Source organism: Bos grunniens, chromosome 29 (assembly GCF_055505025.1).
Source record: "Bos grunniens cultivar Pamir isolate PY7600 chromosome 29, Bosgru_T2T1.0, whole genome shotgun sequence".
In the NCBI taxonomy this organism is placed as follows: Eukaryota; Metazoa; Chordata; class Mammalia; order Artiodactyla; family Bovidae; genus Bos; species Bos grunniens.
In genome coordinates, this window is record NC_141193.1 from 46,022,089 (window position 1) to 46,092,947 (window position 70,859).

The 70,859-nt window shown below is 42.6% G+C and overlaps 3 protein-coding genes, 3 long non-coding RNA genes and 1 other non-coding gene across 15 annotated transcripts in view; 5 read left to right on the forward strand and 2 right to left on the reverse strand.

Moving 5' to 3' along the window:
* The first annotated feature begins 4,101 nt into the window (after nucleotides 1-4,101).
* LOC147342589 (U6 spliceosomal RNA) lies at nucleotides 4,102-4,210 on the forward strand. The gene has a single exon (XR_015158206.1). It is a non-coding gene; the product is annotated as a U6 spliceosomal RNA (small nuclear RNA).
* A 7,085-nt stretch (nucleotides 4,211-11,295) lies between these two features.
* Nucleotides 11,296-15,687, forward strand: LOC147342590 (PRAME family member 8-like). 4 transcript variants are annotated; one of them, XM_086383166.1, is made up of 4 exons: nucleotides 11,300-11,399; nucleotides 12,159-12,477; nucleotides 12,838-13,410; nucleotides 14,333-15,687. In XM_086383166.1, exons 2-4 carry the CDS (start codon nucleotides 12,191-12,193, stop codon nucleotides 14,883-14,885), a joined length of 1,413 nt encoding a protein of 470 aa, XP_086239292.1. In that variant the 5' UTR covers nucleotides 11,300-11,399; nucleotides 12,159-12,190; the 3' UTR covers nucleotides 14,886-15,687. The 4 variants fall into 4 exon arrangements, with proteins under 4 accessions (XP_086239293.1, XP_086239292.1, XP_086239291.1 ...); XM_086383167.1 differs by lacking the exon at nucleotides 12,159-12,477 and having other exon boundaries at nucleotides 11,296-11,399; XM_086383165.1 differs by lacking the exon at nucleotides 11,300-11,399 and having other exon boundaries at nucleotides 11,887-12,477.
* A 5,523-nt stretch (nucleotides 15,688-21,210) lies between these two features.
* On the forward strand, nucleotides 21,211-23,031 carry LOC147342591 (uncharacterized). The gene is made up of 2 exons (XR_015157397.1): nucleotides 21,211-21,343; nucleotides 22,137-23,031. It is a non-coding gene; the product is annotated as an uncharacterized LOC147342591 (long non-coding RNA).
* A 5,922-nt stretch (nucleotides 23,032-28,953) lies between these two features.
* Nucleotides 28,954-33,010, reverse strand: LOC147342592 (upstream-binding factor 1-like protein 1). The gene is given in 2 exon segments (XM_086383169.1): nucleotides 28,954-31,249; nucleotides 31,760-33,010. A coding segment is annotated over 1 exon segment (1,242 nt). The 5' UTR covers nucleotides 31,120-31,249; nucleotides 31,760-33,010; the 3' UTR covers nucleotides 28,954-29,877.
* A 1,666-nt stretch (nucleotides 33,011-34,676) lies between these two features.
* On the reverse strand, nucleotides 34,677-40,370 carry LOC147342593 (uncharacterized). Of its 2 annotated transcripts, XR_015157395.1 has the most exons (3): nucleotides 38,682-39,875; nucleotides 37,185-37,437; nucleotides 34,677-37,088 (listed from the first exon to the last, which is right to left on the reverse strand). It is a non-coding gene; the product is annotated as an uncharacterized LOC147342593 (long non-coding RNA). The 2 variants fall into 2 exon arrangements; XR_015157396.1 differs by lacking the exons at nucleotides 34,677-37,088; nucleotides 37,185-37,437 and adding an exon at nucleotides 38,035-38,109 and having other exon boundaries at nucleotides 38,682-40,370.
* Nucleotides 40,371-43,651: 3,281 nt separating this feature from the next.
* Nucleotides 43,652-48,787, forward strand: LOC147342594 (uncharacterized). The gene is made up of 3 exons (XR_015157925.1): nucleotides 43,652-44,159; nucleotides 45,304-45,399; nucleotides 48,315-48,787. It is a non-coding gene; the product is annotated as an uncharacterized LOC147342594 (long non-coding RNA).
* A 19,328-nt stretch (nucleotides 48,788-68,115) lies between these two features.
* The window catches only part of LOC147342595 (upstream-binding factor 1-like protein 1), an 8,088-nt gene continuing 5,344 nt past the window's right edge, over nucleotides 68,116-70,859 (forward strand). For 2 of the 5 annotated variants that reach the window (XM_086383175.1, XM_086383177.1), the window contains exons 1-2: nucleotides 68,174-68,308; nucleotides 70,498-70,632. The gene's annotated coding sequence lies outside the window, so the exon portion shown is untranslated. Of the gene's footprint in view, nucleotides 68,309-70,497; nucleotides 70,633-70,859 lie in introns of all 5 variants that reach the window. The other 3 variants (XM_086383174.1, XM_086383178.1, XM_086383176.1) reach the window with 3 other exon arrangements.

Here is a 70,859-nt window from a genome sequence, read left to right on the forward strand (position 1 = left end):
TGTGCGTGTGCACATGCGTGCTTAGTCATTCCATTGTGTCCAACTCTTTAAGACCCATAAAGAGTAGCCTCTTCTGTTCATGGGATTCTCCAGAGAAGAATATTGGAATGGGTAACGATTGCCTTCTCCAGGGGACCTTCCCGATCCACGGCTTGAACCCCAGTCTCCTGCACCATAGGTAGATTCTTTGCCATCTGAGCCACCATGTAATGTAAGCTTCCTGGGAGCAACTCTTACCTCCTTGCTTATTTCTTTGGCTGTTCAGTGGACTAATACACACAGAGGGTAACACAGCATCCGATGAACTATTGGAATGAAGAGCACTCTGCAGGGCTCTCCCTGCTGACTCAGGCCATGACCTTGGGCATGGGTATTCTTCATGCTTCTATCAGTCGGTGTATAAGTCAGTTTCTTTCCTTTGTGTGTCCTTCACTGTCAAAGGCGAGGTCCTCAGTTCTGTTAAGTTTTGCACACTGCCAACAAGATTGAGACTGGTTCTCACTGTTCCATGTCTGTCAGGAAGGAGGAGTTATAATCGAAACAATCAATTATAGGAGTGGTATATAGAAGTGATATAGGATTGATTATAGGAATGATATAGGAGGAGATATAATTGAGTTGTGACCAGACATTCAAAGTCTTTTAAGTAAAATGCTAAAATGTAAAAAAAAAAAAAAAATTGACATGGATTTTATTTCCACACCACATTCTAGATTTATATCAGTTTGGGTGGTTGATCATATCAGAATAGGTTGATAGTTTCCATTACAGTTCCAGTCTCTCCCTATTAGAAAAGTCAAGGGTAGCTTGTCTGGACATCAGAATGTTCAAATGGAAAAGAAATATATGTTATGTATTACATATAACTCACAGTCAGCTCTCCCTATCCTCTGTTCATCATCCTCAGATTCAGTCAACTACATATGATTTTTTTAACTACTGTTAAAAAAATAAATCTTTGTCTAAGTGACCCTGAGCAGTTGAACCATGTGTTGTTCAAGATTCACCTGGTACAGACACATACATAGTTTCAGAAGAAGCTGACATGATTACAGACTCTATAGTCCCACTGTGGTGTTGAAGACTCTGGAGAGTCCCTTGGACTGCAAGGAGATCCACCAGTCCATCTAAAGGAGATCAGTCCTGAATATTCATTGAAAGGACTGATGCTCAAGCTGAAGTTCCAATACTTTGGCCACTGATGCACAGAACTGACTCCTTGGAAAAGACCCTGATGCTGCAAAAGATTGAAGGCAGGAGGAGAAGGGAATGACAGAAGATGAGATGGTTGGATCCCATCACCAACTCGATGGACATAAGTGAGTAGGTTCTGGGAGTTGATGATGGACAGGGAAGCCTGGCGTGCAGCAGTCCATGGAGTTTCAAAGAACTGGACACAACTGAATGACTGAACTGAACTCATAGTCCCACCATCTTCTGTCTGTTGCCTAGAGAACTAGAAAAGGCTGTGGTATAATTCAGACCTAATCTTAATGGTATTCACTTCAGTTCAGTTCAGTCACTCAGTCGTGTCCGACTCTTTGCGACCCCATGAATAACAGCACACCAGGCCTCCCTATCCATCACAAACTCCGGATTTCACTCAGACTCACGTCCATCGAGTCAGTGATGCCATCCAGCCATCTCATCCTCTGTTGTCCCCTTCTCCTCCTCCCCCCAATCCCTCCCAGCATCAGAGTATTTTCAGATGAGTCAGCTCTTCACATGAGGTGGCCAAAGTACTGGAATTTCAGCTTCATCGTCATTCCTTCCAAAGAAATCCCAGGGCTGATCTCCTTTAGAATGGACTGGTTGGATCTCCTTGCAGTCCAGGAGACTTGCAAGGGTCTTCTCCAACACCACAGTTCAAAAGCATCAATTCTTCGGCGCTCAGCTTTCTTCACAGTCCAACTCTACATCCATACACGACCACAGGAAAAACCATAGCCTTGACTAGATGGACCTTTGTTGGCAAAGTAATGTCTCTGCTTTTGAATATGCTATCTAGGTTGGTCATAACTTTCCTTCCAAGGAGTAAGCGTCTTTTAATTTCATGGCTGCAGTCACCATCTGCAGAGATTTTGGAGCCTCCCAAAATAAAGTCTGACACTGTTTCCACTGTTTCCCCATCTATTTCCCATGAAGTGATGGGACCGGATGCCATGATCTTCGTTTTCTGAAAGTTGAGCTTAAGCCACCTTTTTCACTCTCCACTTTCACTTTCATCAAGAGGCTTTTGAGTTCCTCTTCACTTTCTGCCATAAGGGTGGTGTTATCTGTATATCTGAGGTTATTGATATTTCTCCTGGCAATCTTGATTACAGCTTGTATTTCTTCCAGTCCAGCGTTTCTCATGATGTACTCTGCATAGAAGTTAAATAAGCAGGGTGACAATATACAGCCTTGACGTACTCCTTTTCCTATTTGGGACCAGTCTGTTGTTCCATGTCCAGTTTTAACTGTTGCTTCTTGACCTGCATACAAATTTCTCTAGAAGTAGATCATGTGGTCAGGTATCCCCATCTCTTTCAGAATTGTCCACAGTTTACTGTGATCCACACAGTCAAAAGCTTTGGCATAGTCAATAAAGCAGAAATAGATGTTTTTCTGGAACTCTCTTGCTTTTTCCATGATCCAGCGGATGTTGGCAATTTGATCTCTGGTTCCTCTGCCTTTTCTAAAACGAGAAGTATCTCCTCACCGCCGCCCCTCCTGACCTTGACGTAGAATAGCTCCTCTAGGCCCTCCTGGGCCTGCGCAGCCACCGCTCCTTGGACGTGGGGTTGCTCCTCCCACCCGCCGCCCGTGGCCTTGGGCATGGGGGTAGCTCCTCCCTGCCGCCGCCCCTGGCCTAGTGCGGCAGTAGCTCCTCTCCGCTTTTGCGCTGTTGCAGCTTGGCATTCTTGGCCGCCACCTCTGACCTCGGACTTGGGGTAGCTCCTCCCGGCCGCTGCCCCTGACCTCGACGTGAGGTAGCTCCTCCCGGCCGCTGCCCCTGACCTCGGACGCAGGGTAAGTCCTCTCGGCTGCTCCTGTGGTGTCGCAGCCTGGCGTTCTCGGCCGCCGATCCTGACCTTGGACTTGGGGTAGCTCCTCCCGGCCACAGTCCCTGACCTCGGACATGGGGTAAATTCTCTTGTTCGCCGCCCCTTTGCATGGTCCTCCTGGCTTATGCCCCTGACCTCGGACGTGGGGTAGCTCCTCTCCGCCACGCTCTGTGTGCCGCCGCAGCCCCCGCGCTCTGTTCTTAATGGTATCCTGCTACTGCTGCTAAGTCTCTTCAGTCCTATTCGACTCTGTGCGACCCCATAGACGGCAGCCCACCAGGCTTCCCCGTCCCTGGGATTCTCTAGGCCAGAACACTGGAGTGGGTTACCATTTCCTTCTCCAATGCACGAAAGTGAAAAGTGAAAGTGAAGTCGCTCACTTGTGTCCGACTCTTCACGACCCCATGTACTGCAGCCTACCAGGCTCCTCCGTCCATGGGATTTTCGAGGCAAAAGTACTGGAGTGGGGTGCCATTGCCTTCTCTGACTTAATGGTATAATTCAGACCTAATCTTAAGGTTGAAAAGCAATGGAAGTGATGGTGTAGCTCTAAGTCAAAACTAAAGATGTGAGAACCAGGGAGCCACTTGTGTATGTACTGGAGTTTCCAGGTTCAGGAGCTAGAAGCTCCAGTATTCATGGCCAAGAAGAGAGAGAAGGCGAACAGTTGTCTTTGTTCCATCCAAGCCCCCAGAGGATAAAGTGATGCCCACCCACACTGGTGAGGGCTGATGTCTTGACTCAATTACTGATTTCAATGCTAATCTCTCCCAGGAGTTCCCTTGCAGATTCTCCTAGTGTTAATCTTTGACCTGATCTGGGCATCTCAACTCACAGTGAAGTTGACACATAAATTTAACCTTCACAGTGTGTCTAAACAAATGGAGACAAATAAAAGTTTCCTTGCTAAGGATTCAGAGGCTGCAATTGTTTCTGATTTGATGGAAGGGGATATAGGGCTTAGAGGACCTTAGGCAGATCTTTGGTTCCCCCACAGTGAATATAATGATGCACGTACAGTTTATGGGATTTTTAGTAGGATCCAACGAGATATTTGCTCTCACTTTGGCAGCACATATACTGAAATTGTAACGATACAGAGAAGTTTGTCATGGCCCCTGCACAAGGATGACACACAAATTCATGAAGCATTCCATATTTTTTAGGCTTCCCTGGAGCCTCAGCTGGTAAATAATCCATCTGCAATTCAGATGGGTTCAATCCCTGGGTTGGGAAGATCCCCTGGAGAACAGAAAGGCTAACCTCTCCAGTATTCTGCCCTGGAGAATTCCATGGACTGTATAGTGCATGGGGTCACAAAGAGTCAGACATGACTGAGTGACTTTCACAAAATGAGATATTGCCTGTTGAGGACTGGGCTCTGGAGTTGTTGAACAAGAGCTCATTATTATGTAAGCACTTCACAATTTTTTTTTTTTTTTTACAGTCTTTTCCCTCCTCATGAATAGCATGAGTCTTCATCCCTTGAACTCAACCACTGTTGTTTACAACAGAGGAAAGAAAAACCTGGATGCTGAAACTGGACTCACATATTACATGTGCTTACCAATGAGTCAGGATTCATCCAAACTGTTCCAGTAGCCAGTGCCGGGGTGGGGGTGAGGGTAGGGGCTGGGGATGGGAGGGAGTAGGAGAGACTGGATTCATCTTCAGTGATAGACATTCTGAGCCTCAGGTCTCTAGGCCAGCTGCTTGTAGATCAGACCAGAGTGCAGGGGTTAATAGTCAGCCACCTGTTGCTCTGGCTAAGCCATGAGAAAAACCCCATGGGAAAAGAATAAAAGCAAAATATAGCAATGGGAGATGTGATCAGGGACACAGGACTGATTGTATCATAGCACAACAGACACTTTCTGTGTGCCAAGACACTAAAAAAAAAGTGACCTGGCCCCAAAGAACAGGGCGCTTGATCCGAGAAATCTTGAGTCCCCCAGTTCCATCTTTGAAACTTTAATTCTGTTTCTAGTTTCTTTTCCCCAAACTGTGCATCAACCACTTTCAATCCCTACCTGCTTCCCTGGCCACAGCACCTCACAATAAAAATCCGTTTTGTAATCAGGACTGTATACTTTAGAATTTTCAATAAACCTTGCTGTCCTGGAACTTCCCTGGTGATCCAGTGGGTATGACTCCATGCTCCCAGTGCAGTGGGCCCTGCCTGGTTCAATCTCTGGTCAAGAAACTAGATTTCATATCCTGAAACTAAGTATTTGCATGCCACAACTGAATGATCCCTCCAATTTCCCAGGTGGCCCAGTGGCAAAGAATCTGCCTGCCAATGCAGGAGATACAGAAGACATGGGTTCTATCCCTGGGTCGGGAAGAACCCCTGGAGAAGGAAATGATACCCTACTCCAGTACTCCTGCCTAGAAAATTCCATGGACAGAGGAGCCTGGTGGGCTACAGTCCATGGGGTCACAAAGAGTTGGAGCAAACTGAACATATACAGGCACACACACACACACAATACCCACACACAGGGTCACAAGGAAGATCAAAGATCCTGTGTGCATGACTAAGACCCAGGGCAGCCAAATAATTAAATAAATAAATATTTAAAAAACTGTGTCTTCTGGTAATATCACTGAGTATAAATATTTGCACAGTGGTTTATATAGAAAACACTCTAAAGTTAATTGAGGCAATATAGTATTTTTAAGAATTCATGTGGGTAATTTAAAAATATTGTACTTGCTTAGAAGACTCAAAAAACAAATGTGATTTAAAAACTGATTTTAACCATAAATGAACAAGAATTGTTTCTTTAAAAAAATATGTAGATCAATAAAATTTTGAGTCAAAAGATTTCCAAAGATATGTTTAATAGTTCAGTTCAGTTCAGTTCAGTTGCTCAGTCGTGTCCAACCCTTTGTGAGCCCACGGCCTGCAGCACACCAGGCCTCCCTGTCTATCACTAACTCCCGGAGATTCCTCAAACTCATGTCTGTTGAGTTGGTGATGCCATCCAACTATCTCATCCTCTGTCGTCCCCTTCTACTGCCTTCAATCTTTCCCAGCATCAGGGTCTTTTCAGATGAGTCAGTTCTTTGCATCAGGTGGCCAGAGTATTAGTGTTTCAGCCTCAGCATCAGTCCTTCCAATGAATATTCAGGACTGATTTCCTTTAGGATGTAGACATTATATTTAGAGCAGTTTTTGTTTCACAATATTATTGAATAGAAGGTACAGAAAGTTTTGTGAAATGAAGACATCTCTTGCCATTTCAATAAACAAGAAATGACACAGTCACCAGAGATTTCTGGCGTCCAAATGTGAATGAGGGCTCCCAGACCTCCAATCCAACAGATGTCACTGCTCCCCATGGTGATCTCTGAGGAGCTCAGAGGGTGAAAGAAGCAGCCATCTGGGGCATCTACCACTCCTTAAGTTGAACAAGGAAACAGGATTTGGCCCCAGAGAGCTGAGGTGCATATGAAAGGAACGAATTCAGTGAGCCCAGAGGCTTGCATCTTCCCATATGCAGTATGCTAAATCCCTTCACTTGAAATCTGATTTTTCTTACAGCAGCCCCTGGAATTGCAAAGTCAGACTGAGTGACTGAACAACAACAATCTTTGATGTTCAGACTGCCTTCTCCCTTTTTACAAATTTTATCACATGACTCCCCCTCCTGCCTTCTTGGAGCAGTTTTCTCAGAGCAACTGAGATTCTGTCTCCTGGGCTTGGGTCCTAAACACGGCTACCAAATAAAATCTCCCTCTACTTTCAGGGGGTGGCTAATGTTTTCATTGGCAGTTTCCATGTAACTCCTGGAACTCAGGTGAGTGGGGCCAGGACATGTGTGTTGGGAAAAGGTCTCGGAAGAGCATATCAAATGACAAAGACACAACCTAAAAGGTGAGAAATATGTTTTATTTGGTGACTACAGAGTATAGGCAGAAAGGTGGCTTCTCAGATGGCTCTAAGGAACTGTTCAAAAGTTATAAGGAGGAAAAAAAAAATTATAAGGAGAGCCCGACGGGTCGCACAGAGTCAGACACGACTGAGGTGACTTACCTTACCTTACAGTATATAAGATCATTTGGTGTTAAAAAAATCAGAAAATATCAAAGAATTATTGCACATAATAAAAATGATACATCTCACTAATTTTCATCCATTTTAAATTTTATTTATTTACTCCTCTAATTTTAAAATTTACTTATTTTGGCTGTTCTGGGTCTTCCTTGCTATGCACAGCCTTTCTCTTGTTGTGGCCAGCAAGGGCCACTCTCTAGTAGAAATGCACTGGTTTCTCGTTTTTGTGGCTTCTCTCATTGCAGAGCATGGTGCCAGGGTGTGTGTGCTTCAGTAGTCACGGCTCCCAGGCCCCAGTCCGGTGCTTGTGGGGCTTGGGCTTAGTTGCTCTGCAGCCTGTGGGGTCTTCCCAGACCAGGGATCTAACCTGTATCCCTTGCACTGACTGGTGGATTCTTAATCACTGGGCCACTAGAGAATTTTTTCTTTTTCTTTTTCTCTGTATGGAAAGAGGCAGGAGTTTGGTCTTATTGAAGTCATCCATGTGAGGTTCATGGTACCACCTCAGGACACCGACCTTCTTCTCCTCCTTGAACTGCCCTCAGGGCACACTGTCTTGGGGCTGCAGTGGATGACGGCCTTTGGGCTGCAATAACCTTTGTTTACTCACATGGCAAGTGAAATAATTGTCTCCAAAGGAAAGTGTAGGAGCAGATGGCAAGTGGAACTGAGGGAGAATGTCTACCGAGTCCCCGCTAGATGCACCTGCTCACTGGGTTACACAAGTGAGGCAGGGAAAGCATTGTTTCACCAAAATTTATTCAGGCTCATGATCCTACTCCTCGAATTATCAGACGGCTTCCTTGTAAAATCCAGTTTGAATAATTATTCTAAGTCAGTTCAGCAAAAAAACCCACTCTTGATATCTGTATAATCATAAAGGATTTGATTTAGGTCATACCTGAATGGTCTAGTGGTTTTCCCTACTTTCTTCAATTTAAGTCTGAATTTGGCAATAAGGAGTTCACGGTCTGAGCCACAGTCAGCTCCTGGTCTTGTTTTTGCTGACTGTATAGAGCTTCTCCATCTTTGGCTGCAAAGAATATAATCAATCTGATTATGGTATTGACCATCTGGTGATGTCCATATATAGAGTCTTCTCTTGTGTTGTTGGAAGAGGGTGTTTGTTATGACCAGTGCATTTTCTTGGCAAAACTCTATTAGTCTTTGCCCTGCTTCATTGTGTATTCCAAGGCCAAATTTGCCTGTTACTCCAGGTGTTTCTTGACTTCCTACTTTTGCATTCTAGTCCCCTATAATGAAAAGGACATCTTTTTTGGATGTTAGTTCTATGGTTTTTCCTGTGGTCATGTATGGATGTGAGAGTTGGACTGTGAAGAAGGCTGAGCGCCGAAGAATTGATGCTTTTGAACTGTGGTGTTGGAGAAGACTCTTGAGAGTCCCTTGGAATGCAAGGAGATCCAGCCAGTCCATTCTGAAGGAGATCAGCCCTGGGATTTCTTTGGAAGGAATGATGCTAAAGCTGAAACTCCGGTACTTTGGCCACCTCATGCAAAGAGTTGACTCATTGGAAAAGACTGATACTGGGAGGGATTGGGGGCAAGAGGAGAAGGGGACGACAGAGGATGAGATGGCTGGATGACATCACTGACTTGATGGACATGAGTCTGAATGAACTCCAGGAGTTGGTGATGGACAGGGAGGCCTGGCGTGCTGTGATTCATGAGGTCACAAAGAGTTGGACACAACTGAGCGACTGATCTGATCTGATCTTAATATGTGGTCTCCCCAAGAATCTGATCAAACTTCCTCACTGCCCACTATTAGTATCCAGTTCATCTGGGCTGCCCTCAGCAAAAAATCTACTAGTTTGGTTCAGCCAAGATCCTTTGCAGACCTGATTCCTCCTCATAGGAAATTACCAGCCAAGAAACACACTGCTTCTGAATTGTGAGTCCCTACCACCTGTATCTGTTGAAGTTGGATGACCTGAGATGCTAGGGTATCCTTATCTGTATTATCATTGTCCTAAATAAAATTTGATGTAGCCACTTACACCTGTTTCTGTGTCTGATTTTCCTTGGAAACAATTCCCTCAGCTGATTACTGCTCAGGCAGGAAGCGTTCTACAAGTATCCCCCAGATTCCCACATACTCAAGGATGACCAATTTGGAGTCTGACCACTTTTTCAGCTTCCATATCAGGCCTTGAGTTATTTTCAGAAAATTCATTTCAACTTTAAAACATTCTTCTTTTTGATCTCATAGTAACTGTGATCCCAGAGGAACATCAGCACCTTGAATTTTGAAATTTCCACATTTCCACTAACATCACAGTCTTTTCCAACATTTATGTGATCTGACAATTGGAGGAGTCCTTCTCATCCCTTCAGCTATGACAGGAATGGGTGAATTTAATTCAGATGACCATTATATCTACTACTATGGGAAAGAATCTCTTTGAAGAAATGTAATAGCCTTCATAGTCAACAAAAGAGTGTGAAATGCAGTACTTGGGTATAGTCTCAAAAATGACAGAATGATCTCAGCTCTTTTCCAAGGCAAACCATTCAACATTAAAATAATCCAAGTCTATGCCCCAACCATGGACATGTCCAGTGATTGACATAAGTTTGAGAAAGCTCCAGGGGTTGGTGATGGACAGGGAAACCTGGCTGCGGTCCATGGGGTCACAAAGAGTCAGACACGACTGAGTGACGGAACTGAATTGATGCCCCAACCACTAACGCTGAAAGCTGAAGTTGAACGGTTGTATAAGGACCTATGTGACCTTCTAGATCTAAAAACAAAAAACAATGACCTTATCATCATAGGGGGCTAGAATGAAAATGTAGGAAGTCAAGAGTAACAGACAAGTTTGATCTTGCAGTACAAAATGAAGCAGGCAGAGGCTAACAGAGTGTTGTGAAAAGAAGACACCTGTCATAGCAAACACCCTTTCCATTAACCCAAGAGAAGACTCTACACATGGATATCACCAGATGGTCAATACCAAAACAGGTTGATTATATTCCTTGTGGTCAAAATTAGATAAACTCTATATAGCCAGCAAAAAAAGTCTGGGAGTTGACTGTGGCCAGATCATGAACTTCTTGCCGAATTCAGACTCAAATTGAAGGATGTAGGGAAAACCACTAGGCCATTCAGGTCTAACCTAAATCAAAAACGTGAAAGTCACTCAGTTGTGTCCGATTCTTTGAGACCCACGGACAATACAGTCAATGGAATTGTCCAGGCCAGAATAATGGAGTGGGGAGTCTTTCACTTCTCCAGGGTATCTTCCCAACACAGAGATCAAGCCCAGATCTTCCACATTTCAGGTAATTTCTTTACCAGCTGAGCCACAAGGGAAGCCCAAGAACACTGGAGTGGATAGCCCATCCCTTCTCTAGTGGATCTTCCGGACCCAGGAATGGAACTGGGTCTCCTGCATTGCATACAGACTCTGTACTAACTGAGCTATCAGGGAAGACTCATGATTATACAGTGGAAGTGACAAATACATTCAAGGGAATAGATCTGATAGATAAAGTGCTTGAAGAACTGTGGACAGAGGTTTGTAACATTGTACAGGAGGTGGTGATCAAAACCATCCCCAAGAAAAGAAATGCTAAAAGGCAAAATGGTTGTCTGAGGAGGCCTTAAAAGTAGCTGGAAAAAAAAAAAAAAAAAAAAAAGAGAGAGAGAGAACTGAAAGACAAAGGAGAAAAGGAAAAATATACATCTGAATGCAGAGTTCCAGAAAAGAGCAAGGAGAGATAAGAAATCCATTTTAAGTGAAAAATGCAAAGAAATAGAGGAAAATAATAGGGCATGAGAGACTAGAGATCTCTTCAAGAAAATTAGAAATACCAAGGGAACATTTCATGCAAAATAATGTCTCTACTTTTTAATATGCTGTCTAGGTTGGTCATAACTTTTCTTCTAAGGAGTAAGCATCTTTTTATTTCAGTGGCCATATTAACAAAACTCAATCAATTTTATATAGTGAATCACTGAATAAGTCCTAGATTCCCCCTCCCCCAATTCGTTTTCTTTCATGAATGATGATCTGACTCAATCAGTTCATCTGGAGACTGGCAGTAACCCAATCAGGATGAACCTGAGGGATGCTCTGGAATCCAATCAGGTAATGCCTACTGATTGGAAGTTAGCAGTTGAAAGGAGAGAAGATGTGGTTTAAAAAGTTCCAAAAAATGCCCCAGCACCAAAGAATAGACGCAGAAACTTCTCGCTCTGGAGTCACTCCTTGTGTTCTCCATCAAGTCTGAGGTCTGAGCAGCACCCCTACCCCGACCACATCAGACCTGGTGAGTTAACCTCAGTGAGGGATGTTCTGCCAATGGCAGGCATGCAATGAATGATATAATGCAGTTTGACATGGCATGGAGAGTTTACCTTTTTCTCTTCTTTAGGTTAAATTTAAATCTGTCTTTCTGCCTCAAAGTATTCTTTTGCTTCCATTCTAAACATTTTTATTTGTGCTTTGGTTTATAGTATTTAAAAGTCTTAACCAGCAGTTTTTCTTTTTTAAAGACATCTGTTTGACATGCTGTTTCTTGACATTTAAGGTTTTTGCTCTATACACAAATGGCATTCCCTTTACAAGTATCTCCTTAATCTTTCCCAGCTAAGTTGACTTTGGGAACTGAGGATGGAAGCTGTGTTCTACATGAACTCCTGTCCCCATAGTTTGGGCTTTAAGCAATAATTCTTTTTTTTTTTTTCTACCATAAAAACAAAGAGAGTCAGCTTTTTCAGTCTCCTTGTACAGATGTGCAAGAGGGACATGCATTAAGGAAAGCAGTGGATGGAAACAGATGAGCCTCCAGTTGGCTTTCTTCCTTCCTGCAACTTGTTAGATTCTTGCTCTAGTGGCAGGATGGGGAGAGCTCTGGCCTTAGGGACACAAACCCAGACTGGAATCCAGACACACCGAAGTCTTCCATTCTGATTCATCATTGCCAGAGCAATGACTGTGGCCCTGATTTGATTCCTCTGAAGTGTGGGGAGAGAGACTACCCTGATGGTTATGATTGTTCTGAGAAGGATGTCTTGTCTCTTTGCAGTTTCCCAGGATTCAATTCAGAGAAGAGTCAGGATGAGTGTTCACAACCCTCCCAGACTTGCGATCTTGGCAGCAATTGGCCTGCTGAGAGACGAGCCCTTAGCCATCTCTACTTTGGAGTTTCTGCCCACAGAGCTCTACCCACTACTCTTCATGGCTGCCGTCTTTGGCCGACACAGGGAGACCCTGAAGGCTATGGTGCCAGCCTGGCCCTTTGCCTGCCTGCCTCTGGGAAGCCTGATGCAAAAGCCTCACCAAGGAACCTTACAAGCAGTGCTGGAAGGCCTTGATGTCCTGCTTGCCCAGAAGGTTCACCCCAGGTGAGTCAGATCCAGGGAGCCTGGCAGGGTCTTGGATTCCTGGAAGAGACACATGGTGCCAGGCAGAGTGGATGACCAAGTGGTGACCAGAGGCTTCTGAAAAAGCTCAGAGGCTTTTTCAGAGGAATTGCTGAGATCACTTTGGGAAATCCCTTACAAATATATAATAGGAAGGATGGAAGAGAAAAAAGAACTGGGGGAGAGGGAGCAAGAAAGGAAAGAAACAACAGCAGGTGAGAGCAGGACTGTGAAGTAAGAGCACACATGGGGAGATGGAATGTTGCCTGAACTCTGAGGCTGTGGGTTCATTCAGTGTGGATTTTGAATAATCTTACCCCACCATCTTCTGTTTCCCCACAGGAGGGGCAAGCTGCGGGTGCTGGACTTAAGGAATACTGGCCAGGACTTCTGGAACATGTGGTCTGGAGGCAAGGGCCACATGCCCTCCAGCTCACTGCTGGTTCCAGTGGCTGAGGACATGTCCAGGAAAAGGCACCCCTTGACTCCCTTAGAAGTGTACATAGAACTTTGTCTTATGAAAAAGCCCCTGGAGAAATTCCTTACGTACCTCTTCAGGTGGGTGGAGCAGAGAAAAGCCTCCATACACCTGTGCTGTAAGAAGATGAAGATTATTTCAATGTCCAAGGAAAATATGGAGGAAGTTCTCAGGATGGTGAAGCTGGACTGTGTACAGATGGTGACACTGAGTTTCACCCAGAAGCTGTCCACCCTGGCCCAGTTTGCTCCTCTCCTGGGTCAGATGAGCAACGTTCAGAGTCTCATTCTCTCCCGCATTCGTGGGTCTGCTGTGGAGGAGCAGGACCATCAGGATCTTCTGCAATTGACCTCTCAGATCCTCCAGCTGCGGAACCTCCGGGACCTCCGCATGGAAGCTCCATTCTTCCTTGAAGGCCGTCTGGACCAAATGCTCAGGTGAGGCTCTGCCAGCAGCTGATTAACAGTGGACACAATGGTAGAATATCAAGGGCAGTGTCTCATCTGCTGCTGCACCGTGAAAAGCAGTATTATAGAAGCACAGCAGTCCAGGTGGGGGGAATCGGTTACAGAAGCTCTGGAAAGGGACGCCATGTTGGGAACCCACAAGTTAGGGGGCCTAGATCTAGTGCAAGTGTGTATGTGATTTCTTCTTGGGGGAGAGATTTCTGTGTTCTGAAGATTTATGTATAGGTAAGCAAAGGGGGCATTGAAGAGGGAAAATCACATCAGCCTAAGCGTTGGGAAAAGAAACTCTGTGGTCACTAACCCGTGACCACAAGGAGCCTGTTTTAAAGTCCACGTCAGTAACAGGTGGCCTTTTGCTGCATATAAGGTAATTAATATATGGGAAATGCATGGTTCTGGAGATGATGGTAGCAAAGCAGAGCCAAAAGAATGTAAAAAGTGATAGAAAGTTTGTAGATGTCATAGGGCTGGGAGTCCCTAAAGACCGGCAGCCCCTTTCTGCATGTATGCCAAGAGCCTCACCTGGCCAGAGGTATATGACCAGCAGCTCACCCACAGAGTGGCGATCTAAATGAAAAGCATTTTTTACCTCATCTCCCAGAACTTACACTCAGTGATGTCCACCCTGATGGACACTTTGTGTCATGCTCTCCTCTGATCATGTTCTAGTGCATTCCATTATGTCTATTCATCCTGCTAAGGAAGTAGAGTGTACTGTACTCTGCTTGACAGATGAGGAAAGACGGCTTTCAAGATCATGTGAATGTGATCCAGTCACACTAAGAAAATGGCAGGACTCAGCCTAGAATGAGACTGGACATTCTGGAATTTGAACTGTATCAGCTACTTTGCTTTCCCTCATCTAATTGCTTCTTCCCCCCCTCCACCCCAGGTGCTTGAAGACCCCCTTGGACAACATCTCAATCACCAACTGCCTGCTTACAGAATCAGACCTGACCCATCTGTCCTGGTGTCCAAAAATCTGTCAGCTGAAGGGCCTGAATCTTAGTGGCGTCACCCTGACCGACTTTAATCCCAAGCTCCTTCAAGTTCTACTGGAGAAAGTTGCAGGCACTCTGGAAGAACTGGACTTAAACCTGTGTGGGATCACGGACGTCCACCTCATGGGCTTTCTGCCTGCCCTGAGCTGCTGCTCCCAGCTTAGGGTCCTCACCATGTGCGGAAACCTGATCTCAATGGCTGTCCTGGAGAGTGTCCTGCGTCATACTGACAGGCTCCCTGATTTAAATCTAGAGCTTTATCCAGCCCCTCGGGAGAGTTACAGCTCTCTGGGTGTCCTTCACCGGGAAAGATTTGCTCAGATAAAGGCTAAGCTGAGGGTGATCCTTACATACTTAGAACGTCCCAGGAAGATTTGGGTTAGCCCCAGCCCCTGTCCTCACTGTGGTGATGACATGTGTGGTCACCTGAGTCCCAACACATAATTCTGTAATACACTGTGTAGTCGGTTGCTTCTATCAGAAGCTTTCTTCTGGACACTTGAAAACTGAAATCTAGGTCATACATCCATTATGAAGGGAAAACACAGCCCTGGTTTCTGATATAAGCTCAGTGTGATTGAAAAACCTGATCCAGCAGGGGTGCAGGATTCGAAAAGGGAGTGTTGACTTGAGGAATTGATGTGACTTTTTTAGATATGTGTTTATAGAGTCAAATATGAAACTGAGTTTCTGGAAGGTTCAGTCTGAGACACACATGTTCCAGTTATTTCTGTATGCACACTTGTAGAAATGATCAGAAATAAAGAGACCTTCAGTGTAAATGATAAATGCCATCCATGATATTATTCTTCTTTCTGTATTTACATCTCGTGGATCTCCAGTTCCTGGTGGAGTGGAAGCCCTCTGTTGTGTATGATCTGAAACTCCATCATTCCCTAGTTATCTTTTTTCTTCATGGTTTCCTTACTTAGTTCTGGTGGTTAATACAAACAGCAAAGGAAATACACTCAGTGTTCCTCAATAGCACATCCTGTCAAGAGTGGGTACTTACATGCATATTCCTATCAGAAAAATACTAAAATCTCACAGCATGAAATATGGTTTTGTCACATTTATACCAGAAGTATATTTCAGAAGCATGTCTTTTGAAAGCTGGGTCATGTCAATAAGAGTTTTATTTTATTCCCATATCTACTATTGTTCTTCCCTATCGAGGAAGACTAGTAGAGCATGTTTTGACATCAGCATATCAAGATGTATAATAAAATGTCTTTACACCATATAACTTATAGTTGGCCATTTTTATTCTCAGCTCCCTACTCTATCCCTCAATCAGCTGCAGATTCATTATAAAATATTTATGATTCTCTGGATTTCCTGTCTTACTAGTCTATAATGATGCAGAAAATATTTTTCCCTGTTCCCTCTTCTCATATCTAGATATGTACTATTACAAATATTCTCTATGTGGTTTTAAATGTGATTGATAGCCTCAGGATATTTAACTGTGTTAGAAGCCTGGGTTCCCCTTGGGTAGTGCAGGAGACACTATTTTATAAAGTAGATGGGCTATAAGGTATATAGCTCGTTACATTTATAAATTCAAAATACAGCGAAGAGAGACACAAGACATAAACCATTTGAAAACAAGTTAGAACAAACTAAATAATGATTAGTGAAAATCAATTGTGGTCTGGTGGCAGTAATTCATCAAGTCCACAGGGGAGCTAGAGAAGCCAAATTCTGGAGGAATGTCAAAAGAAGCCCATTTGGCAGTCTATTGTCATCATGCTGAATAAAATTTGTCTTCAGCACTTAACCCCATGTCTGTCTCTGATTTTCTTTGGCACAATGATGACAGCTCAGGCAGGAAAGATCCTTCTGCATATCCCCCAGAATCCCGCATACCTGAGAATGACCAACTTGGAATCTGGCCACTGTGGCAGAGCTCCATATCAGCCCATGAGCTTTCTTCAGAGACTAATTTTCTGACTGATTGACTGATTTTGTTCTGGCTGTGCTAGGTCTTCCTTGCTGCATAGCTTTCTCTAGCTGTGGTGCACACAGCTGCTCTTCATCGCAGGGCTCGGGCTTCTCCTTGTGGTGGTGTCTCTCGTTTTGGAGCACAGGCTCCAGTCCACAGGCTTAACTTGTTGCTACACATGGGCTCATGGTCTTAGTTGCCCTGTGGCATGAGACATATTCCTGGGCCAGGGATTGAACTGGCATCCCCTGCACTGTAAGATAGATTCTTAAACTCTGGACCACCTCAGAAGTCCCAGGTTTTTTTAAAAACAGTTTTTGTTGAACTATAGTTAAATCATTGTGTTTTTACTTAAACACACAATTAAAAATAAACACAATTTAAACACACAATTATAAATAGTTTTAGTTAAATTATTGTGTCTCATCTTAACTGTAAGGCAAAGTGACTCAGTTACACAAATATGTATTTTTTTTCATCATGTTTATGTTTAAAATGTCATGAATAGAATCCATTTTAATGCTTTTTATGTAAAGGTCATGAGAGAAATATGGTGAAAGCAATCTTCCCCAAAGTGACTCAGACAGAGAACACCCTTCAGGGAGTCTTCACCTTGGTGGTCAGAGGTGTATAAGAATTGTTCAGGCATCAAATAACTGGGGTGCGTGACAGGCATGGAAAATTCTTATCAATGGAGAAAAGGTCTCCCTTTGCATGTGACATTCAACTTCAAAGAAATCCTTGTATGATGCGTCTCAAAGTGGGAGTCATCTCTGAATGAGGTAGTATGCTAACACCATAAGAGCTTCGGTATTAAGTGCAGAAAAGATGTTGGTATTTATGAAGAGAAATAGCAGACTTTTATTTCTGAGCCTAATGGTGTCAACTTGATCAGAATCTGTGTGGATTTAGCTAGGTCTGAGGAAACAATAATCATCTAAATACAGTAGAAAAGGGGCCAGTGAAATTATGATTTATTTGACTTCTAAGACCCCTGAAAAATGGAGGGGGAAATAGCCATCTGGAAAGTGTCCTCAGTGAGAACAACAACAACAAAAAAAAACACAACTTAAAGAAAACCTCTGGACGGCAGGGTTATTGGGGACTGAAGCAGGTTCATTTCTTCTCTGATTCCAAGTTCCCAAAGAGCCCGCAGTGCCCGCCCTCAGTGGGCTGTGCTGATCTCAACTCTCTGGGAAAGAACAGCCTCTAAGGTGACAGTGTTTCCTCTGAGCCTCTCTTTTCCTTGAAATTTATTGCATTTCTTTTTGTGGCCTTGGGTCTTCACTGTTGTTCCTGCTTTTTTCTAGCTGGGGCAAGGGGGCTGCTCTCTAGTCGTGGTGTGCAGGCTTCTCACGGAGGTGGCTTCTCTTGTTGCAGAGCAAACTCTAGAGTGCTTGACTTTCAGTAGTTTCGGCTCCCAGGATTTAGAGCACAGACTCAACAGTTGTGGCTAATGCTGCTGCTGCTGCTAAGTCGCCTCAGTCGTGTCCGACTCTGTGCGACCCCCAGAGAGGGCAGCCCACCAGGCTTCCCCTTCCCTGGCATTCTCCTGGCAAGAACACTGGAGTGGGTTGCCATTTCCTTCTCCAAGGCATGAAAGTGAAAAGTGAAAGTGAAGTGGCTCAGTCGTTCCCGACTTTTAGCGACCCCATGGACGCAGCCTACCAGGCTCCTCTGTCCATGGGTTTTCCAGGCAAGAGTACTGGAGTGGGGTGCCATTGCCTTCTCCGACAGTTGTGGCAAGTGGGTTTATATGCCTCATGTCATATGGGATCTTCCCAGACCAGGGATCAGACCCATGTCTCCTGCATTGGCAGTCAGATTTTTTATGACTGAATCACAGGGAAGCCTTCTTTTGCTATCTTAATATCACCCAGAGTAGTGTATTTAAATTTCCCTGTTTCTCAAAGTGTAAAAATGAAAAAGAAATCTTTATTTTCCATCGTTGTGATCATTCATGATGTCCCTTTAGGAATGCTCAGCTCCAAACTGTCCAGGACCACTCTTACTCTCACTGAGGTTTTGACCTGTCTACCTTCAGAGAAGGCTTGGCTTAGGCCTGGAAAACCAATCACATCCCCCAAAGCTCCTCCCTTGCTGCCCAAATAGGCTTAGAATTTCCTGTGTTTCCTACATAACACCTGAGTGAAAATCTCATACAAGAATGAGTGTATTTTGGTTTCTTTGATGACAACACCACTGCTTTCATGAGCTGTTTTAACTCAAGGACATTTTGCTAATTTTGACTTGACCAAAATTCCCCCAACAATGATTCTGTCAACTTTTGTTCTTTCTTGGCCAAGGGCAGGAATCAATAATCCCTTTCATGCTTGATCCACAAGAATATAACTGTCCATATTAGTAGAATACAGTAAATATTTGTGAAGTGAATCAGTGAACAGGTCCTTGATTACCTGACCACTCCATCAGTCTCTGGTGATGTGTATATGATTCAATCAACTAATCTAGAGAAGTACGATGATCCAATCAGGGTCAATCCAATGGTCCCTCTGTAATCTAATCAGATATACTGTTCTGGTTGGGTTAGCAGTGGGACAGAGGGATGATAGAACAAAAAGACTTATAAAAGTCTCAAGCACTGGAGAAGAGGTGCAGAATTTCCTGGCTCTGGAGACATCAGAGGGGTTCTCACAGGGTTTGAATTGTGAGCACCCCACCAGGCAGATTAGAGCAGTAAGTTTCCACCCTCATATAAGGATGCTCTTCTCTTACTAGTGGTGGTGGTTTAGTCGCCAAGTGGTATCCGACTCTTGCGATCCCATGGACTGTAGCCTGTCAAGCTCCTCTATCCATGGGATTCTCCAGACAAGAATGCTAGAGTGGGTTGCCATTTCCTTCTCCAGGGGATCATCCTGACCCAGGAATCGAACCAGGGCCTCCTGCATTGCAGGCAGATGATTTGCCAACTGAGCTACGAAGGAAGCCTTCTCTTCTCTCACCAGTGGTTAGCTAATCTTGAAGGGTGCCGTGTATCCCTCATGAAGGGAGAGTTGTTAAAAAAATCAGTTCTTTCCAATGAACACGTTTCAGGTTTAATTTTGCCTCTCAGTGTAGTTTTGCCTGAACTCAAACATTTTAATTAGTGCTTTAACTTCTATCATTTTAAAATATCTTGTAAAGACATGTAACATATGTATTTAAAATATCTTTTTGGAGTTGTGTTTCATGAGTTTCACCTACACAGTTCTGACACACATGGCATTCATGTTAGGGGTAACTGAGGATGGAGGCTGCGTTGGTCCACATGACCTTCCTCGTATTGATTTAGGGCTCTAAATGATGCTCTGACGTCATTCCCTCATAAAGACTGGAGTGGGTTTTCAGAATTCCTGCTACCCACTTCCAGGTGGGACTTGGATTAATCCAAGCACTGTATGAACTGAATGGGCTGGTGGTTGCCGTTCCTCCGGATTGGTACTTGTGAGAGGCTTGTTCTGAATCCAGTAGGGAAAGAGCTATATCATTGTGCCCTTGAGGCCTGAATGGCATGTGGCCTAACAGGCACGTCCACCCCTGCCAGAGCAGTGCTTAGTCCTGAGTAGATTCCTCTGAAGAGTTGGGAGATTGTCTTAGGTCTGCTCCTGCTTGGCCTGACATGGATGATATGCTCACTGGCATTTTCCACAGGATTCCTCCTGAAGCAGAGTCAGGATGAGTGTTCAGAACCCCCGTAGGCTCCTGGACCTGGAGAGAATGCACCTGCTCAGGGAAGATGCCTTGGTCTATTCTTATCTGGAGTTTCTGCCCAGGGAGCTCTACCCACCCCTCTTCATGGATGCAACCCATGGTAGACACATCAAGACCTTGGGATCATGGTGCAAGCCTGTCCCTTTGTCTGCCTCCCTCTGGAGGGCCTCATTGCCCTGCCTTATGTGGGTCCCTTATGAGCAGGGCTGGAAGCACTTGATGTCCTGCTGGCCCAGAAAGTTCACTCCAGGGGAACAAGATCCAAGTAGATTGATAGGGTCCTGGGCATCCCGAAAGAGACTTCTGGGGTGGGCCAATTCGGCGACCCATGGACAGACCCAAGGGCTCTGAGGGTGGCAATGGAGAGGCTTAGAGGCCTTGGCTCACTGTGAGAAATGCCTTCCTGATATGTAAGGGTGCCTAAGATGCAAGGGAGGTTGAGAGAATATGCCCCATCCCTTTCCCATGAGGCCTAATCCTACTAGAAGTGGAGACCTGGAGAGGAAAGGGGGAGAAAGGGAGCTGGAGAACAGAGAGGCACAGAAGGGAGCTGGCGAGGAAGCAGGTGACGAGAGAGACGTGAGGAAAATAGAGAGGGCGGTCTGTGGTCTATTTCTGAGTCTGTGGCTGCAGTCTGTGTGGATGGTAATGCATCCCTGTCAATCTCCTGGTCCTCATAGGAGGTGCAAACTGCAGGTGCTAGATTCATGGAATACTGGCCAGAATTTCTGGAGCGTGTGGTCTGGAGCCAGCACTCAAGGGGGCTCACACTCAGGAATGGCACCAGTGGTGCAGCAGAGCTCAAGGACACAGCAGGCCTTGGCTCCCTTAAAAGGATACACAGACCTTTGTCTGAAGAAAAGGACCCTGGATAACTTCCTCTCCTACCTCCCCAGGTGGGTGGCACAGAGAAAAGCCTGAACACACCTGTGCTGTAAGAAGCAGATGATCTCTGCAATGCCCCTGGACAGTATCACAAAGGTCCTGAATATGGTGCAGCTGGACTGCATCCAGGAGGTGCAAGTCACCTGGATCTGGCATCTGTCCATCCTGGCCACGTTTGCTCCTCTCCTGAGTCAGAGGAGCAATGTGCAGAGGCCCCGTCTCTCCCCCATTCACACTCTGCCCGTGAGGAGCAGCAGCAGGAAGTTCTTGGATCCCCACTCAGTTTCTAAGCGGCACCATCTCCAGTCTGTCTATCTGGACTCTCCCTCCTTGTCTGAACCTGCCTGGACCAGACACTCAGGTGAGGGTGGACAGCTGCCTGGGAAACGGTGAACACAACACTGGCATGTCAAGCACACTGGGTACTTTGTGTTTCTATCCTGAGCTGTGGTATCACTTCACCTCGGAAATCAAGGGGAAGGAGCAGAGACAACACACTAGAAATCTCTGGATGGGGCAGCTTGGATCCAGTGAGGGAAGGCATGGGTTCTTCCTTAGGAAGGGAAAGCTATGTCAGATGACTAAGAAAATAGGTAAGTGAAGAGGGCATTAAAGAACCGACACCACCTCAGACACGAGCTATTTGCAAGACAAGGTCTGAGGAATTCCCTGGTGATCCAGTGGTTAGGATTCTTCTCTTTCGGGGCTGAAAGTCCAGGTTTGACCCCTGGTGGGGGAAGTAAATTTCACAACCTGTGCAGTGTGGCCAGTAAAGAAAAATGAAAACAGAAAGTTCGGGAGAGAGACAGAGAGAAAAGCTCTGTGCTTACCAGATTCCTGAACACGATGAACTTGTCTGAAATCACTGGTCCCTAAAAGATTGCCTTTTGCTCCCGTTAAGTTAGTTAATATTTAAGAAATGCATAATTCTGAGAGGATCATAGTGGAGCAGGAGCCAGAGATCATACAAACTGCAGGTGTTTTGCAGGTGATGCAGAGAGGTAGTGCCAGGACAAAATGAGACAGGTCATTCTGGGTACTGACCTTCAGGAGGTGGTTAGTAGGACCTTGTCTTTGGGCAAATCACTTATCTCACAACTTTAGCTCAGTTGCCACCCTGATTTCTCAGACCTAATTGCTTGCTTTCTCCCCAGATGCCTGAGGACCCCCTTGGCCCACCCGGCAGTAACTAACTGGCAGCTTACAGAGTCAGACTTGCCCCATCTGTCCCAGAGCCCAAACTTGCATCAGCTCAAAGGCCTGGATCTGAGTGGGGTCACCACGATGGACTTTAGTCCTGAGATTCTCCATGTTCTTTTGGAACAAGTTGTTCTTTGGAACAAGCCACACTCTAGGAACTGAATCTAAATTGGTATTAGATCACAGAGTCCCAACACGACTCCATCCTGTCTGCCCTTCAAGCTTGGGGCCTGTGTCTGTGTGGTAATATCCTTTCTGGCCATCCTGGAGAAGCTTCTGAGTCACACCACTGGGCTGAGCACCTTAAGTGATGAGTTTGGTCCTTCCCCTCAGGAGAGCTGTAGCCTCATGGAGCCCTCCACCTCGGCTGACTCGTCCAACTTCAAGATAAACTCATTGAAATTATGTGGGATTTAGGATATCCAAGCTCCATCTGGCTTAGCTCCAGCCTGTATCCTCACTAGGGCATTAAGGCATTCTATCCCGAGGAGCCTTTTCTGTACCACTGTTACCCTCCTCCTAGCTGGATGCATCTGTCAAAGTTTACTTCGGGTCACCTGCAAACTAAAATCTTGGCAGTAGATGCATCAGGAATGGAAAACCAATCCATGGTTTCAGACATCAGCTCAACGTGAATGGGAAAGGGAAAGATGATCCTATGGGGGTGCTGGATTGCAAGGGGAAATGTAGACTCTGGGAGGTGTTGGAAATTTTGGGGATATGTATTATACAATCATATATAAACCTCAATGTTTGGAGCTGCATGTGGGTTTGAGACGCACATGTTGGAATTTTCCCTGGGTAGATGTTTGTAAAGCAACTGTCAGAAATAAAGAAACTCTCGTTGAACACCAACTGCTGCCTTCCATGGTCTTTTCCTCTCCTTTTCAGCTTATTCCTCAGCAATCTCCGGTTACTGATTCAAAAAAGAGCACTGAGTTGTCTATGATCCAATACCTTACCATTTCTGCACATTCTTTCTTCTGTTAAGAGCATCTCTTAACCCTTTGCTTATTTCTTTGGCTTTCCTATTCCTCACCATCTCCTGGAGTTTGTCAATTTCATGTCCATTCCATTGATGATACCATCCAGCCATCTCATCCTTTCATGCCTTCTTTTCCTACTGCCCTCAATATTTCCCAGCATCAGGGACTTTTCCAATAAGTCGGCTGTTTACATAAGATGACCAAAATACTAGAGCTTCAGTGTCAGCATCAGTCCTTCCAATGAGAATTCAGGGTTGATTCCTTTTCAGATTGACTGGCTTGATCTCCTTGCAGTCCAAGGGATTTTCAGGAGTCTTCTCCAGCATCACAGTTTGAAGGCATCAGTTCTTTAGTGCTGCCTTCTTTACCGGGATTTTCAGGAGTCTTCTCCAGCATCACAGTTTGAAGGCATCAGTTCTTTAGTGCTGCCTTCTTTACCGTCCAGCTCTCACACACACAGGTGATGACTGACAAGACCGTAGCTTTGACTGTGCAGGCCTTTGTCAGCAGAGTAATGCCTCTGATCCTCAACAAAATGTTTAAGGTTAGTCATAGAGCTTTCCTGACGAAAAGTAGTTGTTTTTTGATATCATGGCTTCAGTCATCGTCTGCAGTGATTTTAGAGTCCAAGAAGAGGAAATCTGTCACTACCTCAACCTTTTCCTCTTCTATTGGCCAGGAGATATTCTATTATGCAAGGAGAACCACTACACATGCTTGACAAGAGACTGGGCTCATCTGCAGTGTGGATGATGCTTCTAGGATGGAGGGTCTTGATGTGTGTAGTGAAGCCGTTTTCTAGCACAGAAAGGTCAGGGACTGGGACCTATGGTCCCACCAGGAGAACCCTGAGGACAGCTCACATACAGGGTCATGGGTACCCTAACGTAGGGCTCTTCACTCCGATGACTCCTTGGCCATTGAGTACGTTCCCCTTGCTGTGTATGCAGTAAGCCACTGAACAGCCACCGCAGTAAGCTAGGAGGCAGCGGATGTCTGAGACAGAATAGAGAACTAGTGGGAATAGTGGGATTTCTGAGCATAAACAATCCTGTGTGTTTGCTTTCATCACTACTTGGAGATTCCTGAGGTGAAAACAGACAAACACGATAATGTATTATGAAGGGCACCAGATACAAATACAATGCAGGTTTCTTTATTTGTGACCATTTATTTCCAATCCCCACGCAAGGGTAATGCCACCTGTGCATACAAAATTTCGTTCCGGAAATTAATTCATGTTTGTCATGCTATAAACCCATGTCTCTGAAGGTCCCATCACCAACCAGAGTCTGCATTTCCCCTTGCAGTCCTGCAGCCCTGCAGTATCATCTTTCCTTTGCATTCGTGTTGAACTGATGTCTGAAACCATGGATTGGTTTTCCATTCCTGATGCATGGACTCACTCAGGATGGACTCATGTTGGGACTCTGATCCAACACCACTCTAAGTTAAGTTCCTGGAGGGTGGCTGCAACTTGTTCCAAAAGAACGTGGAGGATCTCAGGACTAAAATCCATCCATCTGAGTGGGTGACCCCACTCAGATCCAGGCCTTTGAGCTGATGCAAGTTTGGGCTCTTAGACAGATGGGGCAAGTTTGACTCTGTAAGCTGCCAGTTAGTTACTGCCGGGTGGGCCAAGGGGGTCCTCAGGCATCTGGGGAGAAAGCAAGCAATTAGGCCTGAGAAATCAGGGTGGCAGCTGAGCTAAAGTTGTGAGATAAGTGATTTGCCCAAAGTCAAGGTCCTATTAACCTCCTCCTGAAGATCAGTACCCAAAATGACCTGTCTCATTTACTCCTGGCACTACCTTTCTGCATTACCTGCAAACCCCCTGCAGCTTTGGATGATCTCTGGCTCCTGCTCCACTACCATCCTCTCAGAATTATGCATTTCTTAAATATTAACTAACTTATCGGGAGCAAAAGGCAATCTTTTAGGGACCGGTGATTTCAGACAAGTTCATTGTGTTCAAGCATGTGGTAAGAACAGAACTTTTCTCTCTGTCTCTTTCCCGAACTTTCTGTTTTCATTTTTCTTTACTGGCCACACTGCACAGGTTGTGAAATTTACTTCCCCCACCAGGGGTCAACCCTGGACTTTCAGCCCCGAAAGAGAAGAGTCCTAACCACTGGACAACCAGGGAATTCCTCAGACCTCGTCTTGCAAATAGCTCAGGTCTGAGGTGGTGTCCCTTCTTTGATGCCCTCTTCACTTACCTATTTTCTTAGTCATCTGACATAGCTTTCCCTTCCTAAGGAAGAAACCATGTCTGCCCTCACTGGATCCAAACGCCCCATCCATAGATTTCTAGTGTGTTGTCTGCTCCTCCCCCTTGATTTCCGAGGTGAAGTGATTCCACAGCTCAGGATAGAAACACAAAGGGCCCAGTGTGCTTGACATGCCAGTGTTGTGTTCACTGTTTCCCAGGCAGCGGTTCACCCTCACCTGAGCATCTGGTCCAGGCAGGTTCAGACAAGGAGGGAGAATCCAGATAGACAGACTGGAGACGGTGCCGCTTAGAAACTGAGTGGGGAATCAAACAACTTCCTGCTGCTGCTCCTCATGGGCAGACCGTGAATGTGGGAGAGATGGGGCATCTGCACATTGCTCGTCTGACCCAGGAGAGGAGCAAACGTGGCCAGGATGGACAGATGCCAGATCCAGGTGACTTGCATCTCCTGGATACAGTCCAGCTGCACCATATTCAGGACCTTCGTGATACTGTCCAGGGCCACTGTAGAGATCATGAGCTTCTTATAGCACGGGTTTGTGCAGGCTTTTCTCTAGTGAAAGTGGTGGTTTTTCCAGTAGTCATGTATGGATGTGAGAGTTGGATCATAAAGAAGGCTGAGCACTGAAGAACCAATGCTTTCAAACTGTGGTGTTGTGAAGACTCCTGAGAGTCCCTTGAACTGCAAGGAGATCAAACCAATCAATCCTTAAGGAAGTCAACTGTGAATATTCATTGCAAGCACTGATGCTGACAGTGAAAAGCCAGTACTTTGGCCACCTGATTGGAAAAGCTGACTCATCGTAAAAGACCCTGATCTCTGTGAAGGATAGTTGCACAGCTCAAAATAGCCTGGAATTAAAACTCCCCTTCACGTCCTCTCCACCATTCTATGCAAAACAAAGAACTCTCTCACCCAAAGAAAAAAATGGACACTAAGCCCAGCTCCCAGCAGGTCCAGCCTCTGGCCGATCTCCAAAATTCCTTGCCCCAGCCTTTTAAGAGATAACTACTCTGAACAACCTTGGAGAACAGGCCCCCTTAAGACAGTAGCTTTCCACATCCATGCCTATATATACTTATTCTTTTCTTATGTTAGTGAAGCAGCTCACTAATCTGACTGCTGCCCCTTCTCACCTTATTAAAGGAGATTTGTTCCTGTAAAGTGCCGGTCTCGTTCTTTTTCTGAACCTCGCTTTCCTTAACTCCATACATTGCACCCTGTACACCCATGGCTGATTCAAAAAACAAAAAAAACCTGATCCTGGGAAAGATTGAAGCCAGGAGGAGAAGGGGACCAAAAAGGATGAGATGGTTGGATGGCATCACCGACACAATGGACATGAATTTGAGCAAACTGTGGGAGATGGTGAAGGACAGAGAAGCCTGGCATGCTGCATTCCATGGGGTCACAAAGAGAGGCACAGGACAGAGCAACTGAGCAACAACTCAGTTCCAAACATGACTTCAATAAGCCCAGACTCTTGCCTCTTTTCATAGAGAAAATCATGAAAAGGAACTTCCCTGGGGTTCCTGTGGTTAAGAATTCACTGGTCAGAGACAGGGATACAGGTTGGATCCCTGTCTAGGAAGACCCCACAGACTGTGGAGCAACTAAGCCCAAGCACCATGACTACTGAGCACCCGACGTGAGCTTGGGGGCCATGACCACTGATGACCACCCCCCGATCCCACACTCTGAGATGAGACGCCACCAAAAGGAGAAGTCAACACATTTCAACTCGAGAGTAGCCCCTGCTCACCACAACCAGAAAAGGCTGCACTCAGTCAGCAAAAGAGACCCAGCACAGCTAAAATAAGCAAACAAATAAATAAGATTATAAAAATAAATAAATAACGATTGTTTAAAAGCATGAAAATCATTAATTTGAGATGTGTCATGATCATCATCCACAGTAATCTTTTGATGCTTTCTGAATGTTTTTTCAGCCCCTGACCATTTGTATTCTGGCTCCCCTTATAACTTTTGAACAGTTCCTCAGAGCCACATAAGAAGACACTTTTCTGGCTACGATCTTCTGTAAAATCACTGAATAAAGCATATGTGCCATGTTTTAGTTTGTTCATTTTTTTTTTTTTTTGTCATTTGATCTGCTCTTCCAATACCTTTTCCCAGCCCACAGTGTCTTGTCCCCACTCACCTGAATTCCAGGGATTAGATGGAAACTGTCGACTCAAACAGGAGTCACCACCTGAAAGTAAAGTCATTTTATTTCATGGGAGTATTTAAGAGCCAAGCCTGGGCTTCCTCGGTGGTTTGAGGGTAAAGAATATTCCTGGAATGCAGGAGATCTGGCTTTGATCCCTGGGATGGGAAGATCTCCTAGAGGAGGAAATGGCAGCCTGAGAATCCTGAGAGGTGAGACCCTGACCCCTGCTTTCTTCCTGCTGCTGCCCCGCACCTGTCCTTCTACAGTGAAGGGATCAGAAGTGCAGGCTGGGCAGGTTCTGGGAAGGAAGGTCTAATGACGTGGAGCAGCCGGGTCCCACAGCCATAGAGGCATAAGTATCTCTGGGCTTGAGTTCTAGACTCCTGGCTTCAATCCCATTTCTAGAATAAAAGGGAGATGCTGTCTGGCAGGCAGTGAGCAGTGCTTCCTGCTTTTCTCCCTGAGTCTTTTCAACCAAAAGATACGTTTAGATTTTCCTAGAGGAAAGAAATCCACTTAACATTTTGTGGACGTGAACGAACTGTGAGCAAGTCATTTTGGAAGCACTAAATCTTAATCTTAAATTAGATCCTATAAGACTGGAGGTTTATTCCCAGTTCATGTATAGGTGAAGCAACAGATAAAAAGATATTTTAGTATTTTAACAAATGTTGTCTTCTTCTATTAGAAAATTCAGAATTTTAGCCTATATTCATCTCATATGTGTATTTTCCTGCCTGTTTCTTTAAACAGTTTTTATTTTGTATTGCAGTATAGACAGTTATAATTCTGTGGTAGGTCTTCCCTGTTGGTCCAATGGTTAAGAATCTGCCTTCCCATGCAGGGGACATGGGTTTGATTCCTGGTCCCAGAAGATCTCACAGGCCCTGGAGCACCAAAGCCCACGTGTCACAACTACTAAGCCACTGCTCTAGGGCCCTGCTCCAAACCCAGGGAAACCACCCCAGGGAGAAGCTGGAGCACTGAGTTGCCCCAGCTCCCCCTAACTGGAAATGTGTCCTGCACTGCAAGAAGACCAAGATCCATGAAAAATAAGTAAATTAATCTGTGAAAAGAGAGAGAGAGAAGTTTTAATATTGTGGTAATTTCAGGTAAAGAGCAAAGGGGCTTGGCCATGAATATACCTGTGCCCATCCTTCCCCACACTTCCCTCCCATCCTGGCTGCCACACAAAATTGAGCAGAGTTCCATGTGCTCTACAGTAAGTTCCACAACTTTATATTCATGAGGAATAAAATGCCCCATTAAGACATCATGGATGAAGAGGAAGTCTCCAAATTCAACACTTTTCATATACAAGAACAATACTTGTATGATACTAATTGTCCATGAGAATCAAAAATGAAAATAGCCAGGAAAGTTTAGGAAAAAAAGTTTAATGAGATGGCATTAGATTTAAATACACTTTCAAATACATCAATAAACCAAAATAATAAAAATGTGTCATAGTGGTAAATGAATTCCCAAAGAGTTTAGTATCTGTGAATTAAAATACTGACACTCAAACCATACAAGTCATAACATAATACAATTTGAGTGTATGGTAAAAACATGATTCACTTGTAACCTAGAGCAGGAGGAAGGGGTTGGGGCAGAAACCTGTAGAAATTCAGACATGGCCTGAAAACTCAGGGCACTGGGTCAAAAGAGGCTGGTTTTAAGGAAAACCTAATTCAGGTGGAGGGGTTACACATTTTTAATGTTGAGACTTTGATCAGTGAGAAAATCTCATGGACAGTTAACAGGGATGCACACACACATGGAAATGCTGCTGCCCAAGTGCCGGCCCCACTTCCAAGGTAAGGAAGGGCCAGCTCCTCACCTCAGAGAGAAGGGCCAGAGACATCAGGGCCTGACAGCTTTCTTTAGGGCAAGTCTCCCACTTCAGTCAATCAGATCTTCCCTCCCCAGATCACTGCCTGAGTCCTGAGGGACAAGGTCACAGAGAAGGGGCTCACCGACCCCTGGATCCACTCACATGTCTGGCAGGCAGAGGGTGAGGAGAGCAAGCCTTTCCAGTTCAGGGAGCTCAGTCTAGTCCAGGGGGCCCCACAGCCCAGTCAGCTCAGGGTTTATTCCACGAGGCGTCATTGCATTGATTTTCTCTCGGGGTGAACATGGGGTGGATGGAAAAGCTGGAAATTACAGCTCAAGATGCCTTCTTTCCAAGAGGTCCAACTTTGTATGAAGAGGGAGGGAAAGAAGGAAGGCAATGAAAAAGCATGGAGAGACGAGCCCATGGACTTCTGCTGAAAGTTCTATCTCTTCAGGTTGTGAACTAAACTCAGTTGGAATCCGAGTCAGAGGAGTCAGCTGAGGACGATGAGCTGGATTCGTGGTCCTCCGGCTCAGAATCTCCATCTTCATCCTCACTGCTGGGGGCTGAGGAGCGGCTGCCTTCCTCCTCTTCCTCGTTTCCCTCTGATCTCCCTGAGGCAGAAGAATGTTCTCCAGTCGTGTTTGATGATGCTAACTCTGCAGCCTGAAGCCCCAGGGCCTCTCTAAGCCTTCCTTGCAGATTCTCTGATGATGGGGACTGCAGACCCATCCTTCTAATCTTGGGGTTCGGGTCCCCCGTCATGCTCGTGTTCTTACGCTTAGCACAGGTCGCCTCTCTGTAAGCAGCATATTCTTCAGGAGACAGAGTCCTGAGCCAGAGATCAAGGTCCACCTTGTACTGTGTCTGCAGTCCCTCCGCCTGCTTCTTATAAAGCTCCTTCTGGTCCTGGGGGACCCGCTGCCAGCGTCTACTGATCTCCACCATGCGCTCCCTCGGGGGTACCACTTTCAGCTCTCTGCTCCACCAGAGATCCTGGTGGAACTTGTGATAGCCATTCATCGGGGGCTTCTTGGGCTCTCCGTGGAATTTCCACTGCATGGGTAAACTCTTTTCTAGGGGAGACTTCACTTTTTGAACATTCTCCTGAAGCTTCTCTGGCACTTTCATTTCACTTCTTTGAGGGACACCAGATTTCTCAGGGTTTGGGACTAGATCAGGGTGCTGTGCTCTGAACAGAGCTATTTTCTCCCTAATATCCTTTGTCTCTTTCTCTAGATCCTGACTGTGTTTCACCCTCAGCTGCTCAGGCACCTTCCTGTGTTCCTCAGACAGAACCCTGGTCAGCTCCTGGTTGATTATCTTGGGGTGTTTTTGGATGTACTGGGGTCGCATCACTTGGGAAATGTGCCGGTAAGCTGTCAGGGACTTCTGGAACAAATAAGCATGTTTCTTGTGTTTTCTGCTGTTTTATTGTGTTTTTTTGGAAGGATTGCTAACATTTTCCTTAGCTTCCAGGACTAATTCTATCAGTGTGCGAAACTTTCTCAACCTATGGGAAACCTCTAACCATTTGAGTTTGCACATTTCCCCAGAAAAATCTTTAAAAGCTACTTTTTCCCAGTCCATCACTGACTGGGTTGTTCTGAACGTGTGCCCGTCACTGGATGGAATGCTTTTCTCCATACTTTCCAGTAACTGCACAATGTCTTCCTTGGACCAGTCATCCTGGCGTTTAGGCATCGCCATTTCTAGGTCTTTGGGACACTTATTTGATCCCAGCAGTTCAGACACCTCAGCAGAATTTTTGTTTCTTCACTCTCAAGATTCAGCAGGTGAGTTATTTCTGAAGTCCTGCAGTGTGTGCGATCCTCTGTTTCTGTGGAGAAAGAAAAGGAAAGTTATTCTCCTATGTGACACAGGAGAGAAGCACAGCCCACTTGGGATACATCCCTTCTGCTATTTCATTTACCCTCAAGAACGTAAATGAAAACCAGCCCAACCTGTGAGTTGAGAGTCCTGTTGAGCATTATGAAGCTTCTTTTCACAATTAAAAATCCTCAGGCCTGAATCCAACTTGCCTCCCAGTCTCACCACAGTGGGTTTTACATAGAAATGAACAAGAGCCTGGGGATTCACTCAAGGGACAAAGGATGAGAGAAAAGGAAAGGAAGTTAAAAATAAAAATGCCTGACAAGCAAGAGGGCTTTAAAATAGCAATGAGATACCACAGCACATGGACAAGAATGGTCAAAATCCCAAAGAAGGACCAAGTACTGAGAGGGTGGAATATCAGGCAATTTGATTTATTTCGTAAGGCGATGAAAAACAGTACAAGCCTTCTGAAAGACAATAAGGCAATTTGTTACTAAACTAAATATCCTCCTACCACGTAAGTCAGGACTCATGCTCCTTTGTATTTGCCCAAATCATTTGAAAACCTGTATCCATAAAAAAGAAAAAAAGACCTGCAACGGGATTTTATAGCCATTTTGGTCATAATCACAAAACATGAAAACAACCATAATGAATGGATAAAGCAACTCTGGTACATTAAGACCACGAAATAGTACTCAGTTCTACAAAGAAATGAGCGATCAAGCCAGTAAGAGACATGGGGTATTCTTTTATTCATATCTCTAAGTGAATGAAGCTAAGCTGAAAAACATACATATTTCATGAGTCCAACTATAAGACATTCAAGGAAAAAGGAGTATATGGAAAAAAAAGAGAAATATATGAGGACAGTGAAATAAACCTTGCTTCCCAGCAGTTAGGATGATGGGACTGATGAATAGGTGATCACAAATGACTATCAGCAGTCTAACCTTTCTGGATATTATAGAGCTGGATACTTGTCACTGTATATCAGTGAAAACTAACAGAATGCACAACACCAAGAGTGAACTCTAATGTGAAACCATAGACTTTGGGTGATAATGAAGTGTCAGTGGAGGTTCCTAAATCATAATAAACACACCACTCTGAGACATAATGTGATAACAGGGGGAAAACGCCTGCTTATTCTGGGAGCGCAGGATGTAGACAGGATTTCTGTACTTTCTGCTCAATATTACTGTGAATGCAATCTTCCCTAGAATGCTAACACTCCTTAGGATTCTGAGCATAGCTCCCTCCTAAGAAAAGTCCAGATGGCCATAGACTGAATGTGCAGTTGAGATGATAATTGATATAATTAATCTAAGAAAGCTGTAATAGATATAATTCATCTAAGAAACATGTCATAGAAGTACAAAGGGAAGATGAAGAGAGGAGAAGGGTAACCATGTGTATGTAAGGATTGAAAAAGAGTTTAAGTGGTCAATATTTCATTTCTGGGGAGGTCAATAGACATTATAACAAGGCATATTAAATACAACTGTATACAAGAAGACCCTTTCCTTTTGACTCAGCTGGTAAAGGATCCACCTGCAGTGCGGAAGACCTGGGTTTGATCCCTGGGTTGGGAAGATCCCCCGGAGAAAGGAAAGGCTACCAACTCCAGTATTCTGGCCTAAAGAAGTCCATCCACTGGATAGCCCATGTGGTCGCAAAGAGTTGAACACGACTGAGAGACTTTCACTGCACTACTTCACAATAAGCTAGGGACTCTCTGTTTTAGCTGAGATATAAAGATGACAAAACATGTTTCATCGGAAGCTCATAAAAATGAACAAATAGGAACACTGACCTGTGGAGGAGGTGCAGGTACTTCAGGCACTGGCAGGGGAAGCCCTTTTCTGCATGTGTCTCCTGCACTCACACAAGAAGAGTCTTCTGACTGCCTCTGACAGAGCAACCTGAGAAACAATGACACATCACACACAGTGTATCACAAACAGTTATCTACACTAAACAAAGGTACTTATGTTCAGTGTTCTATTTTATTCTGTTAAAACTCAGTCCCTTCTATCTCTAATAAAAATGACTCTTAAGCATAACATTAATCTTTGTTTAACTACAACTTTCAGTCTGAGAACTATAACAATTGAATTTTCTCTTCTCTTTGAAAATGACACTCTTCAATTTAAGTGACCTTAATGTAAGGGGAATCCATTTCTTTGATTAGCACATCAACATACTCCCAATCATATCAGATTTGCTCTACTATCAGAAAAGTTTTCCCGTTTGGAAACATACAAATTCCGGGTTACAATAAGATCAGTTCTGGGACTTCCTTGGAGGTGCAGTGGCTAAGACTCTGTGCTCCCAGTGGACGGGACCAGCATTTGGTCCTTCGTCAGGGAATGAGAGCCCACATTCCACAGCAAAGTGTTCACCTGCCAAGACACAGAGTGCCCGTGTGGGGACTACGAGTTTGCATGTCCCATCTAAAGGTCCCTCAAGGTGCAAGAAAGATCTGGTGCAGCCAAATTCATCAAATCCATCAATCAATTAACACACAGTTCCTTCTAATATTGTAGTTGTTTAATCCCTGAGGCCTGTGGGACTCTTCTGCAGCCCTTGGACTGTAGCCCACCAGGCTCCTGTCCATGGGATTTTCCAGGCAAGAATACTGGAGTGGGTTGACATTGCCTTCTCCAGGGGCCCTTGAGACCCACAGGTTGAACCTGTGTCTCCTGCATTAGCAGGCAGTTTCTTACCCCTGAGCCACCAGGGAAGCCAGCCATCTAATATATTGTGCTTCAAAATCAATGACTGAAGTTGATAAAAGTTTTCACTTCTATATCAGAGTGAGTGCAAAATTTCTTTTTCTTTCAGGTATTTGGTGTGTTACCAATGTTGTTTTCAGAGCCATTATCAGGTCTGGGTTGCTATTGGACAATTGAAAGGCAGAAACTCCAACTTTTCCTTACAAATATATTACTCTTCATGTTCTACAGCACAGTTTCTCATTCAAATTTTAGGTATCATGCTAAATGGAAAAACTGTCTAGGACTTCCCATCAAGAAATTCATATTTTCCTTTTATATCATGGAATCATAAGTTCATAGAATTACTCACGTTCACTCACAAATTCCAATGATTTGAAGGTAAGTCTATAGTTTCAGAGTGAAATTCTAAGTAATAACATAATTCTTATGAACTAGATTTTTCGTTTGCTTAAGAAATTCTTAAGCCTGCTACTGCTGAATTAAAATTATTCTTTTTAATTTTTGAGGGAAAGAAATATGAATCCATCTACTCAGAACCATTTACTCACCAGAAAGTTGTAGATTTGGTCTCCTCAATGCTGGTATGAAAATCAGCCCCATCCAGTCAGGAGTTCTGTGTTCTCTGGATGGGTCAGCAGCTGTAACTTTCAGAGCTGTCCATGGTCCAGCCAACTCAGAACACCTCTGAACAGAAGAAATGGTGCATCGGAAATTGACTATCAGGACCCTTGAGACCCCTTCCTGATTAGATTACCACAGTTCCCTTGGATAAACCGAATCAGCACTAACTGCACTAAATCTCTCTAATCTCTATATGTTAATAGAATCCACAACTAAAGTCCCAGTCCTCATCACTGATTTTATATTGAACACCCATTCATCTCTGATTTTAAGGATCCTGAGTTCTCCTTAAATTCAATTTTTCTAGTAGTCATGTATGGATGTGAGAGTTGGACAGTGAAGAAAGCTGAGTGCCGAAGAATTGATGCTTTTGAACTGTGGTGTAGGAGAAGACTCTTTAGAGTTCCTTTGATTGCAAGGAGATCCAACCAGCAAATGGACTTTACGATATTTTGTATATATGCATTCAAATCCTTAAAAAGTATATTTGTCTTTGACCCAGTAATTCTAACCTTGATAAAACTTCAAAGGAATTCATTGGACAAAACCTCACAAATCTGAAACTTTGCTTTAACTATTTCTTTCTCTACTGCATGTAATCTATGTACAAAGCAAGGAAAAAATATTGAGGTTTTTACTTTCCCCAGAAAAATCTGAGACCTCTTGAATTTAGGACAGCATTCTTTCATTCTGTTCATGAAGTGGTGAGTTAATGCATCCATTGTGCTAGTGACTCAGTCGTGTCCGACCCTCTGTGACCGCATGGACTGTAGCCACCAGGTGTCTGGGTCTATGGGATTCTCCAGGCAATAATACTGGAGTGGGTTGCCATCCCTTTCTCCAAAATGTGCCCCTTACCCTCTCCCAAATTATGTCCAAGTCCCAACAGCCAGTATCTCTGTAACTTTATTTTTAGAATAGAGTCTGTGCAGACATAATCAAGGCAAAGGTACCACGATGAGACCATCCAGGGTAGAGAGTGGACCCTAAATCAGCTGACTGGTGTCCTGGTGAGAGAAAGCAGAGGGATGTTTTAGATGTACTAGAAAAGGTCTTGTAAGGAGGCAGAGATTCAAGTTCAATGTCATAATTTGAGGATTGCCAGGAGCCACCTGGCACTGGAAGAGATAAAGACAAATTATCTTAGAGACTTTGAAAGGAGTACAGCCCTGCCAACCCCTTGATTTCCAGCCTCCAGATCTGTCAGAGAATACACTGGTGTTAAGCACCCCCGTGTGGGGTCAGGTGTTGTGGGAGCCCTAAAAAACTGATAGTAAATAGTGACTTCCAGGGACAATGGTGGGAGAAGGCAATGGAAACCCAGTCTAGTAGTGTTGTCTGGAAAATCCCATGGATGGAGGAGCCTGGTAAGCTGCTATCCCTGGGGTGGCTAAGAGTCAGACACGACTGAATGACTTCCCTTTCACTTTTCAATGGAAAACATTTTCACTCCAATGTTCTTGCCTGGAGAACCCCAGGGACAGGGGAGCTTGGTGGGCTGTCATCTATGGGGTCCCAAAGAATTGGACATTACTGAGTGACTTAACAGTAGCAGGGAAAATGGCTAGGCCTTCATTTTCTCAACTTTCAGGTCCTTCACCACTTCTTCAGTTCAGTTCAGTTCAGTTCAGTTGCTCAATAGTTTCTGACTTCTTGTGATCCCATGGACTGCAGGATACCAGGCTTCTCTGTCCTTCACTAGCTTTCGGAACTCACTTAAATTCATGTCCATTGAGTCTGAGATGCCATCCAACCATCTCATCCTCTGTCATTCCCTTTTCATCCTGCCTTCAATCTTTCCTGGAGTCAGAGTCTTAACTAATGAGTGACTTCTTCACATCAGTTGCCCAAAGTATTGAAGCTTCAGTTACAGCACAAGTCCTTCCATTGAATATTCAGGATTGATTTCCGTTAGGATTGACTGATTTCATCTTTTCTCAGTACAAGGGACTCTCAAGAGTCTTCTCCAACACCACAGTTCAAAAGCATCAATTCTTTGGCACTCAGCTTTGTTTATGGCCCAACTCTCACATCTGTACTTGACTAGTGGGAAAACCATAGCTTTGACCTGATGGATCTTTGTTGGCAAAGTAATGTCTCTGCTTTTTAATATGCTGTCTAGGTTGGTCATAACTTTTCTTCCAAGGAGAAAGCGTCTTTTAACTTCATGCCTGTAGTCACCATCTGCAGTAATTTTGGAGCCCCAGAAAATAAAATTGGTCACTGTTTCCATTGTTTCCTTATATCTGTGCCATGAAGTGATGTGGCCAGATGCCATGATTTTCATTTTCTGAATGTTGAGTTGTAAGCCAGCTTTTTCACTCTCCTCTTTCACTTTCATCAAGAGTCTCTTTAGTCCTTCTTTACTTTCTGGCATAAGGATGGTGTCATCTGCGTATCTGAGGTTAGTGGTATTTCTCCAGGCAATCTTGATTCTGGCTTGTGTTTCATCCAGCCTGGCATTTCACTGATGTACTCTGCCTGTAAGTTAAATAAGCAGGGTGACAATATAAGGCCTTGACATACTCCTTTCTCAATTTTGAACCAGTCTGTTCCATGTCCTGTTCTAATTGTTACCTCTTGAACTGCATGCAGGTTTCTCAGGAGACAGGTCAGGTGTTCTGGTATTCCCATCTCCTTAAGAATTTTCCACCATTTGCCGTGATCCACACAGTCAAAGGCTTTAGTGCAGTCAGTGAAGCAGAAGTAGATATTTTTCTGGAATTATCTTGCCTTTTCTATGATCCAATGGATGTGGCAATCTGATCTCTTGTTTCTCTGCCTTTTACAAATTCAGCTTGAACCTCCGGATGGTCTCGGTTCATGAAGCCTGGATTGGAGAATTTTGAGTATTACTTTGCTAGCCTGTGGGGTGAGTGCAATTTGTGTGGTAGTTTGAACATTTTTGGCATTGCCTTTCTTTGGAATTGGAATGAAAACTTATCTTTTCCAGTCCTGTGGCCACTGCTGAGTTTTCCAAATTTGCTGGCATATTGAGACCAGCACTTTAGCAGCAGCATCTTTTAGGATTTGAAAGAGCTCAGCTGGAATTCCATCACCTCCACTAGCTTTATTTGCAGTGATGCTTTCTAAGGCCCACTTGACTAAGCACTCCAGGATGTCTGGCTCTAGGTGAGTGATCACACCATCATGGCTATTAGAGTCACTAAGATCTTTTTTTGTATAGTTCTTCTGTGTATTCTTGCCAACTCCTCTTAATATCTTCTGCTTCTGTCAGGCCCATACCATTTCTGTGCCTTATTGTGCCCATCTTTGCATGACATGTTCCCTTGATAGCTCTAATTTCCTGAAGATTTCTATTTTTTCCCATTATGATTTTCCTCTATTTTTTTGCATTGATCACCTAGGAAGCCTTTCTTATCTCTCCTTGCTATACTTTGGAGCTCTGCATTCAGATGGATATATCTTTCCTTTTTTTCTTTGCCTTTTGCTTCTCTTCTTTCCTCAGCTGTTTGTAAGAAGTGACCATATTCCTGTAGAACTATGGATGGAAGTTCATAACATTGTACAGGAGGCAGTGGTCAAAACCATCCCCAAGAAAACTATTTTTAGGCATTGGGTTAACTCCTGTTATATGGATTAACCATTTTAGTATTCTCAGCGATATTCACTAACTTTTACCCTCAGTTTATAAAGAGGCTACTTGACATACTGTGGGTAAAATGTTACTTTTCTAAAAATCACATATGGAACAAATGTTTGATGCAGGGCTTCAAAATAGATATTACTGGAAGACAAAAAAAAATAGCTTTTCTATCCATAATTACCATTAAAGTTTCATTTTTAATTGAAGAAGTGAAGTGAAGTCTCTCAATCGTGTCTGACTCTTTGCGACCCCATGGACAGTAGCCTATCAGGCTCTGCCATCCATGAGATTTTCCAGGCAAGACTATTGGAGTGGGCTGCCATTTCCTTCTCCAGGGTATCTTCCCAACCCAGGGATCAAACCTGGGTCTCCTGCATTGCAGACAGAGGCTTTACCGTCTGAGCCACCAGGGAAGCTGTTTTTAACTGAACATAGCAAAAATTCATTATACCTGGATCAGAGCTCACCTCAGTACTGTTACAGAGATCTTCTCTCTCATTCAGTAAGTAACTCTGTTAAATTCAGTTTAGAGTTTAGGTGCTCACTTCCTGGTGGCAAACACCTTCAAGTCTCCACAGTCCAGTCAATTCCGAAGGCAACAGCTCTGGGCTCTGGAGAAGAATGAGTGTGGATCTTTGCTGGATGCCTTATATATCCTCTGAAGACCAGGTCCACTTCCTCAAAGTGATAGTGTTATCAACCCTGTACAAAGGTACAGTAGCACGAGATTAGATTTGTCAAGAATTGTAAACACATCTAGATGCCAAGGATTGAAGTCAAACCTTCGGAAATTTACTTAATCCAATCACCATAATCCAATCTCAGGTAAAGAATCACAGGTTGAGTTCACACTTTCAATCCATGAAGTTTGGTTAATAAATGAACTCTTTAATTATAAATTTCATATCTCCATTTACAGAAGTTTATTATAGTCCTAATTGAAGCAACCCACTAGTTTTGGTTACCTGTCTGAATTTGCCTGAATTACTCCCTGGATATTCCTTCAGGAAGAGGAGTTCTTCACATTCCGTATTTCAACCCAGAACAGTCAAGCTCCCCAATAATACCACTTACTACTCTTGCCTTCTGCTGTTTGATGGATGTGTTCAACCCCTTCAGAACTAAAGCCTCTTAAATGTTATTCTTTTCATTCAGTTTTCTGTGAATTTCTTCCCTCCGAGGCTCGTTTTGGTTACACACTATTGTTTTGCTCTGGTTATAACTGCACACAGAATAGCGGATGGTGGTTATTCTCTAAGACTCTGTTCTTTTTAGTCATTCCCTGCATATCATCTCATACCCTTTGATTCTGTTATTCAATATGTATCTATATTTGAAATACTGATGCTAGGTTGTGAAGTTAAGGATTATTGCATAGTTGTACACTGCAGGATAGACTAAAACAGTCATAGACAATCTGTGAAAGAAATGTGATACTGTCTATGAAGTTTGGACAACTATCTTTTAAGATTTTCTTTATTTTGACTCTGCTTCCATGCTATTCCTCAAAACATTTTCATATTTAATCAAAGATGGGTCATAGTGCTCCACTCAGAGAAAGATACTAGATGGGAAAATTTCTTTACTTACTTGTAATTTCTTTGAAATATAAAGTTGATGTAAAATATTGTATTAGTCTCAGGTGTATAGCAAAGTGAATTATATATATATACATATCTCACCTCCATTTTCCATACTGTTCATGAGGTTCTTGAGGCGAGAACACTGAAGTGGTTTGCCATTCCCTTCTCTAATGCAACACGTTTTGTCAGAACTCTCCACCATGACTCGTCCATCTTTGGTGGCCCTGCAAGGTATGACTCATAGCTTCCTTGAATTACATAAACCTGTGATCCATGCAATCAGTGCAAGAAGGCAAAGTGCTTGTCCAAGGAGACCTTACAAATAGCTGGGAAAACAAGAGAAGCAAACACAGTAGAGAAAGGGAAAGAGATACCCAACTGAATGCAGAGTTCCAGAGAATAGCAAGGAAAGGTAAGAAGTGAAAAGAAATAGAGGAAAATAGGAAAGACTAGAGATCTCTTAAAGGTAATTGGGGATACCAAGGGAACACTTCTTGCCAAGATGGACACAATAAAGGACAGAAATATCAAGGGCATAACCAAAGCAGAGAGATTAAGGAGCAGTGGCAAGAATACACAGAAGAACTATACTAAAAAGGTCTTAATGACCTGGATCACCACAGTGGTGTGGTCACTCACCTAGAGCCAGACATCTTAGAGTGTGAAAAAAGTGGGCTTTAAGAGATATTACTAGGAACAAAGCTAGTGGAGGTGATGGAATTCAGGCTGAGCTATTTAAAATCATTAAAGATGGTGAAAGTGCTGCACTCAATATGCCAGCAAATTTGGAAAATTTATGGTGGTCACAGGACTGGAAATGGTCAGTTTTTCTTCTAGTCTGAAAAAAAGAAATGGCAAAAAATGTTCGGACTACTGTGCAACTGTAATCATTTCATATGCTAGCAAGATTATGCTAAAGTCCTTCAGTTAGGCTTTGGCAGTTTGTGAACAGAGAACTTCCAGATGTGCAAGCTGCATTTAGAAAAAGCACCCCACTCCAGTACTCTTGCCTGGAAAATCCCATGGACGAAGGAGCCTGGTAGGCTGCAGTCCATGGGGTCGCTAGGAGTCAGACACGACTGAGCGACTTCACTTTCACTTTTCACTTTTATGCACTGGAGAAGGTAATGGCAACCCACTCCAATGTTCTTGCCTGGAGAATCCCAGGGACGGGGCGGCCTGGTGGGCGGCAGTCCATGGGGTCGCTAGGAGGCAGACACTACTGAGCGACTTCACTTTCACTTTTCACTTTAATGCATTGGAGAAGGTAATGGCAACCCACTCCAGTGTTCTTGCCTGGAGAATCCCAGGGACAGGGGAGCCTGGTGGGCTGCTGTCTATGGGGTCGCACAGAGTCAGACACGACTGAAGTGACTTAGCAGCAGCAGCAGCAGCAGAGGAATCAGAGATCCAATTGACAACATCTGTTGGATTATAGGATAAGTAAGGAAATTCCAAAAAAGAATTACATCTGCTTCATTGACTACTCTAAAGCCTTTGACTATGTGAATCAAATAAAACTGTGAAAATTCTTAAAGAGATGGGAATGCCAGACTGACTTACCTGTTTTCTAAAAAGACTGTATGCAGGAAAGGAAGCAAGAATTGTAACCAGACTAGGAACAAGAAAGTGGTTTAAGATTGGGAAAGGAGGATGTCAAGACTGTATGTTGTCACCCTGCTTCTTTAACTTATATGCAGAGTACATCATGTCAAATGCCATACTGAATGACTCACAAGTAGAGTTAAGATTGCTGGCAGAAATATCAGCAACTTCAGATATATAGATGATACCTCTTTTACAGCAGAAAGCAAATAGGAACTTAAAAGCCTCTTGATGAGGATGAAATAGGAGAGTGAAAAAGCTGGCTTAAAACTCATCATTCAAAAAACGAAATCCTGGAATCCGGTTCCATCACTTCATGGCAAATAGAAGGGGGAAAAATGGAACCTGTGACACATTTTATTTTCTTGGGCTCCAAAATCTCTGCAGCCAATAACTATAGCCACGAAATTGGAAGCCACGTGCTCCTTGGAAGAAAAGCTATGACCAACCTAGACATCGTATTAAAAAGCAGACACATCACTTTGCCAACAAAGGTCCCTATAGTAAAAACTATGATTTTTCCAGTAGTCATGTTAGAGTTGGATCATAAAGAAGGCTGAGTGCCAAAGAGTTGGTGTTTTCAAGCTGTGGTGCTGGAGAAGACTCTTGAGAGTTCCTTGGACAGCAAGGAGATCAAACCAGTCAATCCTGAAGGAAATCAACCCTGAATATTCACTGAAAGAACTGAAGCTGAAACTCCAGTACTTTGCCTACCTGACACAAAGATCTAGCTCATTTGAAAAGACCTTAATGCAGGGAAAGATTGAAGGCAAGAGATGGGAGTGACAGGGGATGACACAGTTGAATGGCATCATTGAGTCAATGAATATGAGTTTGAGCAAACTTCCGGAGATAGTGAAGGACAAGGAAGCATGGCATGCTGCAGTTCATGGGGTTGCAAAGAGTTGGACATGACTTATTTCCTGAATAACAATAACTCTTTTTTAAGATTATTTTTTATACACATCATTCCCAAGTCTTCACTTGAGTTCCCTGTGCTATACAGTCAGTTCAGTTCAGTTCAGTCGCTCTGTCGTGTCTGACTCTTTGTGACCCCATTAATCGCAGCACGCCAGGCCTCCCTGTCCATCACCAACTCCCACAGTTCACTCAGACTCACATCCATCGAGTCAGTGATGCCATCCAGCCATCTCATCTTCTGTCGTCCCCTTCTCCTCCTGCCCCAATCCCTCCCAGCATGAATCTTTTCCAATGAGTCAACTCTTCGCATGAGGTGACCAAAGTACTGGAGTTTCAGCTTTAGCATCATTGTTTCCAAAGAAATCCCAGGGCTGATCTTCAGAATGGACTGGTTGGATCTCCTTGCCGTCCAAGGGACTCTCAAGAGTCTTCTCCAACACCACAGTTCAAAAGCATCAATACTTCAGTGCTCAGCCTTCTTTACAATCCAACTCTCACATCCATACATGATCACAGGAAAAACCATAGCTTTGACTAGATGAACCTTTGTTGGCAAAGTAATGTCTCTGCTTTTCAATATGCTATCTAGGTTGGTCATACCTTTCCTTCCAAGGAATAAGCGTCTTTTAATTTCATGGCTACAGTCACCATTTGCAGTGATTTTGGAGCCCAGAAAAATAAAGTCTGACACTGTTTCCACCATTTTCCCATCTATTTGCCATGAAGTGATGGGACCAGATGCCATGATCTTAGTTTTCTGAATGTTGAGCTTTAAGCCAACTTTTTCACTCTCCACATTCACTTTCATCAAGAGGCTCTTTAGTTCTTCTTCACTTTCTGCCATAAGGGTGGTGTCATCTGCATATCTGAGGTTATTGATATTTCTCCCCGCAATCTTGATTCCAGCTTGTGTTTCTTCCAGTCCAGCATTTTTCATGATGTACTCTGCATATAGGTTAAAGAAACAAGGTGATAATATACAGCCTTGACGTACTCTTTTCCTATTTGGAACCAGTCTGTTGTTTCATGTCCAGTTCTAACTGTTGCTTCCTGACCTGCATACAGATTTCTCAAGAGGCATGGATACATATCCATTAACTGCTATCACTGGCAGAAGGATAAGGAGGGTTGTTTTAGGTGGAATATGAACAAGACTCTGTGGCAGAGGACTGTGTCGGAATTGGATGAGAGCTGAATCCCTGATGGAAAAGCTGTGTCTGACAGTATCCTGACTGTCAGGAGGGCACTTGATTACCCAGCATCATCTTTCCATTTCATGCAGTACATCACCTGTCCTGCTCTATACACTAACATGTTGCTATGAGTGGGAAGTAAGTCTCATGCCCCTTGATACTGTCTGTGGTTTTTAAAAGGCACTCTTAGAGCCCACAGCAACATAATGTTCTTTCTTTTTTCTTTTCTCTATTCAGAAACATGAGTTCCAAAAGCCTCTGGAATGAAGTCACCTGTTCCATGTGTGTGAAGTGTTTCATAGACCTGGTCACGCTGGGCTGTGGGCACAGGTTCTGCATGCTGTGTCTCTGTCTCTACTTGGAGGAAGGCCAACGGCCTCCTTGCTACCCTATGTGCAGGGAAACACCCCATCAACTGAACCTGAAAGCCAACACCAATTTGAGGAAACTGGTACTTCTTGCCAGACAGAAAGGACCTTGTGACTTACCACATCCTGAAGAACAGATATGTGAAATACACAGATATACCAAGAACTTCTTCTGTAGAGTCACCAAGGATGTGCGTTATTCACTCTGCTGTATGTCTGAGCAGCAGGGCGCTCCCAGGCATGGTTCCATTCAGTGGACGGCTGAGGAATACCAGGTAAGCAGGGGCTAAGAGGGAAGTTTGAATCTGGGGGACTTTCTGTCTGAGAGTGAATGCTAAAGAAAATGAAGATAGCCTCCTTAGTGGCTCAGACAGTAAAAGCATCTGCCTACAATGTGGGAGACCCAGGTTTGATCCCTGGGTCTGGAAGATCCCCCTGAGAAGGAAATGACAACCCATTCCAGTACTCTTGCCTGGAAAATCCCATGGACGGAGAAGTATGGTAGGCTACTGTCTGTGGGGTCACAAAGAGTCGGACATGACTCACTGACTTCACTTTCACTTCACTTTCATTCTTCACTCATGTTAAAAATAAAGCAGAGACTAAGTAGCATTGTGGCCCAGGTCCTAGGATAAACTATTTAAGAAAGGACATCCTCAATCTTAAGCAGTTAAGGTTTTACATTATAAATTCTTACAATTCAAGCTGATGGTGAGGATGAGGTTAATTGTGTTTGGATTTGTGCTAAGTCTGTGTGAGACCAAGGTGGGCAAACTTGCTAATTTCAGTGAGCCTTGTGCCCTGCACGTGCATAGTGATTACTGTGTGTGAGTGCAATAGTCTAATCTAAGAGAGTCTAATCAGAAACCCTGCCTTTTAGCTAGAAGAACAGAGTAGTAGGAGATGAGAACTAGCAGCAGGACAACTGAAATCTGAGATGGAATTTGCATGATAAAAATTGGCGAGGTGAAATAAAGTTCGAGAGCCAGTTTTCTCTATGGAGAAGCACCCTTTTCAACATTTTCTCTCTTCTCTAGTTATAAACATCCTACACAGTAGCCTTGTTTTTTAGCCACTCAGGCATGTCTGACTGTTTTGCAACTCTCTTGACTGAGCTTGCCAGGCATTTCTGTCTATGGTATTTCCCAGACAAGAGTATGAGAATGAGTGTGTCCTTCTCCAGGGGATCTTCTCTACCCAGGGCTCAAACCTGCATCCCCTGCATTGTCAGATGGATCCTTTACCACTGAGCCACCAGGGAAGCCCACACAGTAGATACTTGGGCTTCAAAGTGAAAGAAAATGGACACTGTCCCTTCTCCAGCGATCACCTGTTATTCTCTGCTATCCTTCTTACTCTAGGATCTGAAAAATTTCACTACCAACTTCTCTGATAATCAAACTGTTGGTTCTTTTGCAGCAAAAGCTTCTGAACATAATGAGGTCTGTGTGGGAAAAGATACAAGAAAATAAAATAAATCTGAACAGAGAAACCAACAAAATCAGAACATGGGATGTAAGCACGAAATTCTATTTCATTCAGCACAAACGTGGGACACATGATGTTTACTCTAAACCTATGTTTGAACTAAATATTCTAATGTTCATGTTTCAATATGGGTGGCCAACCAATTTCAAAAGGCTTTCCTGTAATCATGTGGAACGGAGTTAGGATTTCTTTCTAAAATCAAAATATCAAGCTGAAAGATCTTACTTCCTAGCTAACACCATAACATACCAACGGTTATAGAAAAATCACAGTCATAATTTGTCAATGAGATAAACCCAGGGCTTCTCACAGGGAAATTTTTTGAAACTTCAGGAAGACAGCTCTAACTATTTGGATAGAAAAGGACAAATTGAAGTTGGAAATGTATGCGGGTGCCAGGCAGGTAAACATGTGAGAGTTGAAGACTATAAACTAGAGGAATCATGTGAATATTGAGATTCTACAGAGTTCATGTAGGTTGACACATGTATTTCATTAGAGACGCAGAGCTGAGAGACATGGCTGGAAATGGAGGATAGATGAGATTCAAACGTGACCTAAATTCATGGCAGAGAAATTTGGATCTATCATTTGTTGATTCAAAAACGTGAATTGAGCACCCTACATAAAAGTGGTGAAATAGCAGTATATCTAGATTCTCGAGTAAGTAAACATTTAATGATGTGAAATATATAAACGAGCAATATTAAAAGACACTTCTCACCACCATAAAGAAAATTTAAATTGGGCTGTGTGAATGACAAGGAGATATAACAAAATTATCTCAATTATTCAAAGATGATATACTTAAGGTTATAGTTTACAATGTTTGTTCTTTGAAACATTGAGTTGCAGATATGTCATGATAACTGTTCTAAGCCAGTGTAGAAATAGATGAAAGGGACAGATTTCCTTGTACTTACAGATCAAATGGAGTAATGGAGAGAGTCAATTGACAATTCTATACATAACATTTGTGGCACGATCCATTGTGGTACTTTTGAGAATAACAGCAATAAAGCTAAGTAATAAAATTTTGTAATTTTATTTAAAAAATTAATTTTGACAAAATTGAATTTTACATATGATCAGAAAAGATTTACTAAGCAAGATCACGTTTAGGCAGAGATTTGCTTGAGGGTAGAAGTCAGGGCAGGGGGCTTTCTGTGGAAGGAGGTTTTTTAGGGAGAGAGAACTAAATCAAACTAAACTTACACTTTTCCCACAGCACACCTGCCATTGTTTACTCTATCGTGTCAACCTTGATATAAAGGGAAATGAGAGAGCTTAGAGACATTGGAAGCCAGATCTGAAAGTTGAGAATTTCTTAAAGGAAAGTTTAGGAAATAATTACCCACAGATAATGAGAAATGATAGAATTCAAGAGACATTCTTGATGGTAGAGAAATGTCAAAAAACAGGAAGCACTTGATGTGTAATGTTAAGAGGATAAAATTTAAAACCTGAGACCTAGTTTCTGCTCTGAAGGTGGGGCATCATTGAGGATAGAAACAAGGAGGAAGTGTGATTTTGTGTTAAGAAAATATTAGAGTTTGAGACTGTGAAACTGAGTTTCTGGCAGGTATTCTAACACAAATAGGTAGTATGCAACTGGGTGAACGAGGATGGACCTTTTGTGAAAGACTTGGTCTGGACAGGAACATTTCACAGTTTTCTGCATATTCTAGGCATAAGATGGAGATCACAGTAGTGTTTTAAGGATGAAAAGAAAAACATTTTTACATCAGGAGATAACTGGAGGAATCTCTGTATTAACGGGTGGTCAATCAGGGAAAGAAGAACTGGTTAAAGTAGACTGATAGAGGGAAACAGAGAAGGGGGTTTGTTTGAAGCTCAAGGTGTATAGGTTTAATAAAGGAAGGATTGGGGTAACAGGAAGAAGTTCTTAGAAACACGCAGAGTAAAAACTATGGGGACTCAGCAAAGGAGGTTCCTGATAAGAGGAATGTGGTTACATTAATAAAGATTGAGTTCCACAGATGAGTACTGTGAACATACACTCATGATCAAAAAATCTGCCCACTGAAAGTAAAGGCAATACAAGAGAGAATCCAGTGAAGACTTTGGTCAATGGTATATGTCTTGTTTTTCTTAAGTATGAATCATTTTTAAAGTTTAAAGGAAAGAAGGAAAATAGACAGTGGAAAAAAAAAAAAGGAGATGATGGGAATTAAGACTAGAAGGTAGTTGTCTGTTGACCGGTGTCTCTTAGGATAGGGTGGAAGCCAGTTAAGGTGTGGAGTGTTCAGCATCAGACAGGGAAGTCAAGCTACACTCATGTGCATGAGGTTCTGCTTTGCATGCAGTTTGTGGACCCGAAAGTCCACAAACATACAAAGATGTTATCTAGTTCTCTGAATATTTGCTATTATTTCTTTATAGCAAAGAGTCAGTCTACAGGCAAATATGTGAGGGTAAGATAGACTCAGTAGTTTTAGTCATTAGTGTACCCCATATACTATATAAAACAATTATTAAATCACAAATTCACATTTTTAAGAAGTGTGGATATTTGTGGCAGTGTTTAGAGTCAAAATGTTGATTTCAGGTTCAATGAAATAAAAAGCAACTGTGTGTTAAGTAGTTTCAGTCGTGTTCGACTTTGTGCCATCCTATGGACTGTGTGGCCTGCCAGGCTCCTCTGTCCATTGGGATTCTCTAGGCAAGAATACTGGAGTGAGTTGCCATGCCCTCCTCCAGGGGACCATCCCCACCCAGGGATTGAACCTGTGTCTCTCACATCTCCTGTATGGCAGGCAGCTTCTTTACCACTAGAGCCACCTGGAAATGCTCCCTTCACCCCTAAAAAAAGGATTCCTAGATATTTTTTTTTAATGAACATACCAAAATTTCTAAATGTTGGAAGATAAATAGTGGGTAACAGTCATGGATGTGACCTGATTAATTCATTGTCACCCCAGAGCTATGTGAGTATGTGGAAGAAGATGAAACACACTGAATATTGGAAGGTGTTTCACTTAGTCTACCATGAAGAGAAGCATCATTTAGAGAAAACAGAAGAGGAAAGTGAGGAGATTTTTCAACAACTCAAAGAAAGTCAATACAATATGGACCTGAAGCAGAAACTTTGAGGGCAGATATATGAGGAGCTCAAGGAATTGTGCCATAAGCCAGACATGGAGCTGATCCAGGTAAGGACAGAGAACTGGAGAGTCATGGTGTTCCCTGGATAATACCCACCTCTTCTTTGCCTTCCATCTAGTGTCTGAAATCATGTTTTCTGTTGCTGTGATAAGAGTTTTATCAGTCCAAGTAATGCTAATGACCAAGAGCCTTTTTGGCCAAACACAAGAACTGCAAAGCTTCATGGAGAAGTAGGCAAGAAATCGAGAATAGTTCTTCTTAAATTCTCCTAATATACATTTGATTACTGAACAACTGCCTCAGAGAAGGTGTTAAAAGATGTATGGATTGGTACCTGGACCTGCAATAATGAGAAATTTGGAAATCCCTATAACTCGTTTCCCCTCCTGTTTCTGTGTGCTGCTGCTGCTAAGCTGTTGCTAAGTCACTTCAGTCATGTCCGACTCTGTGTGACCCCATAGACAGCAGCCCACCAGGCTCCCCCGTCCCTAGGATTCTCTAGGCAAGAGCGCTGGAGTGGGTTGCCATTTCCTTCTCCAATGCACAAAAGTGAAAAGTGAAAGTGAAGTTGCTCAGTCGGGTCCGACTCTGTGTGACCCCATGGACTGCAGCCCACCAGGCTCCTCTGTCCATGGGATTTTCCAGGCAAGAGTACCGGAGTGGGGTGCCATTGCCTTCTCCGCTGTTTCTGTGTACATGATACAATTTGCTGAAATTTGGGCTAACGCATCCTTGGAAATGAGCAACTAAATCTTCACTGTGAATCTTGTGAAGTGTATTAACACGTTATTTTTGTTGTTTCTCTCTGTACAGCATTATGAAAACATGTCCAAAAGATAAATTGCCCTCATTTTCAAGTTTTGGTAATTGTGACTGTGATCAGTCAGTTGATGCTAAAATGGGAGCATGAGTTATCAGGACACTAAAACCTCTTTCTGGGTGTATTTAGATTCCCCTTTCTCCAAAGGTAGAGTTTTGTGTGTTGCTTTACCCAGGGTGGAGCTGGGCAGGGGAATTACTTGCAGGATTTTGTGCAAAGATCTCATGACAACAACTACCATTGCTGATTTTAATTTTTAGAAAAAGAAAAACAGCGAGGGAATGTACCCAAAGTCATGACAGAATAATGTGGAAGAAGTAAGGATTGTATAGAAACCTAATGTGGAATCAGGGAGAGAATGGGCCAACAGAGGATCATCTGGGTGCAGGGTTTCCATGTTTAGCACATGGGGAGTTGAAAACGAAAGACTCTATGATGCGGTTAGGAAAACTGGGTCCCAAGAATTGGGATTGCTACCCAGGCTAATCTCCTCAACCACTAGCTGTGGTTGTACAGACACTGAGCATTTCTGTGATGACTAGAGTGTATTAAAAGTCAGAGTGCCCCTCTTGAACGTCCTTCATTTCAAGTCATTTTGTGTCGCCCTGAGATTGGCTGCGAGGAATCAGATATGGTCATGACTGATTTGAATTGCATGCTAGGATTTCAGTGTTAGCAAATGGGATAGAATTTTATTTGATTTTCATAAAATAAATTGGTCACATTCTCTAAATTGGGGAATTACTTTTATGGCCCTGGAATCTAATTATGAAGATTTAACGGAAATCCACAGAAGTGTGTAGACATAATTATTGTGATGAAAATATGAGCTCCAAAAGAGTAATGAAGTGTCCTTTCTTGCAGGGGTGAGTCAGTGCAGCTGCACATGTCCCGGCCTGTAGTCCCACAGCTCACTGCGTGGCCCATCCCTGGACTCATAGACTGGCTCAACCAATTCCAAGGAACAGGCAGCCTTCTGTTGCGGGTGGTATACACTGGCCTCTGTTACTGTCCTATGGGTTACCTTTCCCCATTGTCCAATCTGTGGACTATGCTGGAAATTTTAATATCCACACTTACCCTTATAGGAGAATATTGTATATGGAATAAAACTAAATGGCATCTGGAAAAAAGACATTTATAATGAGTGGTAGTAAGCTATCTTCCCTGGTGGTTCAGACAGAAAGCGTCTGCCTGCAAGGAAGAAAATATAGGTTTGATCCCTGGGTTGTGAAGATGCCCTGGAGGAGGACATGGCAACCCACTCCAGTGTTCTTGCCTTGAGAATCCCCATGGACAGAGGAGCTGACATGCTACAGCCCATGGGGTAGCAAAAAGTAAGACGTGATTGAGCGACTAAGCACGACACGGTAAGCCATCTGGGGGGTAAACAACAGGAAAAGACAATTGACACTTGCGGCAGACTGAGGTATAGTGTTGACTTTTCACATGAAGCATGTACTCTGCAAGTACATTCAGTACATCCCAAGTTTTAGGTAAGGGAGGTTATCAATGGTTGTGTGACGCTTAGAGAGTTTTAAGCTGGTTTATAAAACTCTTTGTAGGTTAATTACTTTACAATATTGTATTGGTTTTCCCATACATCAACATGAATCCGCCACGGGTATACACGTGTTCCCCATCCTGAACCCCTCTCCCACCTCCCTCCCTGTACCACCCCTCTGGGTAAACTCCAATTAAAATAAATAAATTTATATTAAAACAAATAAACTCTTTGTAATAAATACAAAGCATACTTCACTCACCTCATACAAAAATCCTCTCTATGGTCAAGTTTATTATAAACATAAAAGGAATGCTCAAAATTCCCCAAGCCACGCTTCAGCAATATGTGAACCGTGAACTTCCTGATGTTCAAGCTGGTTTTAGACAAGGCAGAGGAATCAGAGATCAAATTGCCAACATCAGCTGGATCATGGAAAAAGCAAGAGAGTTCCAGAAAAACATCTATTTCTGCTTTATTGACTATGCCAACGCCTTTGACTGTGTGGATCACAATAAACTGTGGAAAATTCTGAAACAGATGGGAATACCAGACCACCTGACGTGCCTCTTGAGAAATTTGTATGCAGGTCAGGAAGCAACACTTAGGACTGGACATGGAACAACAGACTAGTTCCAAATAGGGAAAGGAGTATGTAAAGGCTGTATATTGTCACCCTGCTTATTTAACTTATATGCAGAGTCCATCATGAGAAATGCTGGACTGGAAGAAACACAAACTGAAATCAAGACTGCCGGGAGAAGTGTCAATAACCTCAGATACACAGATGACACCACCCTTATGACAGAAAGTGAAGAGGAACTCAAAAGCCTCTTGATGAAAGTGAAAGTGGAGAGTGAAAAAGTTGGCTTAAAGCTCAACATTCAGAAAACGAAGATCATGGCATCCGGTCCCATCACTTCATGGGAAATAGATGGGGAAACAGTGGAAACACTGTCAGACTTTATTTTGGGGGGCTCCAAAATCACTTCAGATGGTGACTGTAGCCATGAAATTAAAAGACGCTTACTCCTTGGAAGGAAAGTTATGACCAACCTAGATAGCATATTCAAAAGCAGAGACGTTACTTTGCCAACAAAGATTCGTCTCGTCAAGGCTATGGTTTTTCCTGTGGTCATGTATGGATGTGAGAGTTGGACTGTGAAGAAGGCTGAGCACCAAAGAATTGATGCTTTTGAACTGTGCTGTTGGAGAAGACCCTTGCAAGTCTCTTGGACTTCGAGGAGATCCAACCAGTCCATTCTGAAGGAGATCAGCCCTGGGATCTCTTTGGAAGGAATGATGCTAAAGCTGAAACTCCAGTACTTTTGCCTCCTCATGCGAAGAGTTGACCCATTGGAAAAGACTGATGGTGGGAGGGATTGGGGGCAGGAGGAGAAGGGGACGACAGAAGATGAGATGGCTGGATGGCATCACTGACTCGATGGATGTGAGTCTGGTGAACTCCGGGAGTTGGTGATGGACAGGGAAGCCTGGTATGCTGTGATTCATGGGGTCGCAAAGAGTTGGACACGACTGAGCGACTGATGTGATCTGATACACAACACTGGCAAAGTAAGCTGACCACTTCTTTTGTCAAAAGAGTTTTCCCTTTTCTTTTTAAGGTGTGCTGACAGAAAATTCTCAGAAAGAAACCACTTCAAAAAATACAAGGTTTTGTTTCATTTTAATTTTTGATGCTGTAGTGGAAATTTATTGTTGTCAGGAAAAGTGATCAGAGTTTTGTTACTATTATTTTTATTAGTGTGTATTTTCCATGGAGATAGCAAGCGACTTTTGTTTCTGACAGTGAAGTTTTAATTAATTGCCAATTTCAAGTGTTCCATGGAAAATAATGACCAAAACATAGCAATAGGTCTCACAGACAGAAATTATGACTTCTCCCATTTGGTCTGGCTCAATTCGTCTTCTCATGAAGACAGACCTATAGATCTTGGATTGCAAAAGATTTCTCAAGTTCTCTTGCTGTTCTTCCTCCAATTTCTAGTTATATGTTAGGAAACTCAGACACTCTACAGAGCTCATGTCCATCAGGAATTTATAACACTAGTTGCTAATGTAACTTTTCCTTCTTCCTTCAGTGTACATTGGGTTGGATAATGAAAGAGTCACTCGTCATGTCCCTGTGTTTGAAGATCTGAGACGTGTTCAGGCTGGTCCTGATGGTCCTGGGGTTGACTACACTCCACCAAATCTAAATATTTTCTTGCCTAGGGAGCTGAGTCATTCACTTCCGGTCAGCACTACTGGGAGATGGATATGGCGGGCTGTTGCAACTGGGCCATTTGATTTTGAAATCATTCTTGGGCAAGAGACAGTGACATGGTCCTTGACTCAGAGGGAATTTTTCTACTTCTCTGTATCAGAGAGAACAGTCAGTGCAGTTTCTTTACCGCCTCCCCACTGTCACCTCAATATGTTAGAAAGACTCTAGGCTGTGTGGGGGTGTTCCTGGATTATGATGGTGGTGTTTTGAGCTCTGTGAATGTGGCCAGAAGTGCCCTCATTTGTAGTTTCCTCTCCTTCTCCTTCTCTTTCCCTCTCAAACCTTTTCTGTGCTCTGGATACCCATGATCAAGGGCACTTTAGAAATTTGAAAACAGGTATCAGAAATGTCAATAAGTGGCATCACTAATTTGTGTCTGTATGATTTTCTATAATTTCACCTTCCTTTATGAAATGTATTGATTTATTTTTAAAGGGTTGATATGTTAACTATAAATTTGTATAAATATTTAAATAAAAATGATATATCTTGGATACTGTACGCTCATTATTCTACGTCTTCTCTGGTCCTTTAATTTCTAAGGTAACTGGATGTCAAAAAACACCTTGCTCTGTTTACCCAGCTTAGTGGGATAAGGCAGAATTGGAGTTCTCTTTTCCCTGCTCATATTACTTCATCAAGTCTCAGTTTTAAAATTTCTTTTTCATGATGTTATTTGTAAACCTTCTGAACTAGATGACAGCATCTTGTTGGGCTGACTCAGAGCATCTTACATATTTCTTTGTAAAATTCATGACCTAATATTGGTAATCCCACCTAGTTTCCCCTCTGTTAGAAGGTTTGTGTCTGCAACATGTACAGATAAATCCCAAATAAATAACATGAACCTACCTGCTTGAAATAAATCTGCTTTAATAAGTTAATAGGTGTACAAACTCATAACAAAAAGATGTTTCACCAATGTTAAAAGGCTTATTATATGTTTAGTTAAGTCTCTCAGTCATGTCTGACTCTTTGTGACCCCATCAACCGCAGCATGACAGGCCTCCCTGTCCATCACCAACTCCCAGAGTTTCCTCAATATCACGTCTATTGAGTGGGTGATGACATCCAACCATCTAATCCTCTGTCATCCCCTTCTCCTCCTGCCCTCAATCTTTGCCAGCACCAGGGTCTTTTCAAATGAGTTAGCTCTTCGCATCAGGTGGCCAAAGTACTGGAGTTTCAGCTTCAGCATCAGTCTTTCCAATGAACACCCAGGACTGATCTCCTTTAGGATGGACTGGTTGGATCTCCTTGCAGGCCAAGGAACTCTCAAGAGCCCTCTCCAACAGCACAGTTCAAAAGCATCAATTCTTTGGCTCTCAGCCTTCTTCACAGTCCAACTCTCACATCCATACATGACCACAGGAAAAACCATAGCCTTGGCTAGATGGTCCTTTGTTGACAAAGTAGTATCTCTGCTTTTTAGTATGCTGTCTAGGTTCATCATAACTTTTCTTCCAAGGAGTGTCTTTTAATTTCATGGCTGCAGTCATAATCTGCAGTGGTTTTGGAGCCCAGAAAAATAAAGTCAGCCACTGTTTCCAATGTTTCCCCAGCTATTTGCCCTGAAGTGATGGGACCAAATGCCATGATCTTCGTTTTCTGAATGTTGAGCTTTAAGCCAACTTTTTCACTCTCTTCTTTCACTTTCATCAAGAGCTTTTTAGTTCCTCTTCACTTTCTGCCATAAGGGTGGTGTCATCTGCATATCTGAGGTTATTGATATTTCTCCTGGCAATCTTGATTCCAGCTTGTTCTTCCTCCAGCCCAGAGTTTCTCATGAGGTACTCTGCATAGAAGTTAAATAAGCAGGGTGACAACATACAGCCTTGACGTACTCCTTTTCCTATTTGGAACTAGTCTGTTGTTCCATGTCCAGTTCTAACTGTTGCTTCCTGACCTGCATGAAGGTTTCTCAAGAGGCAGGTCAGGTGGTCTGGTATTCCCATCTCTTTCAGAATTTTCCACAGTTTATTGTGATCCACACAGTCAAAGGCTTTGGCATAGTCAATAAAGCAGAAATAGATGTTTTTCTGGAACTCTCTTGCTTTTTCCATGATCGAGTGGTGCTGGGGACCAGCCCCAGCTGATCCAGGGTATTCGAAGGAGAGACGGCCTAGGCGACTATTTATATGCTAATTAAAGATATAAAGAATAATAGAATGAGGATAGCTCAGTAGGAAAATTCAGTGGAGAAAAGAAGCTGAGTAGCTTGGTTTGTGCGGGAGACCAATAAAACTTCAAGACAAGAAGTTTGCACCACTTACGTAGGCCACAGGCACCCTCTCGAATAGCGGAAGGTGCCTCACCCTAGACACCTTCTCGAGTGGGTCTTAGAAGCCCAGGCATAATTAGTAAGCGTGGTGGGTTCCGCGCTCCAGATGGAGACTGAGCTGGAAGTTAAAGGGAAGAATGACATGGGGAGACCAAGCGCTGGTGAGCAAGGCCCGTAGCTTTATTTTCAACAGGGGATTTTATACCCTAAGTTACACATAGAGGATAATAGGGGATGCAAAGTCAGCAGTTTTTGACCCTTATCAAAAACCAGGGATTCTTTCCTGCAAATTTATCGTATACAAATGGTTTAGGTGATTTACATCATCTTCTGGCCAGAAGGCCTACTAACATTTTATGACTCTTGACAAGGACTTATCAACAAAGACTTATTTTCTCTAAGAGTAATTATTTTAAGGTTTGGCACCATCTTCCAAAGATAAAATTGCATTCCTATAGGGCGGATGTGTAATGGGTTTACAACAAAGGAAAGAATTTATTACCTTAAGGGTCTAAAGTTACTAACACCAAGGCCACTACTTATTTTTTCTATATACCAACTATTAATTAATACATATTCAAGGATACAATTTAGGGGATGTGAAAACTTGGCAACAAACATTGACTCATCAATGAAATCCTTTACTAGTTTATTCTGACAGTTTCTAACTCTCTGAGAGGCTCTAAGCTATTTGAATATCTTAAGCTTCCCGTGCCTCTCGAGGCTGGGAGACTGTAAACAATCGTATGCATAGCTGTAGGAGTCCGGGTAAACTTGTCAGGCGAGTTAGAGAGCCATCTGAGGGGTTTGGATTTAAACACTCCTAATTGCCCAGGAACTTTATTAATTGGAGCTGTAAGTTAACTCCTTGACAGAGAGAGCGAGATGGTGGTAGGGGACAGCCCCCAGTAGAGTCAGAGGTGAGAGCACAAAGCAATAAAGTAGGCAGACTCTGTTTTTTTGGGGGAAAATGCTTGAGAATATCCGGGCGGACTCCTGAGGCTCGATCCCGCCTTTGCGTATGCCGAGCCTCCTTCCTCATGACGTTTGTCACGAGTGGAATGCCTCACCGGCTCCCGGCAGAGTGGATGTTGACAATTTGATCTCTGGTTCCTCTGGCTTTTCTAAAACCAGCTTGAACATCAGGAAGTTCACGGTTCACATATTGCTAAAGCGTGGCTTGGAGAATTTTAAGCATTACTTTGCTAGCATGTGAGATGAGTGCATTTGTGCGGTAGATTGAGCATTCTTTGGCATTGCCTTTCTTTGGGATTGGAATGAAAACTGACCTTTTCCAGTCCTGTGGCCATTGCTGAGTGTTCCAAATTTGCTGGCATATTGGGTGCAGCACTTTCACAGCATCATCTTTCAGGATTTGAAATAGCTCAACTGGAATTCCATCACCTCCACCAGCTTTGTTCATAGTGATGCTTCCTAAGGCCCACTTGACTTCATGTTCCAGGATGTCTGGCTTTAGATGAGTGTGAGTGATCACACCATCATGAATATCTGGGTCATGAAGATTTTTTTTTTTTTTTTTTGGTATATTTGTTCTGTGTATTCTTGCTACATCTTCTTAATATCTTCTGCTTCTGTTAGGTCCATACCATTTCTGTCCTTTATTGAGCCCATCTTTTCATGAAATATTCCCTTGGTATCTCTCATTTTCATGAAGAGATCTCTAGTCTTTCCCATTCTATTGTTTTTCTCTACTTCTTTGCACTGATCGCTAAGAAAGGCTTTCTTATCTCTCCTTCCTATTCTTTGGAACTCTGCATTCAAATGGGTATATCTTTCCTTTTCTCCTTTACTTTTCACTTCTCTTCTTTTCACAACTATTTGTAAGGCCTCCTCAGAGGCTTTTTTTTTTTTTTTTTTTGCATTTCTTTTTCCTGGAGATGGTCTTGATCCCTCTCTTCTGCACAATGTCATGAACCTCTGTCCATAGTTCATCAGGCACTCTGTCTATCAGATCTAGTCCCTTAAATGTATTTCTCACTTCCACTGTATAATCATAAGGGATTTGATTTAGGTCATACCTGAATGGTACAGTGCTTTTCCCCTCTTTCTTCAGTTTTAGTCTGAATTTGACAATAAAGTGTTCATGGTCTGAGCCACAGTCAGCTCCAGGTCTTGTTTTTGCTGACTGTATAGAGCTTTTCCATCTTTGTCTGCAAAGAATATAATCAATCTGATATTGTTGTTGACCATCTGGTGATGTCCATGTGTAGAGTCTTCTCTTGTGTTGTAGGAAGAGGGTTTTTGCTATGACCAGTGCATTCTCTTGGCAAACCTCTATTAGCCTTTGCCTGCTTCATTCTGTACTCCAAGGCCAAATTTTCCTGTTACTCCAGGTGTTTCCTGACTTTCTACTTTTGCATTCCAGTCTCCTAAAATGAAAAGGACATCTTTTGGGGGTATTAGTTCTAGAAGGTCTTGTAGGTCTTCATATAACCATTCAACTTCAGCTTCTTCAAGAATACTGAAGTGTTTTGCCATTCCCTTATCCAGTGGACTGCATTCTGTCAGACCTCTCCACCATGACCCGGCCTTCTTGGGTGGCCCCACACAGCATGGCCTAGTTTCATTGAGTTAGACAAGGCTGTGGTCCATGTAATCAGATTGGCTAGTTTTCTGTGATTGTGCCACAATCACCACATGAAGCTATTCTTTATAAATGTGAATTCTCTCCCTTGTTTTCTGTCACTATCAACAATATAGTTCACTAACTAATGATCCTTCTCTCAGAAATATCAGGATAATCACTCCCAAAATTTCCTTCTTCATTTTGAATTTTCTTATAAAAACACAAATCTTTGGTATACAATTAAAAATAGGTGCTATATATATATATATATATGATTTATATATGAACGAAATTGATGGAATGTAAAACTATGCTGGAACTTTTCCATCTTCCAACAATTCCATTGTGTCATCAAGCTTCCTGCATGTCCCATTCCCAACATCAGCCTGAACAGGGCATCCAGGATGTGACAGCACCTTAATGGAAAATTTTAAGGGTTTTTTTTCTCTTAAGTCCCAATTTTATTTCACTTAGTATCTTCCCATTTTGACTTCCCTGGTGGCTCAGCTGGTAAAGAATTCGCCTGCAATGTGGGAGACCTGGAGACCTGGGTTTGCTCCCTGGATTGGGAAGATCCCCTGGAGAAGGGAACAGCCGCACACTCCAGTACTCTTGCCTGGAGAATCCCATGGACTGTGTTATATCATTCATTTGGTTGCAAAGAGTCAGACACGACTGAGCAACTTTCACTTTCCTCTTCCCATTTTAGCACAAACTCTGTAGAGTTAGAGCCTTGCGACTTAATGGGATATGTTGGGGTTCAGTGAATATTGCCTTGGAAGAGTTCAGGAAATTTTAGAACGTTTCTTTAAAAAGAGTTTACAGTTTGGTGTGAAGTGTTCAGTTCAGTTCAGTCACTCAGTCGTGTCCAACTCTTTGTGACCCCATGAACTGCAGCATGACAGCCCTCCCTGTCCATCACCAACTTCTGGTGATGCCATGTTGGTTGATTCAGTGATGCCATTGATTCAGTGATGCCATCCAATCGTCTCATCCTCTGTCATCCTCTTCTCCTTCCGCCTTCAATCTTTCCCAGCATCAAGGTCTATTCAAATGAGTCAGTTCTTCGAATCAGGTGGCCAAAGTATTGGAGTTTCAGCTTCAGCATCAGTGGTTCCAATGAATATTTTCAGTACTGTTTTCCTTTAGGATGGACTGGTTGGACCTTCTTGTAGTCCAAGGGACTCTCAAGAGTCTCCTCCAACTCCACAGTTCAAAAGCATCAATTCTACAGTGCTCGACTTTCTTTATAGTCCAGCTCGCACCATGTGAGGTGTAGTTAGAAACAAAACCTAGATGACTTAGAGTCAGGGGGCTGTCGTATCCTGGTAACAGAGTGGAACCCAACTAGAAGAAAGACTACTTTCCTAACAGTTAAGCCAATGAAAACCCAAAGAATCTTTCCTGACCATAGCCTTTCCACTTCTTTTTCCTCTCTAAAGGAGAGCTTTCTTAAACAGTAGTAAAATATTATTTTTTCTGTAGCTCATGAGGATGACCTCATGTATGGAGTTTTCAGGCAACCAGTCAGATTCCTGATTAATCCCTTATCATTTGTGTCCAGTATAAAAGAAAGGCCTGGCAGGGACATTGAAGGACTCATCTGAGTAGAAGGAATTCTTGGCGACATTCAAGAAACCAACTCCTCTCCTTCAACATCTAGGAATACACCAACCCTGCCTGCTCACAAGTTTTGCTACGGAATAAAAAACACATTGAATGGGGGTGGTGGGGGTGGAGTCAAAAGACTGTGGGACATGTTCTTTCTCACAGGTAAGAAATGCATCTGGATTCAGTGTTCCATCTTTCTTATCTCTGAGTCCTTGCCCAAAACTGGAGCTCAGTCCCAGAAACACACTAAGTCCTGCTCCCGCTGATGTTGTAGAAGAGAAGGTTGAGGCTCATCCTGGAGCTACTAGTTAGAGCACTGAGAACTCAGAAATGCATCTTGACAGTCATGTCTACACTGGTAACTTCTCACATTTTCAGACAGCCTGTGATTGTAGTTGGTTACTTTATTTTAGGAACTTTACACAATTGAAACAGAATAAGAGTTCAATAAAAGTCAATTTTATTTTATTTTTTGAAGTATTTTTCATACAAATTTATGTATTTTAATTGAAGGTTAATCACTTTACAATATTGTATTGGTTTTGCCATACATCAACAAGAATCTGCCACAGGTATACACGTGTTCCCCATCCTGAACCCCCCTCCCTCCTCCCTCCCTGTACCATCCCTCTGGTCATCCCAGTGCACCAGCCCCAAGCATCCAGCATCATGCATTGAACCTGGACTGGCAATTCATTTCATATATGATATTATACATGTTTCAATGCCATTCTCCCAAATCATCCCACCCTCTCCCTCTCCCACAGAGTCCAAAAGACTGTTCTATACATCTGTATCTTCTTTGCTATCTTGCATACAGGGTTATCATTACTATCTTTCTAAATTCCATATATATGCATTAGTATACTGTATTGGTGTTTTTCTTTCTGGCTTACTTCACGCTGTATAATAGGCTCCAGTTTCATCCACCTCATTAGAACGGATTCAAATGGATTCTTTTTAATGGCTGAGTAATACTCCATTGGGTATATGTACCACAGCTTTCTTATCCATTCATCTGCTGATGGACATCTAGGTTGCTTCCATGTACTGGCTATTATAAACAGTGCTGCGATGAACATTGGGGTACACGTGTCTCTTTCAATTCTGGTTTCCTCAGTGTGTATGCCCAGCAATGGGATTTCTGGGTCATAAGGCAATTCTATTTCCAGTTTTTTAAGGAATCTCCACACTCTTCTTGGAGAAGGCAATGGCACCCCACTCTAGTACTCTTGCCTGGAAAATCCCATGGACAGAGGAGCTTGGTAGGCTGCAGTCCATGGGGTCGCTAGGACTCTGACACGACTGAGCGACTTCACCTTGACTTTTCACTTTCATGCATTGGAGGAGGAAATGGCAACCCACTCCAGTGTTCTTGCCTGGATGATCCCAGGGACGGGGGGGCCTGGTGGGCTGCCATCTATGGGGTCGCAGAGTCGGACACGACTGAAGCTACTTATCAGCAGCAGCCACACTCTTCTCCATAGTGGCTGTACTAGTTTGCATTCCCACCAACAGTGTAAGAGGGTTCCCTTTTATCCACAACCTCCCCACCGTTTATTGCTTGTAGACTTTTGGATCACAGCCATTCTGACTGGCGTGAAATGGTACCTCATAGTGGTTTTGATTTGCATTTCTCTGATAATGAGTGATGTTGAGCATCTTTTCATGTGTTTGTTAGCCATCTGTATTTCTTCTTTGGAGAAATGTCTATTTAGTTCTTTGACCCATTTTGTGATTGGATCGTTTATTTTTCTGGAATTGAGCTGTAGGATTTGCTTATATATTTTTGAGATTAGTTGTTTGTCAGTTGCTTCATTTGCTATTATTTTCTCCCATTCTGAAGGCTGTCTTTCCACCTTGCTTATAGTTTCCTTTGTTGTGCAGAAGCTTTTAAGGTTAATTAGGTCCAATTTGTTTATTTTTGCTTTTATTTCCAATATCCTGGGAGATGGGTCATAGAGGATCCTGCTGTGATGTATGTCAGAGAGTGTTTTGCCTATGTTCTCCTCTAGGAGTTTTATAGTTTCTTACGTTTAGATCTTTAATCCATTTTGAGTTTATTTTTGTGTATGGTGTTAGAAAGTGTTCTAGTTTCATTCTTTTACAAGTGGTTGACCAGTTTTCCCAGCACCACTTGTTAAAGAGATTGTCTTTAATCCATTGTATATTCTTGCCTCCTTTGTCAAAGATAAGGTGTCCATATGTGCGTGGATTTATCTCTGGGCTTTCTATTTTGTTCCATTGATCAATATTTCTGTCTTTGTGCCAGTACCATACTGTCTTGATAACTGTGGCTTTGTAATAGAGCCTGAAGTCAGGTAGGTTGATTCCTCCAGTTCCATTCTTCTTTCTCAAGATAGCTCTGGCTATTCGAGGTTTTTTGTATTTCCATACAAATTGTGAAATTATTTGTTCTAGCAATCAGAATCCAATAACACATTAAAAAGATCATACACCATGACCAAGTGGGCTTTATCCCAGGGATGCAAGGATTCTTCAATATCCGCAAATCAATCAATGTTATACACCACATTAACAAATTGAAAAACAAAAACCATATGATTATCTCAATAGATGCAGAGAAAGCCTTTGACAAAATTCAACATCCATTTATGATAAGAACTCTCCAGAAAGCAGGAATAGAAGGAACATACCTCAACATAATAAAAGCTATATATGACAAACCCACAGCAAACATTATCCTCAATGGTGAAAAATTGAAAGCATTTCCTCTAAAGTCAGGAACAAGATAAGGGTGCCCACTTTCACCATTACTATTCAACATAGTTTTGGAAGTTTTGGCCACAGCAATCAGAGCAGAAAAAGAAATAAAAGGAATCCAAATTGGAAAAGAAGAAGTAAAACTCTCACTGTTTGCAGATGACATGATCCTTTACATAGAAAACCCTAAAGACTCCACCAGAAAATTACTAGAACTAATCAATGATTATAGTAAAGTTGCAGGATATAAAACCAACACACAGAAATCCCTTGCATTCCTATACACTAATAATGAGAAAATTGAAAGAGAAATTAGGGGAACAATTCCATTCACCATTGCAATGGAAAGAATAAAATACTTAAGAATATATCTACCTAAAGAAACTAAAGACCTATATATAGAAAACTATAAAACACTGGTGAAAGAAATCAAAGAGGACACTAATAGATGGAGAAATATACCATGTTCATGGATTGGAAGAATCAATATAGTGAAAATGAGTATACTACCCAAAGCAATTTATAGATTCAATGCAATCCCTATCAAGCTACCAACGGTATTCTTCACAGAGCTTGAAGGGGTTTTTAGACTCTCCATGGAAGTGAATCCCTCGTGGAAAAATAGTTTTCTGGGGGAGATTCAACTTTTGTACATTGTCCTAAAACTTCTTGTGGGCTTTCATTTGGATTCCTTTGAGGACATCTGATTTCCTGGAAAACTGGACACATAATTTCTTGGAATATTTCTTTGGGAACATCTATTGTCTTGGACTATTGAACACTCGAATCCTGTTCCCTGAAGTGAACCACTTTCTCCTCGGACTCCTATTTCTCCTTGAAATCTTGAATGTATTTCAGCTTTATGTTCTCTGAGAACTACTTATCTTTCTCAGACAGGAACATTGTCAGGCCCTGATACTCAGTTTGGGGTGTTTTGGGAAGTATTAGGGCCATCAGTTCTTTAAAAAATTGGTAAGCTTTCAGGGGCTTCTTCGGTAAATTAGAAGAGTGTGTGTGTGTGTGTGTGTGTGTGTGCACGCGTGCGTGCGCACATGTGTTTTATTTTTGTGAGGAATTTCAAATATTCCTTATTTTCCAGGAATAATTCTTAAAGGGCACAGTTTGCTCATGTTATAAAAGCTTCTAACCATTCCATTATACACATTTCTCCAGAAGTATCTTACAAGTAATTTTTCCCCAGTCTATCAGGGACAGAGGTATTTTGAATGTGTGGCCATCACTGAGCAGGGGACTATTCTACATGTCTTCCAGTAATTTTACAAGATCTTCCTTGGACACTGGAAACTCCATTTTTAGAATCTGGGGCCACTTACAAGGTGCCAGTGATGTAATCACCACCCCAAGAGCATGAACATCCTCACACTAAAGATATGGCAGGTTAATTCTTACTTGAAGTTCTGTAGTGTGTGGGATGCAATGATTCTGCAGAGCAAGGGAAGGAAAATTCCTTTCCTTGTATTTGCTAAATGAGAAAATCACACCACCTTTGTTATATATCAATTTTATAATCTAGGTTGACTCTTAAAAATAAAATGAAAATTGTTGCAAATCCTGAATTGAAATTTATGTTTGGATTTTCAAATGCAGGATTTGTACTCTTCAAAATTCCCTGATCTCTTCAGCACATTTTCCACCCAGTTTTACAAGGTTTATCCTAAATGGAACATAACAAAAAAAATGAGTTATTCAATCAAGAAAGTTAGAATCAGAGATGTAATCCAGGAAAGTGAAGTAAAAAGGTGAAAATGAAAAGAGAAGTGGCTGAAAGGAAATGCCTTGGATTCCATACCACAGAGAACGGCCTTCTGTGAATTGAAGGACCGAGGGTCCAAGAGAAGTTCAGGAGATAAAATGAGATAAACAGAGAAGCTGGTTTGAGATCTGTCAAAAAGAGACTGATTGTCTCAGGGAAATCTCGAAATCAACATTATAAAACAAGCATATGTAGTAGATATTATTAACCACAAAATAATAGAATTTCCTTAAGCTGTGAATCTGCAGCTCAGTTTCCTCTCTACTCTTGACTTTATCCCTAGTACTTTATGTCTGTTATGTTAGCTATCTTTGGAAAATTTTGTCAAAGAAGGAATAATATTTTGTCTATTAAGTTCAGTTAAGTCACTCAGTAGTGTCTGACTCTTTGCAATCCCATGAACCCCAGCTACCAGGCCTCCCTGTCCATCACCAACTGCCAGAGTTCACCCAAACACAAGTCCATTGATTCAGTGATGCCATCCAACTGTCTAATCCTCTGTCGTCCCCTTCTCCTCCTGCCCTCAATCTTTCCCAGCATCAGGGTCTTTTTAAATGACTCAGCTCTTCTCATCAGGTGGCCAAAATGTTGGAGCAAGGAGACATAGGAAAGGCTTCCTAGGTGATCAATGCAAAAAAATAGAGGAAAATCATAATGGGAAAAAATAGAAATCTTCAGGAAATTAGAGCTATCAAGGGAACATGTCATGCAAAGATGGGCACAATAAGGCACAGAAATAGTATGGGCCTGACAGAAGCAGGAGATATTAAGAGGAGTTGGCAAGAATACACAGAAGAACTATAACAAAAAAGATCTTAGTGACTCTAATAGCCATGATGGTGTGATCACTCACCTAGAGCCAGACATCCTGGAGTGCATAGTCAGTGGGCCTTAGAAAGCATCACTGCAAATAAAGCTAGTGGAGGTGATGGAGTTCCAGCTGAACTCTTTCAAATCCTAAAAGATGCTGCTGCTAAAGTGCTGGTCTCAATATGCCAGCAAATTTGGAAAACTCAGCAGTGGCCACAGGACTGGAAAAGATAAGTTTTCATTCCAATTCCAAAGAAAGGCAATGCCAAAAATGTTCAAACTACCACACAAATTGCACTCACCCCACAGGCTAGCAAAGTAATGCTCAAAATTCTCCAAGCCAGGCTTCATGAACCGAGACCATCCGGAGGTTCAAGCTGAATTTGTAAAAGGCAGAGAAACAAGAGATCAGATTGCTACATCCATTGGATCATAGAAAAGGCAAGATAATTCCAGAAAAATATCTACTTCTGCTTCACTGACTGCACTAAAGCCTTTGACTGTGTGGATCACGGCAAATGGTGGAAAATTCTTAAGGAGATGGGAATACCAGAACACCTGACGTGTCTCCTGAGAAACCTGCATGCAGTTCAAGAGGCAACAATTAGAACAGGACATGGAACAGACTGGTTCAAAATTGAGAAAGGAGTATGTCAGGGCCTTATATTGTCACCCTGCTTATTTAACTTACAGGCAGAGTACATCAGTGAAATGCCAGGCTGGATGAAACACAAGCCAGAATCAAGATTGCCTGGAGAAATATCACTAACCTCAGATACGCAGATGACACCACCCTTATGGCAGAAAGTAAAGAAGGACTAAAGAGACTCTTGATGAAAGTGAAAGAGGAGAGTGAAAAAGCTGGCTTACAACTCAACATTCAGAAAATGAAGATCATGGCATCTGGTCCCATCACTTCACGGGAAATAGATAGGGAAACAGTGGAAAGTGTCAGAAATTTATTTTTTGGGGCTCCAAAATCACTGCAGATGGTGACTGCAGCCATGAAATTAAAAGACGCTTACTCCTTAGAAGGAAAGTTATGACCAACCTAGACAGCATATTAAAAAGCAGAGACATTACTTTGCCAACAAAGGTCCATCAGGTCAAAGCTATGGTTTTCCCACTAGTCAAGTACAGATGTGAGAGTTGGGCCATAAACAAAGCTGAGTGCCAAAGAATTGATGCTTTTGAACTGTGGTGTTGGAGAAGACTCTTGAGAGTCCCTTGCACTGAGAGGAGATGAAATCAGTCAATCCTAACGGAAATCAATCCTGAATATTCGATGGAAGGACCTGTGCTGTAACTGAAGCTTCAATACTTTGGGCAACTGATGTGAAGAAGTCACTCATTAGTTAAGATTCCAACTCCAGGAAAGATTGAAGGCAGGATGAAAAGGGAATGACAGAGGATGAGATCGTTGGATGGCACCCGAGACTCAGTGGACATGAATTTGAGTGAGCTCCAAAAGCTAGTGAAGGACAGAGAAGCCTGGTATCCTGCAGTCCATGGGATCACAAGAAGTCAGAAACTATTGAGCGACTGAACTGAACTGAAGAAGTGGTGAAGGACCTGAAAGTTGAGAAAATGAAGGCCTAGCCATTGTCCCTGCTACTGTTAAGTCACTCAGTCGTGTCCAACTCTTTGGGACACCATAGATGACAGCCCACCAAGCTCCCCTGTCCCTGGGGTTCTCCAGGCAAGAACATTGGAGTGAAAATGTTTTCCATTGAAAAGTGAAAGGGAAGTCACTCAGTCGTGTCTGACTCTTAGTCACCCCAGGGATAGCAGCTTACCAGGCTCCTCCATCCATGGGATTTTCCAGGCAACAGTACGAGATTGGGTTTCCATTGCCTTCTCCCTCCATTGTCCCTGGAAGTCACTATTTTTTTTATCAGTTTTTTAGGGTTTCCGCAACACCTGACCCCACATGGGGTTGCTTAAGGACTTGATGCTTGGGCCTGGTGCACTGGGACGACCCAGAGGGATGGTATGGGGAGGGAAGAGGGAGGAGGGTTCAGGATGGGGAGCACATGTATACCTGTGGCGGATTCATTTTGATATTTGGGAAAACTAATACAATATTTTAAAGTTTAAAAATAAAATTAAATTAAAAAAAAAAAAAAACCAGTGTATTCTCCGACACATCTGGAGGCTGGAAATCAAGGCGTTGGCAGGGCCATACTCCTTTCAAAGTCTCTAAAATAATTTGTCTTTATCTCTTCCAGTGCCAGGTGGCTCCTGGAAATCCTCAAATTATGACATTGAACTTGAATCTCTGCTTCCTTACAAGACCTTTTCTGGTACATCTAAAACATCCCTCTGCTTTCTCTCATCAGGACACTGGTCAGCAGATTTAGGGTCCACTCTCTACCCTGGATGGTCTCATCATGGTACCTTCGCCATGCAGAGTCTGCACAGACTCTATTCTAAAAATAAAGTTAAAGAGATACTGGCTGTTGAGACTTAGACATAATTCGGTAAGGGGCACATTTTGGAGAAAGGGATGGCAACCCACTCCAGTATTCTTGCCTGGAGAATCCCATAGACCGAGAAGCCTGGTGGCTACAGTCCTTGTGGTCACAGAGGGTCGGACACAACTGAGTCACTAGCACAATGGGTGCATTAACTCACTACTTCATGAACAGAATGAAAGAATGCTGTCCTAAATTCAAGAGGTCTCAGATTTTTCTGGGGAAAGTAAAAACCTCAATATTTTTTCCTTGCTTTATACACAGATTATATGCAGTAGAGAAAGAAATAGTTAAAGCAAAGTTTCAGATTTGTGAGGTTTTGTCCAATGAATTCCTTTGAAGTTTTATCAAGGTTAGAATTACTGGGTCAAAGACAAATATACTTTTTAAGGATTTGAATGCATATATACAAAACATTGTAAAGTCCATTTGCTGGTTGGATCTCCTTGCAATCAAAGGAACTCTAAAGAGTCTTCTCCTACACCACAGTTCAAAAGCATCAATTCTTCGGCACTCAGCTTTCTTCACTGTCCAACTCTCACATCCATACATGACTACTAGAAAAACTGAATTTAAGGAGAACACAGGATCCTTAAAATCAGAGAGAAATGGGTGTTCAATATAAAATCAGTGATGAGGACTGGGACTTTAGTTGTGGATTTCTATTAACATATAGAGATTAGAGAGAGTTAGTGCAGTTAGAGCTGATTGGGTTTATCCAAGGGAACTGTGGTAATCTAATCAGGAAGGGGCCTCAAGGGTCCTGATAGTCGATTTCAGATGCACTGTTTCTTCTGTTCAGAGGTGTTCTGAGTTGGCTGGACCATGGACAGCTCTGAAAGTTACAGCTGCTGACCCATCCAGAGAACACAGAACTCCTGACTGGATGGGGCTGATTTTCATACCAGCATTGAGGAGACCAAATCTACAACTTTCTGGTGAGTAAATGGTTCTGAGTAGATGGATTCATATTTCTTTCCCTCAAAAATTAAAAAGAATAATTTTAATTCAGCAGTAGCAGGCTTAAGAATTTCTTAAGCAAATGAAAAATCTGGTTCATAAGAATTATGTTATTACTTAGAATTCACTCTGAAACTATAGACTTACCTTCAAATCATTGGAATTTGTGAATGAAATTGAGTAATTCTATGAACATGAGTGATTCTACAAACATGAGTGATTCCACGAACTGGAAAAACCATCATTCTGACTAGATGGACCTTTGTTGGCAAAGTAGTGTCTCTACTTTTTAATATGCAGTCTAGGTTGGTCGTAACTTTTCTTCCAAGGAGTAAGCGTCTTTTAATTTCATGGCTGGGGTCACCATCGGCAGTGATTTCGGAGCCTAGAAAAGTAAAGTCTGTCACTGTTTCCCCATCTATTTGCCATGAAGTGATGGGACCAGATGCCATGAACTTTGTTTTTTGAATGTTGAGTTTAAGCCAACTTTTTTACTCTCCTCTTTCACTTTCATCAAGAGGCTCTTTAGTTCTTTGCTTTCTGCCATAAGGGTGGTGTCATCTGGGTATCTGAGGTTATTGATATTTCTCCCAGCAATCTTGGTTCCAGCTTGTGCTTCATCTAGCACAGCGTTCCTCATGATGTAATCTGCATAGAAGTTAAATAATCAGGGTGACAGTATACAGCTTTCATGTGCTCCGTTCCCTCTTTGGAACCTGAACGTTTTAGAAGTTTTTATTTTCTCTAATAGTGAATCTGCTAATATTTAATCTTAATTTTGTGTTATAAACAATGCACCATTAAATGATTCCCTTAATTTTTATGATGATAAAATATTATATTAAAGCTAATTAGAACTACTGACCTCTGCAAACTGTTTATGTGAATGCCATATATGTAATAAAAATCTCTGTGCTTTTTCAAGAGCAGTTCATCAAAATCTATGAATTATATGTATAGAGATGAAACATTTATTTTTAGCAAATCCCATCTACTAACTACCATGAATCCTCCAAAAAGTTTAGCAATCCAGTGTATATTTTGATATATGATTTCAGCTTTGCCTGTGCACATCCATAAGTAAAAGTATATACCCACAATGATGCCAGTTATTTACCATTATTTGAAGCTATGTATCAAAATATTTCACTGATTTAGGTTTTCCAAATTATATCTTACTCTTACATGTTTCACAAGTACTAGTTTAAAAGTATATTTATATATAATTTAGGAAATAGAAGAAATCAATTTCAAGACTGTTATGAAATCTGTTATTGGTCTAATAACTAGTCATTTCAAGCTAGATATACTTTTGACCATGTTGGGTGAATCAAATTGTTCTCAACAAACAACTGTATTTTGTAAAATGCAATGTTCCTGTTTAATCACTCTAAAATCAGAATTAGATCAATCTTGGATGCCAGAGTTTGGAGGCTCTTTTCTCAAATTCCCAAACTAATCTACAATAATTATTCATATTTTTATCTATTCTATAGATAAAATATATAGAATAGATAAATTTGGATTGGAACTGAAGGGGTTTTAATGACCACTGTAAATTTGATATGTTGTTAAACCCTAGAGCTTGTGAATAAAGGGCAGAAATGATCAAAACATGGAAGGATACATATTCAAATGTCCTAGTAAACTAAAATCAAATATGGAGGGAATTTAAGGAGAATGCAAGATCCTTAAAATCAGAGAGGAATGGGTATTCAATATAAAATCAGTGATGAGGACTAGGACTTCAGTTGTGGATTCTATTAACATATAGAGATTAGAGAGAGATTTAGTGTAGTTAGTGTTGATTGGCAGAGAAGGCATTGGCAACCCACATGAGTACTCTTGCCTGGCAAATCCCATGGATGGAGGAACCTGGTAGGCTGCAGTCCATGGGGTCGCTAGGAGTAGGACACGACTGAACGACTCCACTTTCACTTTTCATTTTCATGCACTGGAGAAGGAAATGGCAACCCACTCCAGTGTTCTTGCTTGGAGTATCCCAGGGACAGGGGAGCCTGGTGGGCTGCCGACTATGAGTGACTTAGCAGCAGCAGCAGCAACAGTGTTGATTGGGTTTATCCAAGGGGACTGTGGTAATCTAATCAGGAAGGGGCCTCAAGGGTCCTGATAGTGGGATCTCAGATGCACTGTTTCTTCTGTTCAGAGATGTTCTGAGTGGCTGGACTGTGGACAGCTCTGAAAGTTACAGCTGCTGATCCATCCAGAGAACACAGAACTCCTGACTGGATGGGACTGATTTTCACACCAGCATTGAGGAGACCAAATCTACAACTTTCTGGTGAGTAAATTGTTCTGAGTAGATGGCTTCATATTTCTTTCCCTCAAAAATTAAAAAGAATAATTTTAATTCAGCAGTAGCAGGCTTAAGAATTTCTTAAGCAAACGAAAAATCTAGTTCATAAGAATTATGTTATTACTTAGAATTTCACTCTGAAACTATAGACTTACCTTCAAATCATTGGAATTTGTGAGTGAACATGAGTAATTCTATGAACTTATGATTCC

Bases quoted from the DNA above. Each gene is read 5' to 3' on its own strand.
- LOC147342590 (XM_086383165.1), top strand. From the start codon at position 12,116: ATGGTTATGATTGTTCTGAGAAGGATGTCTTGTCTCTTTGCAGTTTCC. The intron at 12,478-12,837 runs GTGAGTCAGATC...GTTTCCCCACAG, and splicing joins GCCCAGAAGGTTCACCCCAG to GAGGGGCAAGCTGCGGGTGC. The intron at 13,411-14,332 runs GTGAGGCTCTGC...CCTCCACCCCAG, and splicing joins CGTCTGGACCAAATGCTCAG to GTGCTTGAAGACCCCCTTGG.